This window comes from Hyperolius riggenbachi, chromosome 2, assembly GCF_040937935.1.
Source record: "Hyperolius riggenbachi isolate aHypRig1 chromosome 2, aHypRig1.pri, whole genome shotgun sequence".
NCBI lineage: Eukaryota > Metazoa > Chordata > Amphibia > Anura > Hyperoliidae > Hyperolius > Hyperolius riggenbachi.
Genome location: NC_090647.1, coordinates 228,851,030 through 228,923,118, shown reverse-complemented (window position 1 = coordinate 228,923,118; position 72,089 = coordinate 228,851,030).

The following is a 72,089-nucleotide window of genomic DNA, read 5'->3' as shown; positions in this document are numbered from 1 at the left end:
GTAGTATAGTTGCCCCAATATAAGTAGCTAGTATAGTTGTCCCCAGTACCGGTAGTATAGTTGTCCCCAGTATAGGCAGTATAATTGCCCCAGTATAGGTAGCTAGTATAGTTGCCACCAGTACAGGTAGTATAGTTGCCCCAGTATAGGTAGCTAGTATAGTTGTCCCTAGTATAGGTTAGTATCGTTGCCCCACTATAGGTTAGCCAGGAAGGAGGAGCAGTGGGCACACAGTGGTGGGGAGGGGGACCAGATCCCCCCTCTCTCACCTAGGCCCCCCTTCCATGCTCCTCCCTCCAGATATTAGAGCAGTGTGTCAGCAGTGGGGAGCAGGGAAGTAATGACTCACCTCTTCCTTCTGCGTCCCAGGCGTCGGAGCGATGCGTTCCATGGGTCTTCTCCTTCTTCAATGCTGCCCACTGAACCTGCAGATGTACAGTCGGCGGCGTTGAAGAAGGAGTAGACCTGTGGAATGCAGCGCTCTGACACCTGGAACGCAGAAGGAAGAGGCGAGTTAATTATTAGCATAATACTTTTGGAAAGAATTGACTCTTGGGTGCATGTGAATCTACAACAACTTTAATGAAAAAATGCTTATACTATACAACACTCGTTTGGCCATGTGCGATGTCTATTGGTTCTGATAACTACTGAGTGTAGTTCTGCAAAGTTGTTTTGTTACGTGAGTTAATTATTACCCTCCCCCGCCGCCACTGCTCTAATATCTGGAGGGGGAGCACGGAAGGAGGGCCCCAGGTAAGGGAGGGGGGTCTGGCTCCCCTCCCCACCGCTGTGTGCCCTCTGCTCCTCCTTCCTGCACTGCTACCGCCGCCTGCACACGCCCCCCCCCGCCCCCAGACTTCTACCGCCTGACGAAGACACCTCACTTGACATCATGGGTAGGCTGGGCCTGGTTAGTGCAAATAAAAGAAATCACTCATAGTACTCAAGATCCTAAATAAATATACAATAGAAATTTACAGGTAAGTGTAGCACTACAGACAGTTGCACAAGGTTATAAACTTCCCCATAATAAAATCACTTATCTTTACTCATTTATTTTACTGATCTCTACCATCTGTCCATCTCTATAAATGTGATGTTAGGACTTTGAAAGGGGAAACAATATATCACTTCTACCTTTGGTGGTGAGATCAAGTCAAATTCCTCCTCTGGTCCTGCGTCCTCGCTTTCGTCCAGTTCCAGGTAAAAAATCAGGTCTGGTTCCTACTGAAAAATGTAAGTACAGCTCATCAGTGGTCTCCATACAGAGCCGGCTACATGGTCCATCCCCACCAACAAAGGACCATAACAGAGAATTTAGCCCAGTGAGCAAACAGTTACATCAATTTTTATAATCAATATAGTCTTTAAACAGATAATCAACTGTTGTTATACAACTGACATAAACCTGGATCTGTATGTTCGCATCATTGTACAATGTATTATTATTGTGAATTAATGTAGTGTTGACACCTTATGCAGCACTTCACAGAGTACATAGTCATGTCACTGGCTGTCCACAGAGGAGCTCACAATCTAATCCCTACTATAGGCTAATGCGCCTATCTTTGTCCACAGCTGTTTTTTTTTCTTTTGGGTCAGGGAGAGCTGGGAGAGGGACAGTTATATCACCGGTATGTTTTGGGATGTGGGAGGAAACCAGAATGTTTGGAGGAAGCTTGAGCAGACAGAGAAAATATACATATTTTATAATGGTGTTGTTAGTAAACTTTAGTCAGAGCACCTGATCTACATCCTTGTTCTGTGCCAGTGTCTTGATGCATTAGAGCAGGGGTCCCCAACCATCGGGCCGCGGCCCACTGCCGGTCCGTTGGTAGTTTCCAGCTGGGCCGCGGCGGGTCTGTCATCTCCCCCCGCGGCCGCCGCTCCTGTCCTGTTACCTTATGAGCGGTGGCCGCTTCCAGATTCCCCCCCAGGCGCCGCTCTCCTTCCTCCAGCATCTCCGATAACATGAGCAAAGACGCTCTGCTGTAGGAGGGAAGAGGGAGGGGAAGCAGTTTCCATTGTAGCGGCGATGCATATCGCCGGTACAGGAAGCCGCTGCCCCGCCTCCTTCCTTCCTCACAGCAGCGCGTCTTTGCTCATGTTATCGGAGATGCTGGAGGAAGGAGAGCTGCGCCTGGGGGGGGTCCGGAAGCGGCCGCCGCTCATAAGACCATAAGGCCCATACGACCATAAGACTCATAAGGCCAAGGGAGCGGCTGGACAGGGAAAGGGTTTGGTAAATATGGAAGAAAAGTCTGCAAATGGAAAAAGGAGGAGGGGAGCTGCTTCCCAAGGGAGCTGTTTATAAAAGAAAGGGACTCCTGTCCATTGATGTTATGTACAGAGGAGGGAGAGATACAAGTGGAATGGGAGGGGTGCTGCTGTATATGGATAGGAAACAAAAAAATTGGCCTATGGGTGGGAAAATTATAAATCTAGCCTTCCTTGTAATTCCACTTATGTGATGCAGAAAACAGGAAGTGATGGGGGCGTGGGAGAGCTACCTCTCACTGCTCCTCCTATTCAAGACCTGGGAGGGGCCATTGATGAACCACCACTTTCGCTCTTTTTTTGGAGGTACAGTGAGGGGGTCAGCAAGTTGTGGGGTGCAGTTTTCGCTGGAGGCTCTGTGTGAGAACCGGTGATTTAAGCTAATTTAAAAGATCTTACATACTCACATTAACCACAGGCTTACACCCCCTGGTGACTAAGCCATTTTTTACAATTCAGCACTCTGCAGCTTTAACAGTTTATTGCACGGCCATACAACTTAGCAGCCAAATGAATCGGACCTCCTTTTTTGTCCACCAACAGAGCTTCCTGTTGGTGGGATCTAATTGCTGCTGCATTTTGTTTTTTTATTAATTATATTGTTGTTTGTTTTGTTGTTTGTTTTTTTTAATTAACCTACCTCCACTATGTACAGTATAAGCTGTTACTCTGTGATTTGTACTGGTTATAAACTAGCTGCAGTGTGTGCTGATCTCTGCTAGCCCCACTATGTACCGTATAAGCTGTTACTTTGCACCTGTACTGATAGTAAACTAACTGCTGTGTGTGTTGATGGTGGCTACCTCCAGCTTGTACAGTATGAGCAGTTATTCTGTGCCTGTACTGGTAGTAAAGTCGCTGCAGTGTTTGCTGATCTCTGCTTTCCCGAATATGTACAGTATAAGCTGTTACTCTTTGCCTATACTGATAGTAAAGTAGCTGCAGTGTTTGCTGATCTCTTCTACCCCAAATATGTACAGTATAACCTGTTCCTCTGCCTATACTGATAGTATACTGATAGTAAACTAGCTGCAGTGTGTTGCTGTCTGCTACCACCAGTATGTAAAGTTTAACCTATTACTTTGGCTGTACCGGTAGTAAAGTATCTGCAGTGTGTGTTGATCTCTGCTACCTCATGTATGAACATTATAAGCTGTTACTCTGTGCCTATACTGATAATAAATCAGCTGCAGTGTGTGCTTATTTCGGGTTGCCTGCACTATGTACAATATTATTATTATTATTTATTGTATTTATAAAGCGCCAACATATTACGCAGCGCTGGACAATAAATATATACAATGATACAAGGATGACAGACATAACAAGGTTATAGAACATAGAGCAAAGTTATACATGCAAATTGTACAAAATACATGATCAAGCGATATGGGCTGGTTAGGTAGGCCCAGTAATACAAGAACAGGCTGTCATAGGACAGGTGCACATGATCCTGTAGATTACACTAGGGAAAGGAGGACCCTGCCAGAGGCTTACAATCTAAAGGGTGGGGTGGAAACACTAGGTGGAGCTGTGAAATATTCAGTAGAGAGTTACTGTGTGGTAGGAGGTGGGTAGGCCATCATAAAGAGGTGGGTTTTGAGGGCTTGCTTGAATGTGTTGAAAGAGGGAGCAAGTCTGATGGGTGGTGGAAGGGCATTCCAGAGGGTGGGGGCGGATCTTGAAAAATGCTGCAGGCGGGCATGGGAGTGTGAAATGCGTGGGGTGGTGAGGCGAAGGTCGTTGGAGGATCGGAGGAGTCGACTTGGTAGGGCAGGTTTTGTGCACAGATTTATACGCCAGGCATAGAATCTTGAGTTATCCTGAAACGGATAGGGAGCCAGTGCAGGGATTCACAAAGGGGAGAAGTGGATGCGGAGCGGTGCGAAGAATGGATGAGTCTTGCAGCCACGTTCATCACTGATTGAAGGGGGGCAGTACGTTTCAAGGGGAGGCCAGAAAGGAGGGAGTTACAGTAATCAAGGCTGTTAGGCTCTAAAATCGAAACGCAAGCCTCTCCCCGCCCCTCTCAGTCTTCTTTCGCTGAGAGAGGTGGGGAGAGGCGGAGATCATTGGAGATTAACTGGAGAGGCAGAGCTACTGCACACAGCTCTGCCTCTCCGGGCAGCAAAATCTGCGACCCCAAAAGTCATGGAATTTAGCCAGGGTATTTCAGGGGCATAAATAACTCTTTCTGCCACGGTGATGCAGCGAATCAGCTTGGAATTTAATGATGAACATGCCTGCATACAAAACTAAGGTAAATAAGACACTTCAGTGTCTCTTTAAAATACTTACTGAGCCTCCAGCGATGTCAGCCTTCCTGCATCAACTAGCAGGCTCCTAGCAGCTTGTGTGACGTGACCGGCTTCTGTACATGGAGGAGCCACTTAAAGCCTGCGCGATGAAAGAAGAAGGCTGCTAGACATTGCTGGAGGCTCAGTAAGTATTTATAGCGAGGGAGGGGGGGGGGAATTGTGCTTTGAGCAACCAGCAAGCACATGTATCTGGCATCAGGTGATCCCTGTCGGTGCCAGATACTCGGGACCCTGCTGTAGTTTAGCAATTGAAATTGATAAAGATATTGACTAGAGATGGCCCGAACATCATATTTTTGGTTCGCAAACCGCGATCGCGAACATCTGCAAAAGTTCGAGTTTGCGCGAACCGCCATAGACTTTAATGGGCAGGCAAATTTTAAAACATAAAGGGACTATTTCTGGCCACAAAAGTGATGAAAAAGTTGTTTCAAAGGGTCTAACACCTGGAGGGGGGGGCATGGCGGAGTGGGATACACGCCAAAAGTCCCTCAGAAAATTACGTATTTGACGCAGAGTAGGGTAGGGTTATAATCCCTAAAGGGCATAAATAACATTACATTCCTAAATTGGAGGCATAAAGTGCTTTAAAACATCTTGCATGTGTATACATGGATCAGGTAGTGTAAGAAGTGTACTGCTTCACACTGACAGGCCAAACTCACTGTTTAACGCATCGCAAACAGCTGTTTGTGTAGGATGGCCGTGCTGGTGCGCATGTTGGTGAGAGTGCAGGCTGTGGCGGTTTTCAAGCCATATGGTCGGGCTGAGGTAGCTCAATGACAGAACAACAGTGACTGTCCAGCTGATTGAATTTGTCTGTCCACAATGTATCAACGACCTTATTATCTTGGGTGGGCCCCCAACACACTCATATAGGTCATTGCCTCATTGTGATATGCAAGCCCCTTCACCGCGGCAAGGTAACGATCATGAAGGGGAATTGACACATGTACATGCCTTTTGTTTTGTTGTTGTTGCAGCCAGAAAAATTAGGCATGTACACACACCAGAAAAATTATTATTTTTCGTTGCGGCCGGCCTTATTCAGGAATCCACCTGGAGTCCTGGACCCTGTCGGTGGTGGCGGGGAAGGCAGTCAAGCGGCCTGCAGGCAGAGATGCTGTGTGGGCACTGACTTATTCTTCAGGCAGGCAGTCGCGTGGCGTGCCAGCAGAGATGCCGTGTGGGGGACTGGCTTAGTCTTCGGGCAGGCAGTAGCCCTCCGGGATCCAAGCCTCATTAATTTTAATAAAGGTGTCATTTGAGAAGTGAAATTAAGTTTATTTGATTTACAGAAAGTGTGCAATAATTGTTTAAAAAAATTAGGCAGGTGCATAAATTTGGGCACCACAGAAAAGAAATGAAATCAATATTTAGTAGATCCTCCTTTTGCAGAAATTACAGCCTCTAAATGCTTCCTGTAGGTTCCAACTTCCAATGAGAGTCTGGATTCTGGTTGAAGGTATTTTGGACCATTCCTCTTTACAAAACATCTCTAGTTCATTCAGGTTTGATGGCTTCCAAGCATGGACAGCTCTCTTTAACTCACACCACATATTTTCAATTATATTCAGGTCTGGAGACTGAGATGGCTATTCCAGAATGTTGTACTTGTTCCTCTGCATGAATGCCTTAGTGGATTTTGAGCAGTATTTAGGATCATTGTCTTGTTGAAAGATCCAGCCCTGGCGCAGCTTCTGCTTTGTCACTGATTCCTGGACATTGGTCTCCAGAATCTGCTGATACTGAGTGGAATCCATGCTTCCCTCAACTTTGACAAGATTTCCAGTCCCTGCACTGGCAACACAGCTCCACAGCATGATGGAACCACCACCATATTTTACTGTAGGTAGTAGGTTTTTTTCTTTGAAGGCTGTGTTGTTTTTCCTCAATACATAATGCCCCTTGTTATGCCCAAATAACTCAATTTCAGTTTCAACAATCCACAGAACCGTATTCCAAAATTAATCTGGCTTGTCCAAATGTGCTTTAGCATACCTCAAGTGGCTCTGTTTGTGCTGTGCGGGTCGGAGAAAAGGCTTCCTCTGCATCACTCTCACATACAGTATTTCCTTGTGTAAAGTGCGCCAAATGGTTGAATGATGCACAGTGACTCCATCTGCAGCAAGATGATGTTGTAGTCTTTTGTGCTGGTCTGTGGGTTGACTCTGACTGTTCTCACCATTCGTCACTTCTGTTTATCTGAGATTTTTCTTGGTCTGTCACTTCGAGCCTTAACTTGAACTGAGCCTGTGGTCTTCCATTTCCTCAATATGTTTCTAAGGCTCAACACACACCATACAATCTTGGTTGTTCAATCTTACCACTTTCATGTAGTATAAGAGTTTATCCAATCAATCATTCAAGGTATTTTCACTCTGTTGGCCCTTATACTACATAGATTTGGTAAATCTGTACAAACAAGATTGTATGGTGTGTGTTGAGCTTAACTGTGAAAACAGACAGCTGAAATCTCTGAAACAGCTGTCTGTATCATTCCCCTAAACCATGATAATGAACAATCTTTGTCTTCAGAGAAAATTAAAAGAGGAGGGAAACTTACAACAGACCCCCTTAAATACTCTTTTCTCATAATTGGATTCACCTGTGTATATAGGTCAGGGGTCACTGAGTTTATCAGCTTTTAATCAGCTTGCAACAGTCGCATTGTAGCGACCAATCCCCTTCCGTCCGCCATGCGGACCTTATGGGGAACTTCTATTTTATATGCACAAAACTGCTGCTCCAATCGTAGAGCAGTAGGAGCGGCTGTCTGTACTACGCAGAGGGGCGGGCGATCACCAAGCCGCCAGTATAGATGCCGACCTATACGGAAGCAGACTCCTGATGACATGGCGTCAGGCCACGCCCATATCCTGAGCGGACCTGACGGGAGACTGCACTCCGCAAGGCGGATAATGTCCGCCTATGGACGGCATCAAATGACGCACGGCTGAGCGGAGCAAGATAGCTCCGCCCTCCAGCGTCACTAGGCAACCAGATGAACGCCCGCCACTCATGCGGACAGTGCCGCTACGTCAGATACAGCAACATGCTACAGAGACATACAGTAGATCTGAAACATAAAAATATTAAAAATATTACTGATGAATATAATGATCAATGATAAATATAATTATCAACTGGACATCATACGCAGCAATTAATACAAAAAAGGGGGGGGGGGAAAAAAAAAAAAAAAAAGGGGGAAAAAAAGGGGAAAAAAGTAAGTTAGATAAATGGCATCATATCATAATCCCTATTCATGCCCTTAGGTTCGAGTGTGTCCAACCTCCGGATCCAAATAGCCTCTCTGTACAATAGTTTCCTAACTCTGTCTCCCCCACGTCTAAGTGGTGGTATTTGTTCTAAAATTTGAAACCGTAATTGGCTGACAGAATGGTTGGCACTATGGAAATGGGAGGGGACAGCCAATTCTATGGCATCCAGTCAAAATAGTCGCGCCACCGGTCCAAGAATCTCTGATTCAGACCTAGAATTAAAATATAGACAAGCGGGTCTCCTCATAGTGAGTATTGCCTCATAACAGTACACCCACGTGTTTGATCACACACTGCGTGAGGAATATAACTACCACCAGAGGACAGGGGATCACACACCCCCCCCTCTCAATCCCTGCTCACCAGATTGTTTCTTGCTAGTTAGCACATCAAACATCAGACATATGATCCGGCTGCATCTAAAACCAATGACACATCATCGCATAAAACCATTTAATAAGGCTCCCAGGCCCCTAAATAAAATCTGCGTACATAAAGCACCCTTGTATGTAAGCATATCACAAACCCGTCCGCCGACACCGGTCACCTCTCACATGCCCAGGCCGCTTCCGGTTTCCGTGTACAGTCTGCGTGCGTACTCCAAGTGGAGTACGCACGCAGACTGTACACGGAAACCGGAAGCGGCCTGGGCATGTGAGAGGTGACCGGTGTCGGCGGACGGGTTTGTGATATGCTTACATACAAGAGTGCTTTATGTACGCAGATTTTATTTAGGGGCCTGGGAGCCTTATTAAATGGTTTTATGCGATGATGTGTCATTGGTTTTAGATGCAGCCGGATCATATGTCTGATGTTTGATGTGCTAACTAGCAAGAAACAATCTGGTGAGCAGGGATTGAGAGGGGGGGTGTGTGATCCCCTGTCCTCTGGTGGTAGTTATATTCCTCACGCAGTGTGTGATCAAACACGTGGGTGTACTGTTATGAGGCAATACTCACTATGAGGAGACCCGCTTGTCTATATTTTAATTCTAGGTCTGAATCAGAGATTCTTGGACCGGTGGCGCGACTATTTTGACTGGATTACTTCACTGGGATTTTTCTCTGTGGTTTAGTCAGCAGCCAGTATTTAAGATCTGTGGGAACTGAGCGCAACATCACGGTGACATCAATTCTATGGCATGATTTCTAATTGTACTTTTATGAGCTGATAATCTGACTTTAATGGGCTGCGTAGTCTGCCCAACATAAAGTAAGCCACAGGGACATTTTAATGCATATATGACATAACGTGAATTACAATCAAATTGTCCAGAGATCTTAAATCTTGTGCCTGAATGAGGGTGTGATACATAATCTCCTTTGATTACACTATGGCAGTGGACACAATTCATACAAGGATATGTGCCGTTGGGGCGGATCGACTGACTACTCACTACTTTCTGTGTGCCCATATCTGCCCGTACCAACTTATCCCTTAGTGTTGGGGCACGTTTATAGGACATAAGTGGAAAACTCTGAAATTCCTCAACATGAGGGAAAGCTGTGCTCAAAATCTTCCAATTGCTGCGTATGATGTCCGAAATAGCACCACTATATACGTTAAATTGACTAACAAATGCTACCCTTTTATCAGTTGATCTCCGGTGTATACGATGGGTTCCAGAACTATCTATATGAGTTCTGGCTTTGCTCAACAATCGTTGGGGGTACTGTCTCTTAGTAAATCTCTCCTGCATCTCATTCAAACGACGTTCCCTCAGCTGTTCATTTTCTACAATCCTAGCTACTCTTTGAAACTGACTTGCTGGAATGGAACGTTTTGTGGCTATCGGGTGGAAGCTATCAAAACGCAACATTGAATTGGTGTCCGTAGGTTTAATATATAGGTCTGTGCCCAACCTACCTCCAGAGACACCCACCGTTGTGTCAAGAAAGCTCACCTCCCGACTGTCACAATGTATCGTGAGACGAATAGCAGGACATTGTTTATGCAGATCATCTACAAAGTATTGTAGGCTCGAATGTGATCCCCTCCATATGCAAAAGACGTATGTCTCTGTAGACGTACTGTATGTCTCTGTAGCATGTTGCTGTATCTGACGTAGCGGCACTGTCCGCATGAGTGGCGGGCGTTCATCTGGTTGCCTAGTGACGCTGGAGGGCGGAGCTATCTTGCTCCGCTCAGCCGTGCGTCATTTGATGCCGTCCATAGGCGGACATTATCCGCCTTGCGGAGTGCAGTCTCCCGTCAGGTCCGCTCAGGATATGGGCGTGGCCTGACGCCATGTCATCAGGAGTCTGCTTCCGTATAGGTCGGCATCTATACTGGCGGCTTGGTGATCGCCCGCCCCTCTGCGTAGTACAGACAGCCGCTCCTACTGCTCTACGATTGGAGCAGCAGTTTTGTGCATATAAAATAGAAGTTCCCCATAAGGTCCGCATGGCGGACGGAAGGGGATTGGTCGCTACAATGCGACTGTTGCAAGCTGATTGGCCAATGTTTCAATCTTGTACTATATAAACTGTGAAATTTAGTGTGTATTTGTAGATGCTGACAACACTTGACAAAGGAGGTTTGTCCTCCGAAACGTTGTGGATTATGCCAGCAATCGTCTAATAAAGTAAAAGAGCAACTATTGGATGGTGCCGGACTGAATCTTTATTCACGGATACTTGGAACTGGTGGCTGTTAGTTCCTCCTGGCCAGGCACATCCTAACGACATCTTTACTGGAGTGCGAGCTGTATCTACATTTTCCATATTGACATTTTTTATCGTAACAACCAACGATTTATACAGGAAAATCCTGGCGATTAACAAGGTTGCCCAAACTTTTGCATCACACTGTATGCTATAGTAAGTTCAATCACAAATACAGTGGAAAGATATGCACTGGTAATATAGTGTTCTGGCACAGCAAGGGCCAGCTGCGACAAAGCTGTATGCAGTGTCACACACGCACACAAAAAAAACACATCAGAAGAATATTAGCCCTCAAAAGGGCTTTTTTGGGGTGCTTTCAGCAATAAATGTCAGCGAGGAGCAAGCTAACAACAGCCTAACTAACGCTTTCCTTATCTCCAACAATGTCTCTCCTTTCCTCTCACTGCAGCAGCAGCAGCAGACTGAGAGCATGGCTGGCGCTGCTGCATTTTTATAGGGGGCGGGGGGTCTGTGGGGGAGTGCAGCCTGATTGGCTGCCATGTGTCTGCTGACTGTGATGTAGAGGGTCAAAGTTTAGCCCAATGACGAGGTATAGGGGGTGGGTCAAACGTGCTATGTGTTCGCGTCCCGTCTCGGACGTGAACAGCTAAATTTCGCCAGGAACTGCCTGCCGGCAAACCATTCGGGCCATCTCTAATATTGACTTGCCCAAAACTTTACCAAACTTTTGGTGAAGCATCAAGGGACAAGAATGCATTAGGAAAACAAGTAATCGCCATACACTAGGTACTCCCCAGCAGTATTGAAAGCTGTGTGAGGTGACTGGCTTAGCTGGGCCAATAACCTCATAGGGCCAATCACCCTATTCCTACTGCCCATCCAGGCTGCATGGTTGGAAAATAGGCTATTTTTTTTCCTTCTCAATACACATTTTAACACACTGCACTTTAGTATGTATGTACCAATTTTTTTTAAAACAAAAAGTGTCGGCCAGGCATCACAATGCATGGCCAGGTCCCTGTGTGCTGGAATTCCTACATATTTGTGTGAGGCTCATTGCAGCTCTTGATGTTTTCTACACATCATGGCAGCATTGTGTGTAGGGTACACAGCAGCATGACCCCAAGTAACAATAAGATAGGAGCATGACTGAGCCCTAATACATAATTAGGTAGCCTGGTCCCCCAGATCTCAGTCACCCTCCTGTCTGCGCGCTCTTCCCATTCCCGCCGCTGTTCGTGCTGTAGCCACTCGCCCTGCTATCACGCTGACAGTGGAGCTTCCGTACATCAGGCAGGAAACAATTTCATTTGCTTCTAACCCTGTGATTTCTGTGAGGCAATCACAGCAATCACGGTTCTTAAGGGCCCATTTACACTTACCTGTTCTGACGTTTTCTTAAGCTCTGCGCAGAAAGCGGATTCCAATGTTAAAAATAGGATCCGCTTCCACTTTTTAGACAAAACGGAATAGTTTGCCGCTTTGTGTTAAAAGAAGCACAGAGTCCAAACTTAGTACATTATACTGGAACTGCGTGCAATAAGTATGCATTGAGAGCCTATAAGAATGGACAGTGTCCATTCTTACTAGTACAATAATACATTCAAGAAGAAAGGTAGATCTGCACAAAACAGCACCTCTAAAAGTATGCAAATTATATTCCATCTTTATTAGATACCAAGTAAATAAAGAACAATAAAAACCATTAAAAACCAGATAATGGGTAGCACGCTGATATAACAGGTCTAACATAATAGTACATAATAATGATAATGTTAAAACTCGCTGATAGCTCATGGGCTGTAAGACAATGTCCACACTCCATATAGCATATCAAAAAATGTACAAAAATCTCAGAACACTCCACAAGAAATAATCAATATTGCACATAGTATGTAAAAATACCCAATAACAGAGCCAACCAAGTTGTAAAGTAAGTGAAAACAGTGTGAACAATACATGTGCCCAGAGGGGCCAGAAAGGACTGAATGAATAGTGATGGGTTAGGACTGGGCTGTAAAGTTACTGCCCAGAAAAATGCACAGTGTTAGAGAGGGTGAGCAAGTGAGGAAATGTGAGGAGTAGGCGGGTGCAGCCCGTGGGTAAGAGTGATTAGGAGAAGGCAAGTAGGAGAAGGCAAGTTGGAGGCTGAGTGTGAAGGGGAGCTTACTGAGTGAAATAACACATAGTGTGCAGCGGGCTACCCGACGCCATCGCAATTTGCCACTACACAGTGGCTTCTTCTGTGCCCATTCCATTCTTACTATGCTAGTCAATGCATCCGCTTTGATTGCCGCCTTGATGTAAATACGCACGTGTCTTCCCGTTTTTTATACCGCTTACTGCTTTGCTCGGTCCCGGGACACAGATCGGTGGCTGGTAAAACAATGGGGAGCAACATAGTGTTGCAAAAGACCAATGGGAATCCTCAGCAACAGGGAGTATTGTCATTGGTTCATGGTGGACCAAAGAAAATTCTCCCTCTTGCTAAGGAGAATTGGTCTACTGTCTCCTTTGCGTAACCCCCTGCCTCTACTGGCCTCCGGGCTGTGTACCAAGTGGCTCTGGGATGTGAGTGGCGATCATGGACGAAGCAGATGTGCAGATGTAATGCAGACAGAGCAGATTACTGCAAGCATATGCAAAATGGACGCTACAGTTACCATGCCCATTTTTCATCTGCTCAAGTGTAAACTAGCCCTAAAAGTGCACGGATGGCTCTGGTCTTAACCACTTCAGCCTTCAGTGTATTTTCACCTTATGCATCTGAGTAATTTTCACATTTTTTTCCGCCACCAATTAGGCATTCTTTGGGTGGTACATTATACGAATTGTTTTATTTTAAATGCATTTTAAAAGGAATAATAAGAAAAAAATGGGGAAAAAATAATTATTTCTCAGTTTTCAACTATTATATACATGCTACCATAATGAAAACTCATGTTTTTTATTTGCCTATTTGTCCCGGTTATTACATTGTATGTCCCTATCACAATGTACAGTATGGTGCTAATGTTGTAGTTGGAAATAAAGGTGCATTTTTTCAGTTTTGCGTCCATTACTAAATCCAAGCCCATAATTTAAAAAATAACAGTAATATACCCTCTTGACATACATATTAAAAAAGTTCAGTCCCTAAGGTAAATATTTATGTATTTTTTTATTGTCTTTTTTTTAATGCACATTTTTTTGGGGGTACTATAGGAAATCGTGGGAGGGAAGGAGTTATTTTTAAATGTAATTGTGGGTCTTTTTAGTAAAACAAATGTTTGTAGATGTAGTTTTACTATTTGGCCACAAGACGTTCTCAGTCATTTTTTTTTCAAAGTGTACTGTAGGTGTACAATGTACGTTTACAGGAAGTGAAGCGTGGACGTGTAACCTTTTTTTCAGAATGATTGCAGCTTCTCAGTTCTCAATGCTATCATTGCTTTTGCTATTGTTATTATTGCTATCAGGACTTAGATCCCATTCATTGATCTCCGGGCTAATGGGTAGCGGCGAGACGGAGCATGGGTGCATGCATATGAGCGAGCGGAAGTGCGCACAGCGGTGATCGCGGTGTATATGTATCCTAAACTCCTGAGACTTATGCTGGGGATACACGGTTCGTTTCCACCCTTATCAATCGAGCCGCTGATGGCTCGATTGATAATTTACGACAGGTCCGATGACCCGCCGGATCGATTCCCCGCTCCGAGCGGGAATCGATCTGGACGGCGGCGGGGACGAGCGGGGACGCGGCGGGAGTCGATCGGGCGGCTAATCGAGCCGCCGGATTGGACCGTGTATGCCCAGCATTATGTGAAGTTGTTAGGGGCATTGATATACTGTACTGGAGGCATAAGTGGTTAAAGGGAACCCGAGATGGGGCCACAATGAAAAAATATACACACCCACTGGCCACCCATATTGGCCATCAGTGTGCCATCCATCTGATATCAGTTGGAATCAGTTTGTTGTTTGCTTATACAGTTAGGACACAATGGCAAAAACCCATTTCTGCTGTATTTATTATCATTTCCTGCCCTGTTTATTTCCCTGAGCTGCCCAAAAACTATTGGTTGAATCCAACCAACTACTCCAAAAGGAAAGGCAGCTGTTTCAGGAAAAGCTTCATCTCTTGGCATGCAGCATCACCAAGAGATTGATCGCCTAATGCAACACCAGTACAACCAAGTGTGCTATTCTGTGATGTAGCTTTTGCCATTGATGGAACAGGTACCACAACATAGGTTGATAGAGTGCCAATGTAGTTTGCTAGAGGCTGTCAAAAGTCACTTAGATTACTCAACACCACCGAGTAGGCCACCCAGCGTATGGCACCCATCACCCACTCAGCTTGCTATACCAGGGTCCATCTCCCTCAGTCATACCAGGGTTACTATCCAGGACCTTATTTCCCTTCCTCTTATGCAGAGGAAAGGCCCATTTATACCCAGCTAGGTAATGGCATGCAAACAAGCACGCCTACTATGTCTTCCCAGAACACTAGTGGAAACTTTGATTTTTTCCCTGAACATGATCCTAAAAACTAGGCTCAAGTTTCATCTTTCACTAGTTTTGCAACCTACCCTTCAAGACCAGGTGATCAACAGAGATCCATGACAGCTTGTCCCTCTTCATCTTCTGACTACAAGTGGGTTTGTGCTGATTCTTGGTCTTGAGGGACAGGTAGGTACAACTACTGATTTAGGCACCGTCTGCCATACAGTTGGTGTGCTAATGCTTACATTTTATAGTATTCTTTGTAAGGTCGCTCTATTGCATATCTCAGGCACTGCACCTCAACTACTTTGCACTTTTGAAGTTTGCTGCTCAGGTGTCAGAATACCTCATTGTTGCAGGCCCCCTGGTTCACTTGCTTTGCTACCTGCCCTTCAAGACCAGGCGATCAACACATGTCCATCACAGCTTACCATCTACAAGTGCATGGCCTGCTGCTGATCCTTGGTCTTGAAGGGCAGGTAGCTAAAGCTAGTGAGTCAGGCAATGTCTGGGATGCACTTGGTGTGCTAAATTTTATAGTTTGTTTGTAAGTTTGTTACATTTCTTAGGTACTGCACCTCAACTACTTTGCACTTTTGAAGTTTGGTGCTCAGGTGTCAGAATACCTCATTGCAGTGTTCTCTTTCCACTGCTTGTAGTGCGAGGTGATTCTAGTATTACATCAGCCTGCAGCAATTTTAGTGGGAGTGTCATTTTAATGATAGCTGAGAAATAACTTTTGCTTCCTCCCCTATGCACTTGTGATTGGCAGTGGAGGAGGGCCCTTAGGAGGAAAGAGTTTATACTGTGGTCATATTAGGATACTGTGGCCATATGCACCATAAACACCAATAAGTGATCTTTACTAAATCCAGGACAGCCTGAAACACTCATACACATATTAATTTTCCCATTCAGTTCCATGCGGATTAAATTCAACTGTGAATCGATTCCCCCAATATGTCCGATTAATGGAATTTGCTCAAGTGTATCAATCACACAGGATGGAAAATGTATTTCAAGGGAATAAGAGGCGGAGCATGAGTGGTAGTCGATCGATAGGCCGTAGTGTTACATTGTATCAAACAGTGCAACACTGCAGTTCCGTTGCTTTTCCCTGCTGGGATCTATTAATAAATGATTTGCTGTGTGTGGTAGGAATCAATTACTTTCTGAGTTGATTTCTATCTGATTTGATTCCCATCAGAGACAAACTGATATTTTTGTAACATTGGGAGGCAATCTATAAATGTATGGAAAACATTTATAAAAAAGATCTCACTACAGATATGTGTACACTCAACCGAAACTGCTCAACTTCTAGATGTGGGGATATCATTTTTGCCTTACAGCTTCACGGTGTTTTAGACTTATTGAGATTAGCTTCTATATGACTCATACAATCTAATCACATCCTATTCATTGATGTCTGTGTATTCAGTCAATTTCCAGGCCCTGATTAAAATGCAAGTTTTGCTAGCATTAAGAGCTAGCAATAGCTTTAAGAAGACAAAAGTATTTAAAATGATCAAACAAACTTGTGGTGTGAGGGTGCAGTGCGATGCACTCTAATAAATTAACAGTCAGGTGGCTGCAATGTAATATCAAAGAACAACAGAAAAAAAGATCAGGCACTGGGCTCTCCCTGTTAAAAGAACCAAACAGACCAAAAATGTATTACCACAGAGTAAGCAGATTGAATACTTACAAAAACTTCTCTACACCATCTAGTTGCAAAACCAAAGGTCCCACATCAAGTTGTGTACAAATGGACCCTCCCCCCTCCCCCCCCCCCCCCTGCCCCATGTAATTTAAAAGGCTTGGTATGTCCCCTGTCCTAACGCTTACAGCTGAAAACTGGGCATCCCCAGTATGGTTAGTCCGTAACCGAAAGGTTGTTTGCTCACTTGAAGTTCTCTATACAAGGTGCTGCTATATGTACTTGAATGTCGAACATAAATCCCCAGATGATGGTTTAGTGGGGTTGGCTTGCATCGCAGAAGCCATCCATTGATTATTGCAAGGACCATACATGGCAGATCTCCATCAGTCCAATCACAATTTGGTAAAGATAATTCATAAGCCCCCAAAAAAATACAGATAAAGGGCCCAATTGCAGACAAACACCGGTCCCATAACCTGGTGTCTTCTCCTGTGTATAGGAGGCAACAGATGTAAGTATGCAATACACAACTTTAATTTATAAATATCCAGGGGTTAAAGAAAAGTAAATGGTGAGATCTCACCCACTATAGCAGTCCGAGAGCAGTTCAACAGGAATTGCATGATGACATGTTGATGGTCATCTGCACACCCTGATGATGACACGGTAGCAGTAAGACTAGTTGGCATCAGTCCCCGCCTGCCACCAATCGACCGCAACTCCACAGGACTCACGATGCTTTGAGCAATGCAGTTGCTCATCAACATGTCATCCTGCAGGGCACCAGGTTATGGGACCGGTGTTTGTGTGCAATTGGGGCTGCGGTTGGGCCCTTTTTCTGAATTTCTTTTTTGGCTTATAAATGATTTTTACCAGATTGGATGTCTTCTGTGGTGCAAGCAATGCCTGCTAAACCATCATCTGGGGATTCATGTTCTACATTCAAGTACATATAGCAGCACCTTGTATGGAAAACTTTTTTGTAATCAATAAATAATACAGATTTAATCTTCTTAATCTGTGGTTATACATGTTTTGCTTTATTTGGTTTGTTTAACAGGAGGAACCCAGTGCCTGGTCTTTTTTTCTGTTGTTCTTACAAAAGTATTTTAAGCTGAGAAAGGTGAAAAATAAGTATCATAAAAATGTATTTTCACATTGCTGAAAAAAAATCACTTGCCAATATAATTCACAGTCTTAGAAACTGGATGTTTTTATCTTCTGATTTACTGTATTTTGTGCTGTCAGATGTGAGATCAATTGTTTAAAAGATATGCAGCTTAGGATGATACATTTTTTGGACCAAAATGCCACTAATACTGGCAGTTAAAAAGCCGTTAAACTTATGTTAGGTACACATCATACAATTTTCTGTTAGATTGTCTCTTAGATTTACCTGCCAGATAGCGTTTTACCATGTTGTAGGTAAATCTAACAGAAGAATCTAACAGAAAATTGTATGGTGTGTACCTAGCATTAGTTTCACATATACCTGAGAGAATCTTTTATCCTTGGCAATTTTATAAATCTGTCTTATGCTGGGTACACACGTTGAGATTTCCTGCTCGATTCGCCTGATTTCAAACATGCTCGATTGGATTTCGATCGTTTTTTTCATGTTAAGTATGCAAAATCGACGGCAAAAACAATCGAAATCCAATCGAGCATGTTTGAAATAATCGAATCGAACCGCAAATCGAGACGGAAATCTCAACGTGTGTACCCAGCATTATTATTTAAGTGTTAAGCTATGTACAAATGTAAGATTTTCCTTGGGCCGAAATAAGTCCTGAATATGTTGTCCAAACATCCGAAGGGAAAATAGTTCCCTGGACATCACTGGCCTCCTTGTGGCAAGCCACCATAACAGATGTCTCCCACAAAACTTTTAAAGGAAGTCCAAAAATGCAGTGTTTCCATCTCAATTTTCAACATGCAACTCTCAGCAGTTATTATGTGGTTCTCAGCATTTGGTCTTTTTGTGCTTGTGTGTTGCGATTTTCACCGTATTGGCTATGCATTTTTGTCAATCAAACGGAAACAGAAAAATTAAATGTGTTTTGTCATTGATCTCCTATACTTTCTACATACACACTAATGATCAAGAAATGCAGCAATCAGGCCAAATTGAATCAAAATTGGATTGCAGTAGTGGAACCATGTACTCACAATTTACATTATAGAGCCAATTGCCCACAAACTACAGCAAAGTGAATACAACATACATTCTTTATTGTCATTGTTTTTGGCACGGGACCTTGCTGTAGTTACTTTTACGGCAGTAACCCATCATATTCGCTCTCTGTTTTCAAAACTTACACTAACCTTCCCCCTTTTTAACGCCTAACACAAAGCTGACACTCTGATCCTAACCTTCCCCCTTGACTTCTAACACTAACTTTACCTTCTCCTAACTCTAAATTCCTCCCTGTCCACTTCCAAAACTAACCACCCCCCTCACCATTACTGCAATATGAGTTTGGCTACAATGTAGCCAAATACTGATCAAAGCACTGTTCTCCCCACTCCAACCACTTGGCTATATCATAGCTGAGCGACTGCACCAAATATCAGATCAGCTGCATGACAATCTAGCACTCGGAGAAGCCCCGCTATCATGTGCCAAAACTCAGGTCCCTGCCAACCCATAGCTGCAAACTTATATTTCGGTCTATGTGTAGCAGAGACACGACAGGCGCCCCATGCACCAAAAAAACCTGCTTCATGTATACAGCTCTAAAGATCATTTCTGGCAACGCACAATAAGCTGGCCAGCTTTTCAGGGGTCACCGCTGCTTGCCAGAGGAACTCGGATGGATGTTGTGGAAGCGGAATGACTCCAGGAGGCTGCAGGAAACCCCAGGTAAGTTAAACTGATTTTTTATTTTCACTTTAGATTTCCTTTAAAGTGACTCTGTAACAAAAATTACAGCGTTTTTTCTACCATCCTACAAGTTCCTAAACCTATTCTAATCTGTTCTGGCTCACTGCAGCACTTTGTACTATCACGGTCTCTGTAATAAATCAATGTATCTTTCCCTTGTCAGACTTGTCGGCCTGTGTCTGGAAGGCTGCCAACTCTTCTGTGCTGGTCTGTTCCTCTATGCACACTCCAGTGTTATTTTTATTTACATAAGCCAGCAGCTTCTCTGCTATCTTATCAGTGATAGAAGAGTGCTGGATAAAAATCCTCCTCTATTAGGCTGTGAAAGTAGCTGGCTGACACATACTGAGGAATTACAAACACAGGCACATGCAGAGCTGTCTGCAGGAAGCCTGTAATGTTCAGTGCATGAGAGAAGAAGGGGACAGAAGGTAAACACACAAATGATCTTTTGAGATTCAAAAGGAAAGCTGTACAGCCTGCTTGTGTATGGATGTATTTTCTATGTGTGGACATATTGTACATCAATCTACTTCCTGTTTTGGTGGCCATTTTGTTTGTTTATAAACAAACTTTTTAAAACTGTTTTTGACTACTTTTAATGCGGCGTGGAGCTGCGAAATTGTGACAGAGGGTAATAGGAGATGTCCCCTAACGCACTGGTATGTTTACTGGTATGTTTACAGATTCTCTTTAAGGAACAGCTTTAAATTCTAATTTTAACATCCTCTGCAAGAAAGTCTCTTCCGGTGAACATTTCAGTTATATGGAAGGATATGTACTTTCTCACTTCATGTAGAGGAAAATCAGATTCCCTGTTCACATCTCCTGTGCAGACACATTTAGATAACACTTCCATTCAGCTGATAACAAATTTGATGAATTCAGAAACTGAGACATCAAAGCAAAACAAAGAGGCTTGCTGCTTAAAGGATATTCAATGTACACATTTGTTTATAGGGAATTGTTTTTTTTTCCCCACAGGAATGCAGCAGATACCACAGTCACTCTGTGCAAAGCTCCAAAGACACGCTTGACCACCGTCGCCTAAAACGGTCGAGGAACAACGGGACGGGCAAGAGCGGTTCAAAGAAGTGATCCATGTCCCCCTGCTTCTCCTCCCCCCTTCCCCACAACGCTATGTAGTAAACTCTTGTCGGATACGCTCTGGCAGTCCGTATCCGACACAGAATCCAGAGGATTCCCTTTTGTAGGTAAGTATGTGTTTTTGAAATTAAAATTCCACCTCAGGTACGGTTTAAAGGATACAAGGATACTTGAGGTGGGCGGGAGTGTAGATTTAATTACCTGGAGCTCCTTCCAACACCCACACTTCCCCTCACTACTGTTCCTGTCCCCTCCGAAACATCTCTGACCAGATTCTTGTGTCAGCTATTGCACTTGTGCTGGCCCGTCCATGCACCTCCTGGATCATGCTCCCATAGCCAGAGGAGAGTTCTACACTTGCACAGTTTACATGAATTAAACTGTGCATGCGCAGAACGCTCCAGGCCACAGGATTGAGTAGGTGAGCAGTCATGCCCATGCATGGGCAGTAGCTGGATCTTTTGAAGAGTACAGCAGCACCCTAAAAGGCATTGGAACTACAGTGAGGGATACAATAGACTGCAGGGGGCTGAAAGAAGCCCCAGGTAAGTAACTCTGGGCTCCTCCCCCCTTGGGTTTCCTTTAAATATTGAAGGGAGAGACCCCTGCCTGCCTCACATCTGCTTCCGCCCCCTCCTTTTTCTCCCATCCCTCATGGCATTCAAGGAAAGGCAAAACAATATATACTTACATACAGTGCAACCGAAATCCATGAAGCACTGCTATGTATCCCCTTTACTTATTTATCTCTGCTTCAAACACAGCAGGGGAATGATAGCTGAGTGAGTTGTGCGCCCCCTCCTACACTGCGCCCTGAGGCTGGAGCCTCTCGAGCCTCTGCCTTGGCCTGGCCCTGCCTGCAGCACTGTGCCCTGGGTGATTACCCACTCTGCCTGTTCCAAGAAATGGCCCTGCCTGCACTAATCTATTGACTACAGCAAACCTTGATACTCACATTCCATATGCTTTGATTGCTGTGTTCGATTGCCAAAATCATGTGACTCCTGGTTCTGCCACTGCTGACTCCCCTGCAGAATCCTCCCTGTTGCTGAGGATTCCTATTGGTATTTTGCAATCCAATGGGCATCCCCATGCTTCTGTCTGACACAGACCAGCTTTGGGATTGAGCAGAGAAGTTAGCAGCAGCGGAACCAGGGGGCACATGAGTATCTGTGATCGAACACGGCAATCGAAGCAGACAGAATGGACATGGTGACCAACCTAGTGAAAACAGATGCTGTCTGTTCTCATAGGCTTTAACTGTGTCTGGCATCTTTGTCTGGCAATTTGCATTCCATTCCATTGAAACGCGTCAGGTTTGGACTCTGTGGATCTGTTTTTTTACAAGTTGAAGTAGATCCTATGTTTAACAATAGGATCAGTTTCCTGAGTTTGGTGGAGGTGCAGAAAAGGTACTGAATGGGTACATTTACTGCACAAGTGGGAACCGTGCCTGTGATACTGTGAGATGACCGTACTTTAATTTACACAAAGCAAGCCTACATCAGCATTCCCAAAAATCCTTTCAATAAATAGAAGTAAAAGCTATGGATTGTATTTTTCTACAAAAAACTGGAGATTCCTTTTTAGCATGAGGGGTAAGGTGGCTACAAATGTCCATTTGATACCTACTTGTGACAGGTGTATAAGAAAGATTGCACACATTGATAAATCAATATTGTAATACGAAGGCATTTTATTCCTCCATTTGCTTTTAGAAAACGAGAGGGATAAAATCTCTAAAGCATAATCTGTTGCTCTTTGTGACTTTGTAGAATAAAAGATTTGTATTCAAAAGAAGGAGCATGCAGTTAATCCATATGGAATAGCAGGCATCTATAACTATAATAAACCGGCAAGATTTTTTACAGGGATTTACAGAATTAATACAACAACCTTTGAAAAAAATGTATTCAGGGGATGAAGTATCTTGTTGCCAAGGTTGATCTTTAGTATAACTGATATTCTGCTCCAATTATTCAAAGCTAGTCTTTGAAGTTTGATATGGAGAAACAATTTAAAATGCTAATACAAAGCAGAGACTCTCAAACAAAAAGGAGATGTGCTCATTCCTGTAGAGATCTAAAACAGACAAAGGCAGGTGTCAGGGGGGTGGCTAAATCAAACACATATCAATACCAACCACTTGCAGTCACAGAATACATGAACACATCAACCTGTATGACAGACAGTAACAAAAACCATGAATGCTTCTAAAAAATATTGATAAATGTGGATTAGAGAGCATGCACTTCTGAAAGCCCTAGTTTATCCTTATGTGTTTTTCATGGATAACAACTATTACTTACACGGTTTTTATATTTGATGCAGCCATTGCAGAAAAAAAACACACATGAACAAGGGATGCTTTCAGAAAATATGGTGCTGCCAGGAGAGTAGGCAGTGCTTTCCCACTAATTGGAATCCGTTAGTTGGGCAGTTCTATGTGCTTCAAGCTTCGAGAAACATTCTCTTAAAATCATGGGACTTTGGTATCCCTACCGGCAAGCATCAACCTAAGCTCCTTACTATACAACAACAGGGCTTACTCCCAAGCATAGAGATTATCACCTAACTCCACCTACCTCCTCCCTCTGTCACTGATAGATTAACTCTTTGTGGCCTGCACTTCAACTGCAGCTCAGTAGAGCCTTCTGTACAGATCTTTATTGACCTGCATGCAATAAAAGACCGTTTCTCACAGCTGTTTTATTTCATCCCTGTAAAAAAATGGCAGTGGCTGATATGAAATTCACTTTTCCTCCTGAGTTTTCTCCTAGGAGATAATTTTTTAACCTCTGTTTAGAATAACTGTTTAGCACTTTGCAATTGAAAACGTGCCAAAATGTAGGTGAAAATGATTTACAAAAGTATTTTAAGTATGTTCTTGCTTGCTGGTGATTTGAAAAGGCATTTCATTGACAAGTTAAAATATCAGAAAACCCAGGAGAAAAAGTTAATTGCATATGGGCCATTGAGAGAGTGAAGCAAGGGTTTATATTACACACTGTGCAAGAAGAATCTAGAAACTAAGATTATAAGACTATGCTAAACTGTAGTTACACTGCTGACCACAAACACTTAGGGCATGATCCAATTCACTTTTTCTCTAAAGTTTTCTCCTAGGAGATAATTTTTCATCATCTGTTTAAAATAACTTTTCAGCACTCTACAATTGAAAAAGTACTATAGAGTAGGTGAAAAGCACTGTCAAACGTATTTTGAGTATTTTCTTGTTTGCTGGTGGCTTAAAACGCATTTTTTTGATAAGATGTGAAAATATCACCTAGGAGAAAAACTCGGGAGAAAAAGTAAATTGAATCAGGCCCTAAACTTTAAATGGAGGAAGTTTGAATTGTCAGGTGATCATTTCTGTGCTCTGAAGCGTTATTCACTTTTCCTGTATGGCGAAATACTGCAAGTTGCAACCTGCTTAGATTTTAGGTACAGAGGGCCATTTATGGGCTTATATCTATTTAGTGAAAAAAGTACACTTAAACTATATTAAAAGGAAAACAAAATACCTCTTCTGTATTATTTTTTCTTCTTTTATGTTCTTCTTTCTTCTTCTTTAAATCCTAATTAAAGAATCTCTCCCTGCTACCGCTCTCAGTAGCTACTACTGCTGCAGCTCATTGCTCTGTTGCTGGACACCCATGCCCCCATTGCTCTCCAACACCCTAGTGCACCCTCAGCACCTTAGCTACCACTCGCCACCCTGCCATGGACCGCCAGGAGCACACAACGCATGCCGCTTCTTGCTGGCTCTCCAGTGTGATAATTTTCAGGGAGCCTGGAAAAACATCCCAGAGTTCCCCATTGGTTTATTGTATTAGCTAATGAAAATCCTACAGATTTAATTTATAAGCTTTAATTTTTCATCCTATAAACTAGCCAATGAAAATCCTCTTCAGGGAGGATTTTAATTGGCTGATAAGCTAAACCAATGGAAGGGCCCAATGAGAGGCTGAAAGATGCTTTGCCGGGGCTCCCTGAATACTGTAGCGCTGGAGAGTCATTGAGAAGCAGTGCTTCATGTGCTCCCGGCAGCCAGCGGCAGGACAGTGAGTGGTAGCGAAGGTGCTGAGAGTGCTCGGCAGAAGAGTGGTGATGTGGGAACGGGGAGCGACAAGGTCAGGGATGCCCAGCAACAGAGCAATGGTAACACTTTTTCTTTTACTCTAAATAGGTAGGGCAGTGGTTCTCAAACTGGGTGCCGCGAGCACTTCCCAGGGTGCCACGTCATCTGTCCCTGTCACTTATGATGGCCTTTTTCGGGTTTCCAAACTAATGGCGGCCATTTTCCCAAAGATCAAAAGCCCATTGATGAATGAGTGCAGCGAGGACAAAGCGTGACGGGGGGCGTGAAGCTCAGCCATCCATGTGTGTTGCTAGGCAGCATTCAGTGCGCGCATTCAGAGCAGGAGGTGAAGCTGCATGATTTACTGTTGGGAGCTGCGCTGCCAGCCACGGGGAGGAATTCAGAAGTAAGACGCTAAAGCCTGGATTAATAGGGTCAGGGCTCGTAATGGGGTGGGATGTCTGGAGGAGGGTGAAGCCGACACACTGCTTGCACTCATCGCACCAAGCATTTTGTGAACATTGGAGTGGGGAATTTGTTTTTCAGTTAAATGATTGCTGAGGGTTTAATAATGATTGTGTGTGTGTGTGTGTGTGTGTGTGTGTGTGTGTGCGTGCGTGCGTGCGTGCGTGCGTGCGTGTTTCAAATGGTGACAACTGTTCATTTGTGGGGGTGATTTTGAGTGATAAATGTGTTTTTGCTTTTGTGAGGGCGAGGGGGTTTGTAATGGATGATTTTGTGTGATAGGGCTGTGTGCAATGTAACTAATGATGCTGATTGGTGTGTGTGTGTATGTATGTTTTTTGAGTCAATTGGTTTCGGCTGTAGATCACTGCCCATCGGGCGCCTCGAAAAGTTTTCAAAGTCTCCAAGGCTGCCTTTGTAACCTAATTACAAAGTACTCAGCAAGCTTGTGGTGAACCAGAACTCCTAGGAGTGTGTAAGGGGCTACAAAGGACCAAAAAAGCCATCTTACTAAAATGCTATGGAAAACAAAAGTTTGCCTTCTTAACCACCCTGGCGTTCTATTTCCCCAGGATTTCTGTGCAAAAAGTGTTTCAATTAAATTCCAATAATTTTCAACCATTTTTTTTTTTTTTGCAATTAATTTTTTTTTAAATTGAATTCAATACAGGTTATTGTATTGAATTTAATTTTAAAAAAGTGTTTTCTGCAAGATGTTGATGACGCTGTTGTCATCAACGCCGATCAACGGGGACATGTGATCCGCCAAGGGACATGGAAGAAGGCACTGGGGAAGCTATCAGAGGTACGCGACGAGGGATCAGCACGCCAATGGTGAGTATAAGACCCAGATGTATACGTAGCAAGATGTGCAGCCAGGTATAGTTAGCCAGATGTGCAGCCAGGTATAGTTAGCCAGATGTATAGCCAGATGTATAGGTAGCCAGATGTGCAGCCAGGTATAGTTAGCCAGATGTGCAGCCAGGTATAGTTAGCCAGATGTATAGCCAGATGTATAGGTAGCCAGATGTGCAGCCAGGTATAGTTAGCCAGATGTGCAGCCAGATATATAGTTAGCCAGATGTGCAGCCAGGTATATAGTAAGCCAGATGGGCAGCCAGGCATATAGTGAGCCAGATGTGCAGCCAGATATATAGCGAGCCAGGTGTTTAGCCAGATTTATAGGTTGCCATATGTCCCTACCCCCATCCTAGCACGCTGTGGGTAGTGATCTGTGCTACCCACAGCGTGCAGAACAAGCATCCAGCCACCCTAGGGAATCCCAGGGCAGCCAGCGGGGCAGGGAATGTGTGGGGTTCCCCCTTGTATGCGGAGGCTCTGTGCGGGTGGGGGGATCCCCTTCAATGGTGGCTATGTGGGTGGGGGGGATCCCCCTCTGTGCGGGTGGGGGATCTCCTTCAATGGTGGCTATGTGGGCGGGGGGGATCCCCTTTAATGGTGGCTATGTGGGCGGGGGGGATCTCGTAATGTAACTGTATGGAAAACGAGACTTTGGAGATGGAGGAGGGTGTACGCCGCAGCCGTCGCTGGAGAAAGCCCTCGGGTGAGTACACCTATTTACTCAACGGGCTGAGACGGGGGGGGGGGGGGGGTTGGGAGGGGGAGAAGGGGGATAGTCCACCCAAATAGCCACCATTGCAGGGGGATCCCCCCGCCCGCACAGAGGGGGATCCCCCCGCCCACATAGCCACCATTGAAGGGGATCCCCCCGCCCGCACAGAGGGGGATCCCTCCGCCCACATAGCCACCATTGAAGGGGGTCCCCCGCCCGCACAGAGGGGGATACCCCCGCCCACATAGCCTCCGCATACAAGGGGGAACGCCGCACATTCCCTGCCCCGCTGGCTGCCCAGGGATTCCCTAGGGTGGCTGGATGCTTGTTCTGCACTTTGTGGGTAGCACAGATCGCTACCCACAGCGTGCAGTCAGGCATCCAGCCATCCTGGGGAATCCCTCTGATGAGAAAAAAATGCAGTCGGAGGGGCAGAGAAAACAGGAAATCTCCCTGTCGGCATGGACGAGCTCAGCTCGTCATTAACGCTTTTTGCAAGTTTTTGCTGGACAAACTCAGCTCGTCCATACCGCCAGGGAGGTTAAAACAGAAGGTATTTACTATTTTTTAGGTTGGAGTAAGCTCTGAGTTGTCTCCCAGATGCATCACTTCTGAATATGCAAATCATCCTTTGTTGTCCCTGTAAGCTAAACACATTTCCAGATCCGCTGCTATTTACAAGGAAGACATCTGGGGTTTCCTTAGTAAAGAAGCCTCCCAGATGCCAAAAGAAGCAGGTGGCACATGGGTGATACTTTACACATGCCCATACTTGCGAAACTGGGAATTGCATAGGAGGTAAATCGCCTAAGTGAGTTCTTTTCCGCCTGGCCAAGGGATAAATGGACTTGAATTATGCAATGGTCCTGTCGCCTAATTTTAGAACTTGCCAACGATAAGTTAGGGATTTTCGTAGGGCCCATTGTATACTAAATTATATTGGGGTGTATGCAATTAACTGCATTTAGCAGGATTACGTGCGTAAAGTCTTACCACACCATGAGTAGAGCAGAAGGCAATACATTACATGCAATACATTCTGCTCTACTCATCATACTAAGACTTTACGCATGTAATTCTGCTTATCCCAGATTATAGCATACACCCCATTGTATACTATCTGAACAGTTAGCTGGGGAAATACACCATCTGTTTTTCTCTCTGTTCAACCTGTAGTGTCTCTCTTCCTTCTACACATGTGCATTAGCAAATCCAGGATTCCATACGTAGAATCCCTCATGTGCAACAGTTCTAATAGGCCATGGCCTATGTGTCCTTTGCCAAAGCTAATATCTGACCTCACAGTGGTGATAATGGGGAAAGATGAAGGAGTTTATTACGCATATACTGTTCCTCCGGCGTTAATATGTGGTACAGGAAGACAGTTTAGCAAACTCAGCCAGCAAGCTGATGAAAATGTTATAATGGTAGAAATGATTAAAGTGAGTTTTTAACTTGATTAGTAATTTATTTATTTATTTTGGGGGGGGGGGGGGGAACTAAAATATACTTATAATAGTTAACTGTTATTCTCATTTGTATTCTATTTGTCCTCTTTTTAATTATTTTTTAAATGAAATTTGACTAATGTGCATTGTAAGGATCTATTCCCATCTTGAAGCTTGTCAGCGATTAAGAGTTACATAACAATCTGGCATCTTCATGCTGAGATTTACATCAAAATTATAACTTTTGCCAATTGTGACAACTGTTGCTAGAAGCCAACTTATGACAACATTTGCATAGATTTTGAAATGTATTCTATAATCCAGCAATGCTAATGACATGTCTTATTAGAGTATGTTTTAATTAAAAAAAACAACAACACTTCTCCCCAAGCCTAATAGCTCAATGTCATATGTGGCCTGTAACTGCATGTTAAGTGGAGCTTGATGCTGGCCGCAATTTCTAACATTCTTCAATGTAACACAGTACAGTTAGGTCTATAAATATTTGGACAGAGACAACTTTTTTTTTCTAATTTTGGTTCTGTACATTACCACATTGAATTTTAAATGAAACAATTCAGATGCAATTGAAGTGCAGACTTTCAGCTTTCATTTTCAGTGGGGTGGACAAAACAATTGCATAAAAATGTGAGGCATAATTGCTAATTTCCCCCACCTAATGGATATGACGTTTGATGGATGTTTAGATTAAACTAAATGTCAGGGAAAAATAAGGGGCATCAGTTGCACGTAACATTGTTATGTGAATAAGAGTAGTGAGTTGCCATCCGTCAAATGTCAAATTATTCCTATACTGATTAAAAGTCATTTTATTACCGCTTATATTGATAGTTTACATGGTTGTGTTTTTATTTTTTTTACATTTTCATTTCTGATCTCATTTTGATTGAAAACAGATGCTGAAATTTTTCTGGAACTGTTGATACCATTTTCTGTGTTAAATTGACATATGAAGTGGGGTTGATCAAGCTGAAGTAGAATTGTTGGCCCTAGCATTCACAATTCATGAGTTTTCCTGTACTTTAACCCATTTCCATAAACGGTACTGTTGCTGTATAGAATGTAAATAAAAACAGTATGCAGTTGCAGGGGTGCCTCTTGCCATTTTAACACTCCAGGCAAGAAAACCTGTGGCACCCGCCTTCCCATACCCCCCAACCAGTGGCGGCCCCCCCATGAAGATAATCATAATGCGGCAGCGTTTCACCAGAAACTAATTGTAATGTGGTAGCATTTTACCAGAAAATACATGTGTAGGCTCCTCTTTTTTACCCCCCCCCCCCAATTAATGCCCCCCCCTGGTGCTAGTGAGGCACCTGTAAAGAAAAACATTTACTCACCTTACAGAAGACTCCTTTCCAGGCCTCCGGCGCGTAGCTCCCCCGATGATCTTCAGTGTAGCAAGTCTTGCTGCAAAGCTCCCGCGCTGCCAGGAGTAGAAGGGCTATGGGAAAATTGGGCCCAAAGCCCTGCACCGGAGACACAAATAGTCTCCAGTGTAGGGCTCCGGACACCATTTTCCATTAGCCCTGCTCTGCCTGCTAGAACCCACAGACACCGCAGGCTGGAAATGTGAGCTGCAGGCTGTGGATGGTGAGCTGGTGCGGTGTCTATGAGATGCCGCAAGCCAGTTCACCACCTGGGGGGGGGGGGGGCACTCCAGGTGACTTCCTGGTCAGCCTGGTGCACCAGGTGCCTCTGTGCAGTTGATTAAAAAAAACAAAAAAAAACCCATTAAATGTTGATTTTGAGAAACTATTGCTTTATGGAAAATATATGGTCATTATGCTCATTTTAAATTTGAGGCCAGCAACACATTTCGGCAAAGTTTAGATGGGCAAGAAAATACTGAAAAATGTGTGTTTTTATTGAAAAAAAAATGGAACATCTCACAGCTAACATTAATTGGTATGATTTGTATAAAAAGAGCATGCAAAAGAGGCTTAGTACCTGAAAAGTAAAAATAGTGCAACAATTTAACATTGTAATGTTGCTCAAGATAAAATTGCAAAGATTTTAGGAGTTTCATCACCTACAGTACAACCAGAAACATCTGTGAACTCAAGGGACAAGGTCCAAAGCTAATATTGATGGGCCTTGATCTTGGGGCCCTCAGCTAACGTTGTATTAAAAACACACAATTCTGTAAAAGAGATCACTGAAAGGCTTGTGAACATTTCCAAAATGCAAATTCAAAGTTACTGGATCAAAGAAACTATAAAGAACATTACTCAAAACACCATTATGTTCTCTGGACCTGAGCTCATGGACTGAGAAGCAAAGTGGAAAACTCAAAATATGAAATTCTTTTTAGAAATCCTGGGCGTTACATCCTCTTTGCTAAAGAGAAAAAAAGACCATCCAGCTTGTTGTCAGTACAAAGTTCATTCCAGAATCTGTGACTAGTGTACATGTCATCTGTAATTTATATATCATTAGTGCTGAATGATACATCTCTGGATCACATGCCTGACTATTCCAAAGGGAATTTACCTAAAATTGCTGAATCAAACATGGAAATTGTAGTAGTGATGGAAGTCACATGTAACATGATACACATGTGTAGGTGCAGTCCCAATCCTACTTGGAAATAGACTGTGTTTATTTTTTTCTTTCTTCTCATTGTAAGCGATAGGAATTAAGAGCTTTAAATGACAGTTCCTCTGCAGGCAGACTGAAGCATCACTCACTAATAACTAAATGAAGGTTGGAAAACTATGTATACTGAGAAAAGCATATATGAGAGCAATTAAACAGATACGGCATGTCTAATAGTTCTTGCTTTGTATGCATAGGAGTGGAATAACCTTAACAAACTACCCTCATGTACCTAAGCCAGTTAAAACTTTACAAATGCAGGTTTTAACTTTAAATACAAAACAAGACTTTGGGATTTCAGGAAAATTATATTTAGGATTATGACTATAAAATACAATTTGAGAGATATAAGGAATGGGTACCGTAAAAACAAAACACAGACAACGGGATGGTGTAGTATGTTCAAATAATGGGAGAGATAAAATAGAAGAAGCGGTTATGGCCTGATGGCCTTAAAATTTGGCCTTATGAAGTTAAATGTATGAACTCACGAAACGTGTTGACTAAGTGCTAATAAACTTTTCCCTGTTTCTACCATTGTATAATAGTTGAGTTAAGCCACCTCCTATTTTTGGTTTAAAGGATTTGTATTACATTTATTGTATTTATAAAGCGCCAACATATATTACGCAGCGCTGTACATTGGTTAAGGTTACAGACAATATTTAGGGGTGACATACAGCAATAAGACAATACAGGAATACATGCAAACCAGATCACGCAGCACAGTACGAGTACAAGGTAATGCTTTGTCACTGGATGGGAGCATGGAGATTAGGCCAGTCGAGTTCACTCAAGAGTTCACTCAGATCCATAGGATGGGTGTACGTCGCGGTAATGAAGGTGCATGAACAGGTAGGAGACATATAGAGGAGGACCCGGCTCAAAGGCTTACAATCTATTCTAGAGGGATAGGTGGGGTCATGAAAAGTATTTTATTATCCTCAGTGCCTCTACCCTCCATTTTCCCATTGTCTCATCAATTTATTTTCACTTTATGTTAAAATGAAAATGTCCATATAGCCACAGTAACCTTACATGATATATAGGAAATAATGATGGTAATTATTACTGAACCTTAATAATTATATTTTCTGAATGTCAGTAATGACTCATTAACTGAAGCATTTCAGATTTTCTTAATCTTTAAAATGAGAAGAACCTTTGATGATAATAAATCAATATGAACAAGATTTTTCTAGGACTGGATAATAGAAAAAAAAGAGTTATTAGTAAATGCCTTTTACAATTTACTTTCTACAATGTGTTCTCCTTCAGCAATCTGTATTGCACAGAAACATTTTGTAATATGACATGTTACTTTAACCGTTCACGGATTGTCCTTAAAGAGACTCCGTAACAAAAATTGCATCCTGTTTTTTATCATCCTACAAGTTCCAAAAGCTATTCTAATGTGTTCTGGCTTACTGCAGCACTTTCTACTATCACTGTCTCTGTAATAAATGTATCTTTCCCCTGTCAGACTTGTCGGCCTGTGTCTGGAAGGCTGCCAAGTTCTTCAGTGTTGTGGTTCTGCTATGAACTCCCCCTTCCAGGCCCCTCTCTGCACACTGCCTGTGTGTCATTTAGATTAGGGCAGCTTCTCTCTTATCTTTTACAAGCTGGATAAATCATCCTCTGAGCTGGCTGGGCTTTCACATACTGAGGAATTACAAACAAGGGCAAAGCTGTTTGCAGGAAGAAAAGAGCAGCCTGAAACTTCAGTGCATGGGGGAAAGAAACACACAAATGATCTCTTGAGATTCAAAAGGAATGCTGTATACAGTCTGCTTGTGTATGGATGTATTTTTCTATGTGTGGACATACTGTACATCAACCTACTTCCTGTTTTGGTGGCCATTTTGTTTGTTTACAAACAAACTTTTAAAAACTCTTTTTAACCACTTTTAATGCGGCGAGGAGCGGCGAAATTGTGACAGAGGGTAATAGGAGATGTCCCCTAACACACTGGTATGTTTACTTTTGAGCGATTTTAACAATACAGATTCTCTTTAATTGTCCTAAGCATGTTTGTTTCATTGAGTCTGACATGGGTTGTTGAAATGAAGTTGGACATTGTATATTACAGTTTATTGTTTATCTTTTTATAAGTGTCCTTATCTCACAAGACAAAAGGCGTAGGCTGAGATTTACATCTTGTAACTCTGAAAGAGCAGCTCAAACATGGCTGGCATTATTTATGGCTGTTGCTACAATCTTAAAGAGGCATGTATACTGAAGGACATAATCATTTTCTGAAATCTTAATTCCGTTAATATTAGAAGTTACAGTTCCTCTGTGGCATTGCCAGTGCTGTAATGCACATGTTTATGCAATTACAGTATATGCTAAGGTAGGGCATGTTTTAACTACCGTAGATTAACTTTAATGCGATACCTAAAGTACCTTCGTTTTGCAAATTGCAAAGATGCTTTTTTTAATCATGTAAATTGTAGTGCACTGTGTTTGGTGTGGGCTCCGTGCCCAGGAGCGTTCTGCGCCTGTGCAGTACCAACAGGGGTGTGCTGCCGGCAGAGTTGTGCATGTGCACTGGGGCGCAGATGCATTACCGGGTAGAATTAGAAGATAATGGAGTGGCTGGAGGGGACAACGAGGGAGCCCACGCACATCATGGGGATGGAGGGAGCCCCAGGTAAGTATAAATACACCCCTAAGCAACATCTCAGGTTTACCTTAAGTTACATTCAGTACATTTCTAACAATTTTATTTTTGCAGGATTTCCATCTAAGTACATGCTGCAAGAGCGGGTCCTCTACTGATTATCTGTGCATTTCTCGAACACTCAAGAAGAATAGCATTCATAATAAAGATTTCAGGGAACAAACACGTGAATTGAAGGAAACTATTAGGACAGTTCCAGCCATGGATAGAAGTGAGCTATTCACCGGTAATAAGTGGTGGAAGTATATGCACGAATGAGTATGTATTTCTGTATAATTTTAGTAAACAGTATAAGATTATTAAAAGGCTTTTTTATGGAACATCTTAAAGTAGGACAGAGCACAAGATGTTCTTAATGACTACTAAAAAATATACAGGTAGTCCACGGCAGGGGCAAACCCAGGATTTTCAAGGGGAGGATTCCTGATAGGCCTCAGCCACGCACAATACAGTATAATAATATGGTAGGACATCATGCAAGGTACACATAATGCAATTTCCCGTCCGAATGACAGGCTCTGACAATTATTTACAAATGTCAGGAGCAGTTTGGATACAGATAATAATGAGGACAGCTGGCAATGGTAATGAAGGGGAAAGTTAAGCATTCACACAGCAGTTGTACAGGGCTCTGCTCATATCTGACTCTGTTAAGTTCCCCAGAGCTGCTCCATCTTCTGTACACACACTGCTGCTACATCCAAAGTCAACTGTGGCTGAGAAAGAAAGGGGGCGGTGCTGTGAGCTGCAGGATTCTTGCAGATATTCTGGTGTCTCAACCTGTGCCTGTCCCCAGACACTGCACCAGCCCTGGTCTGAGGGGGGATTCTGGGCAGCTGTAATCCCCCTCTGCATTTGCCTATGCACGGTTAACGAACGAGATAGGGACTGTAGGTTAGTTCTTAACCTGAATCTGTTCTTCAGTCGGAACAATGTGCTATTTCTGCCCCCTGCACCTCCTCTGTGCCCCCCTGTGCCTCCAGTGTCCCCCTCTCTGTCACCTCTGCCCTGTACCTGCTTATACAAGTTTCATGCCTCTTCCACGGTGCAACGTTAAAGAGACTCTGTAACAATTTTTTCAGCCTTAGTTCTTCTATCCTATGAGTTCCTATGCCTGTTCTAATGTGCTGGGGCTTACTGCAGCTCTTCCTAATTACACTGTCTCTGTAATAAATCAATGTATCTTTCCTCTGTCCTGTTTGTCGGGCTAAGGCTTTGATTGTGTGGAATGTGCAGGGCTGCTTGTGATTGGTAGAAGCGATACACACCCTCTGCAGGCCCCCTGCATACTCACACACTATGCTTAGCTGAGCCTATTAGAAGCTGGTTAGTTTGTTTGTAAACATTGCCTAAAACTGTTAATTACAAGCCAGGATTGCAGCAGAGAGTGGCAGAAACAGCACAGAGGGGCACAGGAGAAAATAAGGAATAGAATGGTATGCTTTTTAGTGTAAGAATATTAGAGTACAGATTCTCTTTAAAGTCGCACGTTAAATCAACATTTAACGCAGAATAACTCACTGCAATGAAAAATCAAAGCGCCATTCACAATTCACACGTTGCGTTTGTGTGTAACGTGTAGCGTTATTAGAAAGTGCTGCATGCTGTGCTTTATACACGTTATTAGCTGCGTTGGACTGTTTGCACATGCTCAGTAATTTACTTGGAAGCATACTTTTCATTGCCTGTATGCTCTACTGTATGCGACGATAACGGGGCATTAAGTTGCGTCGCGACTTTTTGGGGGCGTTGCGTTGTAATTTGTGTTGCGACTTTAACATCCCATAAAAACGTAACGTCCCACCGTGAAAGAGGCCTAAAAGCCATTTTTTCTTAGAATTTTTTTTTATTGATTTTCTCAAAAACTACAAGTCCAATAAAAAAAAATTGGGGGGCTTGTTCCCATGGAAACATGTATCGACAGGTCGTCCTTAAGTTGGGCGTGCGTAAGTCAGGGACTACCTGTATACAGAAAAACATTAAATTTTCAGCAACTACTGGTACCTACTGTGGGCTTCTATTCCATTTGCAAAGTGTGTTGCATGTACAAATAATAGAATAGGTAAGCGGAAGGAGTCTGTATCTACATTCACAGACTTGGCATATAAGTTCATAGAGTCTGTGACACTTAAAGAGAACCCGAGGTGGGTTTTACAAATCCTAATTGCATACAGAGGCTGGGTCTGCATATAATGCCCAGCCTCTGTTGCTATATTATCTCGCCCCAGGCCCCCCCTGCACTCTGCTGAGCCCCCCAAAGTAAACCGCTGTGCTGGTGACACGAAGTGTGTCGCCAGCAGGCTGTTTACATGTACACTGTTACTCTCCGCCGCTCCCCCGCCTCCTCTATGTCGCTGTCCCCCCACCTGTATCCCTTCCCTCCAATGTTTACCGTTTTTGGTTTTTTTTTTTTGCACCATAAGATACACCTGGCCATAAGATACACCTTGGTTTAGAGGACAAAAACCAGTGGAAAAATATATACTAACCCTGGTGCATCCATGGTGCAGGGGTGTCTTGTAGAGCTTCTCTCCCTTTTTGGGAACCATATCCATCTGTCACTTTTCCTCCCTCATTTGTCCCTCTTTCAGGACTGATGTAGAGATCTATGTGAATATACAGTATGTATATCATCTACTGAAAAACATGACTCTAAATTCCCAACCTCTAAATTGATATTTTTCTTATTTTCAAATGATAATGTGAAGAACAATGAATGTTTGACTTATAAAACAACATCTTTTTCTTATCTTTATGGTATGACAAGGGATGTGCTATGGGAGTGATTAAGGGTGTGGCAGGAGCTTGGCTTAAGTGTCCCTCTTTCTTATCTCAAAAAGTTGTGAGGTGCGTATTGAGTATTTTTGAGGAGTACACAGCATTGGATGATCAATATGCTTTTTGTATTTTATTCAGGTTCAAATCTATCATCTGGTTCTAATAACGTTTATAAAGTGATTTTGCACATCTTTAAGTCCACCATAGGGGTTTGCAGTACATTGCTCTATGGGCTGAATGATACAGTAGAGTGAAAGACTCAGAGCAAGGACAAGGTCCTCCAGCATCCAAGGCTGAGACACCAAAGTGCGCCCCTCCATCCCTCCCACCCCAGCTGTCACACACTGATTTCTATTACACTAAGAGGTGCCCCAGGGCCCCCAACACCTTAAAGAGAACCTGAACTGAAAATAAAAAGTCAAAATAAACATACACACGTCATACTTAGCTCCTGTGTACTCTACTCATCAATCTCTTTCTCCTCTCCTCCGTCCTGTTTGTCCACTGTGATCAATGGAATTCTCCATCATCCATTTTGAAAATGGCCGTTACCCCATAACAGCTTCCTGGTCAGCACACTGTTGAACTGTAATATTGCAAACACAGACCAAATATTGGGTACCAGGGAAAAAAAGTTTCAAACAGTACTGTCTAGACTGACATGCCCTATAGGTACATTAAAAGTATTATTCACTTTATTATAATAATCGCTGTCGTTAAAATGTACCACCATAAATGCTGGTAAGTCTCCAGTGAGGCCCTGGAGACTCAAGGTGTCTGCAATTTGATATGTGACAAACATCTTGTGCATTCACACTCTGGTATCACCCACTGCAACCAGTGTTAGCCCAGCAACCTATACATGGGATAGCTACACCCCACTCGCTGTTATCGGGTGGAGGGGGATCATCCAGGACCTCCATAGTGAAGGTTTGCAGTTCCTATTTTAGGGCCTCACTGGAGACTTACCAGCATTTATGGTGGTCAATTTTAACGACAGTGATTATTATAATAAAGTGAATAATACTTTTAATGTACCTATAGGGCATGTCAGTCTAGACAGTAGTGTTTGGAACTGTAATATTGCCCTCTTGAGCCATAGGGAAACATGGACATTACCTTGCACATTCAGTTGTAACTGACAGCAGCTGATATATAACTGACAGCAACTGGTATATTTCAGTTCTGACAAAATCTTGTCAGAACTGGAAGGGATCGTTGTAAGACGGAAATGGTGAGCTTCTGAGAGGAACTGACGGTGAGGTAAGTATGTAATATTCATTTTCAGCTACATCATGTGTTTATTATAAATAATTTTACTCAGTTCAGGTTCCATTTAATATCTAGTTATCTGGCTTGCATTCACTGCCATAAAACCCCTTTTCTTATTTCTCTCTGCTTCAAACATAATATGGGAATGATAGCTGAGGGAGATGTGCACCCCCTCCTCCTCCTACACTGCGCCCTGAGGCTGGAGCCTCACTCGCCTCTGCCTCGGCCTGGACCTGGAAAGACTGCATGGGCTGGTGCTGCTGGGAACTGAGAAGGAGATATCTGCAAGACTTAGGCATTCAAGAAGTGATGTGCTGGAAGCCAGCCCAGCAGAGGAATCAGCAAACATATGATCTTGGGTTCTATGAAGATAGGCCCAGAACATCCAGTGAGTGTGTTTTGTGCTGGGACATAGAGGAGCTCAGGACTGGGCCTGTGCAGGAAGCACAGGCTGCCAGAGTGCACGGTGCTGGGAAGAGACAAATGGGATGACATTTGTGTAAAAGACAAATGGGATGAAATTTAAAACATTTATCTGGATAATCTGAAGATAATCCACTCACTGTACCTTCACAAAATAATGTCAAAGGGTCACCTATCTCATTTATTATATATTGCCAATGCCATATATTTACCAGTAAGGAAACATACTGTGTTGCTAGATATTTACCAGCAAGGAAACATACTGTGTTGTCAGATATTTACCAGTAAGGACACATAATGTGTTGCTAGATATTTACCAATAAGGAAACATACTGTGTTGCCAAATATTTACCTGTAAGGGAACACTGTGTTGCCAGATATTTACCAGTAAGGAAACACTGTGTTGCCAGATATTTACAACTAAGGAAAAATACTGTGTTGCCAGATATTTACCAGTAAGGAAACATACTGTGTTGCCAGATATTTACTAGTAAGGACACATAATGTTTTGCTAGATATTTACCAATAAGGAAACATGCTGTGTTGACAGATATTTACCAGTAAGGACACATACTGAGTTGCCAGATATTTACCTGTAAGGAAACACTGTATTGCCGGATATTTACCAGTAAGGAAACATGCTGTGCTGCCAGATATTTACCACTAAGGAAAAATGCTGTGCTGCCAGATATTTACCAGTAGGGAAACATACTGTGTTGCCAGATATTTACCAGTAAGGAAGCACTGTGTTGCCAGATATTTACCAGTAAGGAAACATACTGTGCTGCCATATATTTACCAGTTAAGAAAACATACTGAGTTGCCAGATATTTACCAGTAAGGAAACATACTGTGTTGCCAGATATTTACCAGTAAGGACACATACTGTGTTGCCAGATATTTACTAGTAAGGAAACATACTGTGTTGCCAGATATTTACCAGTAAGGACACACACTGAGTTGCCAGATATTTACCTGTAGGGAAACACTGTATTGCTAGATATTTACCAGTAAGGAAACATACTGTGCTGCCAGATATTTACCAGTAAGGAAGCAATGTGTTGCCAGATATTTACCAGTATGGAAACATACTATGCTAACAGATATTTACCAGTATGGAAACATACTATGCTAACAGATATTTACCAGTAAAGAAAACATACTGAGTTGCCAGATATTTACCAGTAAGGAAACACTGTGTTGCCAGATATTTACCAGTAATGAAACACTGTGTTGCCAGATATTTACCAATAAGGAAACATACTTTATTGCCGGATATTTACCAGTAAGGAAACATACTGTGTTGCCAGATATTTACCAGTAAGGAAACATGCTGTGCTGCCAGATATTTACCACTAAGGAAAAATACTGTGTTGCCAGATATTTACCAGTAAGGAAACATACTGTGTTGCCAGATATTTACCAGTAAAAAAAACATACGGAGTTGCCAGATATTTACCAGTAAGGCCACATACTGTGTTGCCAGATATTTACTAGTAAGGATGCATACTGTGTTGCCAGTTATTTACCACTAAGGAAACATACTGTGTTGACAGATATTTACCAGTAAGGAAACATACTGCGTTGCCAGATATGTACCACTAAGGAAACATACTGTGTTGCCAGATATTTACCAGTAAGGAAACATACTGTGTTGCCATATATTTACCAGTAAGGAAACATACTGTGTTGCCAGATATTTACCAGAAAGGACACATACTGTGTTGCCAAATATTTACTAGTAAGGACACATAATGTGTTGCTAGATATTTACCAATAAGGAAAAATACTGTGTTGCCAGATATTTACCAGTAAGGAAACATACTGTGCTAACAGATATTTACCAGTAAAGAAAACATACTGAGTTGCCAGATATTTACCAGTAAGGAAACACTGTGTTGCCAGATATTTACCAGTAAGGAAACACTGTGTTGCCAGACATTTACCAATAAGGAAACATACTTTGTTGCCGGATATTTACCAGTAAGGACACATACTGAGTGGACAGATATTTACCTGTAAGGAAACACTGTATTGCCAGATATTTACCAGTAAGGAAACATGCTGTGCTGCCAGATATTTACCACTAAGGAAAATACTGTGTTGCCAGATATTTACCAGTAAGGAAACATACTGTGTTGCCAGCTATTTACCAGAAAGGAAACATACTGTGTTGCCAGATATTTACCAGTAAGGAAACATACTGTGTTGCCAGATATTTACCAGTAAGGCCACATACTGTGTTGCCAGATATTTACTAGTAAGGACACATAATGTGTTGCTAGATATTTACCAATAAGGAAACACTGTGTTGCCAGATATTTACCAATAAGGAAACATACTTTGTTGCCGGATATTTACCAGTAAGGGCACATACTGAGTTGACAGATATTTACCTGTAAGGAAACACTGTATTGCCAGATATTTACCAGTAAGGAAACATGCTGTGCTGCCAGATATTTACCACTAAGGAAAAATACTGTGTTGCCAGATATTTATCAGTAAGGAAACATACTGTGTTGCCAGATATTTACCAGTAAAAAAAACATACTGAGTTGCCAGATATTTACCAGTAAGGAAACACTGTGTTGCCAGATATTTGCCAGTAAGGAAACATACTGAGTTGCCAGATATTTACCAGTAAAGAAATATACTGTGTTACTTGCCAGATATTTACCACTAAGGAAAAATACCGTGTTGCCAGATATTTACCAGTAAGGAGACATACTGTGTTGCCAGATATTTACCACTAAGGAAAAATACTGTGTTGCTAGATATTTACCAGTAAGGAAACATACTGTGTTGCCAGATATTTACCAGTAAGGAAACATACTGTGTTGCCAGATATTTACCACCAAGGAAACATACTGTGTTGCCAGATATTTACCAGTAAGGACACATACTGAGTTGCCAGATATTTACCTGTGAGGAAACACTGTATTGCCAGATATTTACCAGTAAGGAAACATGCTGTGCTGCCAGATATTTGCCAGTAAGGAAACATACTGTGTTGCCAGATATTTACCACCAAGGAAACATACTGTGTTGCCAGATATTTACCAGTAAGGAAGCATACTGTGTTGTCAGATATTTAGCAGTAAGGAAACATACTGTGCTGCCAAATATTTACCAGTAAAGACAACATACTGAGATGCCAGATATTTACCAGTAAGGAAACCGTCTGCTGACTTTGCACCTTGCCTCGGTTACTTGCTCTACAACGCAGTATCATCTGTTCTCTGAGCCACTGTTGAATCTTCCTAAGCGCAACCTGGTGGGCACTAGGCAGCTAAGTTTCACTTCCCCCTCCTGGGGTTGTGGTCCTGCTTCCCCCTCAAGGGGTCGTGGGTGAAGACCCGTGGTCACTTAGATTCTGTGCTTAGAAGGTTCTGCCCACAGTGGCAAAGTCAACAGCCTACAGTAACCGCAACCGTAACAGAACAGACAGCCAACATGGATGCTGCCGGAGCACATTCTGATATGGACACACTTTGCAAGATGGTCTCTGAACTCAGTATATCCGTCCAGACCATACAAAACAACTTTGTGCAACTACAGACTCAAGTTCAAGCCTTGCCAGTCTCAGGCCCACCTGTTCCTGCAACCAATGTCACGGTGATATCACCCATCCCAGAACCTAAGGTTCCGTTGCCAGACCGTTTCTCTGGGGACCGAAGCAAGTTCCGGACCTTCAAAGGAGCTTGCCTATTACTCTTCAGTTTGCAGCCCAGAACTTACGCCAGTGAACAAGCCAAAGTGGGTACTGTAATTTCACTCCTACGGGACGAACCACAAGCTTGGGCCCTACAACTCAGGGAGCAGGATCATCCAGCATTAATCTCAGTCACCGCCCTCTTTGAAGCCCTAGCAGAACTCTATGACGACCCAGCTCGTACAGCTTCAGCTGAATCTGCTCTTCAGTCTCTTCGCCAGGGTCGCAGACCAGTTGAGGAATACATCTCTGATTTCCGTCGGTGGAGCGGAGACACGGAATGGAATGATGCTGCTTTGAAATTTCAATTCCGTTTGGGGTTATCAGATCAGTTAAAGGATGAACTGGCCAGAGTTGGCATTCCAGCAACATTGAAAGAACTCATACAGTTGTCTACTCAGATTGACAGACGTCTACGGGAACGGAGATTTGAGAGAGCAGGAGCTCCCCGGACTGCCTGGAACTTCCCGTCAAGTAATCTTCCACCTGTTTCTTTGCCCCCTCCAAGTGTTCCTACTCCAGCAAGCTCTGAGGCACCTGAACCCATGCAAATAGGTTTAACCAGGGCTCCTTTAACTGCAGAGGAACGACAACGCCGCAGACTGGCCAATTTGTGCATGTACTGTGGTACATCTGGCCACTTCCGCAATGACTGCCCCATCAGACCCAGTGGTAAGCTTGATTCCGATGTCTTACAAGATCAACCGCCATCATCATCATCATCCGCTCATATATCTCTGTCTTTGTCTCTGCAGGGTCCAAACGGAACAACCTACACTAAAGCCATCATTGATTCTGGAGCCTGCTCCTGCTTTATGGACTTTCAGCTAGTGAAACGACTTGCATTACCCATTCGCCAAAATAACTGTCCTCTTCCTATACAACTGGCTGATGGTACACCTCTCAGTACGGGTCCTATCACCTCCGAGACTTATCCTGTCCTGGTTACCATCGCTGAAGACCATCAAGAATACTTAACTTTCGATCTGATAACCTCTCCTTTGTTTCCTGTTATTCTGGGAATTCCGTGGCTTCAGTCTCACAATCCTCTGATTAATTGGAGTCTAGGAACCGTCATCTTCACATATACCTACTGTAAACGATTCTGTTTAACCAAGGTTGGACAACTTCTGAACATTAATCCTGCTTCCGAAACACTATTACCCACGCCATATCAAGACTTCAGAGATGTGTTTGATAAGAAAGCTGCAGATACCTTGCCTCCTCATCGCATCTATGACTGCCCTATTGAATTCCACCCAGGGGCTGAAATCCCCTTTGGCAGAGTATTCCCTCTTTCTGAACCTGAATCTGAGGAACTAAAACAATATATTGAAGAAAATTTGGCAAAGGGGTTTATCCGTCATTCCACTTCCCCCGCTGGGGCTGGAATTTTCTTCGTGGAAAAGAAGGATGGTACTCTTCGACCATGTGTGGACTATCGGGAGCTCAACAAGATCACGATCAAGAATCGCTACCCCCTGCCATTGGTACCCGATCTATTTCAGAGGCTACGCTCCGCCAAGATATTTACCAAACTTGATCTTCGGGGCGCCTACAATCTGGTACGCATACGTGAGGGCGATGAGTGGAAGACCGCGTTCAGATCTCGATATGGACACTTTGAGTATTTAGTGATGCCCTTTGGCCTTTGCAATGCTCCTGCTACCTTCCAGCATTTCGGAAATGATATCTTTCGGGACTTTATAGACATATTCATGGCAGTGTACTTGGATGATATCCTGATCTTTTCTTCTTCCCTAGAGGAACACCGGGCTCATGTAAGTAAAGTATTATACCGCCTTCGAGTCCACAACCTTTATGCAAAATTGGAAAAGTGCTCTTTTGAACAGACCAACGTCCAGTTTCTTGGATTACAAATCTCTGCAGAAGGTATTAAGATGGATTCTCAGAAAGTCTCTGCTATTTTAGACTGGCCAGCTCCTAGTGACAGAAGAGGGGTACAACGCTTCATAGGTTTTGCCAACTTTTATAGACGCTTCATAAAGAACTTTTCCACAGTGGTAGCTCCCATTACCCAACTCACCAAGGCTCATCAAAGATTCAGCTGGACATCAGAGGCTCAAGCAGCGTTCGATAAACTTAAACAATTGTTCACGTCTGCACCTATCCTCAAGCATGCAGATCCCTCACAACCTTTCATTCTAGAAGTAGATGCATCAGAAGTAGCAGTGGGAGCTATCCTCTCTCAACGTTTTTGCCCTAAGAACTTATTACATCCTGTAGCCTTTTTCTCTCGCAAACTGAACACCTCGGAGAGGAATTATGATATCGCAGATCGAGAACTGTTAACCATAAAGGCTTCTTTTGAAGAGTGGAGGTACTTGCTAGAAGGAGCACAACATTCAATAATTGTATTCACGGATTACAAGAATCTAGAGTACCTGAAGAATGCTAAACGCCTACGACCTAGACAGGCCCGCTGGTCGTTATTCTTTTCCCGATTTGATTTTCATGTTACGTATAGACCTGGGAGTAAGAACAGCAAACCAGATGCGTTATCACGGATGTTTCCTGAAAGGCCTGATGAAGTTTTGACACCAGATACCATATTATCCCATAAGAATTTTCTCTTGCTCCAACCTGATCTGCTCAACCAAGTGCAACAAGCCTCTTCTTCTTTGCCAGAAGAGATTACCAAAGACCTGCAACTTCAAGACGGGTTCCTGTTTCACAATGACAAGCTATTCATACCTCCTGACCTCAGGGAATCTGTTCTACAACTTTGCCATGACAATAAACTTGCAGGTCATTTCGGCACTATCAAGACCCAAGAACTTCTTCAGCGTAATTTTTTTTGGCCTGAACTTGTCAAGGATTGCAAGAACTTTGTCACTGCTTGTAGGGTCTGTGCTCGTTCCAAATCTCCACGTCATCGTCCTTGGGGCCTGTTAACTCCACTTCCGGTTCCGTCACGTCCTTGGGATATGTTATCTATGGACTTTATCACTGATCTGCCATCTTCAAATGGATATACTACAATTCTGGTGGTCATTGACCGCTTTACCAAGATGGCTCATTTCATTCCTCTGAAGTCAATACCCTCTGCTGCTGGTACGGCTGAAGCCTTCCTTAATCAGGTAGTAAGACTCCATGGACTGCCATCTGATATAGTCTCTGATAGAGGCGTACAATTTACATCAAAATTCTGGAAAGAACTCTGTAATCAACTTAATATATCAGTATCGTTATCATCAGGGTATCATCCTCAGTCCAATGGACAAACAGAAAGAACTAACCAAACCCTGGAACAATACTTAAGGTGTTTTTCTTCCATATCACAAGAGGATTGGTCCACCTTGTTGCCTACTGCCGAATTTGCATACAACAACTCGGTTCATTCTGCCACCCATCAGACACCATGCTTTGCCAATTACGCATTCCATCCAGCTCTACTTCCCTCTCTCAGAAAAGATTCACAGGTACCTGAAGTACAACATCGTTTGACCTTTTTCATGGAGAACTTTAAAACACTTCAGAATCAATTAAGACAGACCCAAGCCAAGACCAAGGTTCAAGCAGATAATAAGAGAACGGAGGCGCCTGATTTCCAGGTAGGAGATTCTGTATGGCTTTCTACTGATAATCTGAAACTGAGATGTCCATCCAGAAAGTTGGGACCTAGATATGTTGGTCCTTTCCCGATTGAAAAGAGAATCAATCCCGTGGCCTTCAAGTTAAAATTGCCTGCCTCCCTGAAAATTCATCCAGTGTTTCATGTTTCCTGTTTCAAGAAGGTTATCCCAGATCCATTTTAGAGAAATTCGTTACCACCTCCCTCTCCTGTGATGGTTGATGATTGTGAAGAGTTTGAGGTAGAGAGAATTCTAGATTCCAGGTTGAACAAGAAATCATTGTATTACCTCATTAAATGGAAAGGTTATGGGATAGAGGAAAATTCATGGGAGCTAGCCAGTAATGTGCATGCACCTAGGTTAGTTAGGTTATTCCACCAGAAACATCCTGGCAAACCTGGTCCTGGAGGCATCCAGAGGATGCCATTGGGGGGGGGGGGGGGGCAATGTTATACTCACCAAGCTTCGCTCAGACCTGTTGCTAATCGGGCTTCTGCTCGCGTGCGCGCGCGCGTAGGAAAGGTGGCTATTTGACCTGTTTGTATCAGCGCGTCACGCCGTACGGTGTGACGCGTACGCACTCTCACGCACGCGCACCTCTGTCCGCATCTACGCGTGCGCGGGATATTGCGACCTCTATTACGCATGCGCGATATGATAGGGTTGCTGGCACGCATGTGCATACGCATGCGCGTAGTAAGACGTACCGTTGTACGCATGCGTGATGCGGATCAATTGGCGCCAAAAGCCCTATTTAAACCTCATCTGTTTGACAGTTCAGTGCTGTCTGTTTGTGCAGCTTGTGGTACCTGTTACTTTGTTCGTGTGATTACTGATTGACTTCCTGCTACTGAACCCTGGCCTTCCCTGACTACGATTGAACTCCGCCTGTCCTGACTCCATTGGCTTGTTACCCGTGTTGCTTGAACTCTGCCTGCCTCGACCTTTTGCTTGTTTCTCGCTCCTGATTGAACTCCGCCTGCCCTGATCCCGGACCGCCTGACTACTCTTCCGTCTGCTGACTTTGCACCTTGCCTCGGTTACTTGCTCTACAACGCAGTATCATCTGTTCTCTGAGCCACTGTTGAATCTTCCTAAGCGCAACCTGGTGGGCACTAGGCAGCTAAGTTTCACTTCCCCCTCCTGGGGTTGTGGTCCTGCTTCCCCCTCAAGGGGTCGTGGGTGAAGACCCGTGGTCACTTAGATTCTGTTCTTAGAAGGTTCTGCCCACAGTGGCAAAGTCAACAGCCTACAGTAACCACAACCGTAACAGAAACACTGTGTTGCCAGATATTTACCAGTAAGGAAACATACTGTGCTGACAGATATTTACCAGTAAGGAAACATACTGAGTTGCCAGATATTTACCAGTAAGGAAAAACTGTGTTGCCAGATATTTACCAGTAAGGAAACATACTGTGTTGCCAGATATTTACCACCAAGCAAACATACTGTGTTGCCAGATATTTACCAGTAAGTAAAAATACTGTGTTGCCAGATATTTACCAGTAAGGAAACATAATGTGTTGCCATTATACTATGCAAACAAGAATGTTAAGTTAGTTGGACTAAGAAAACAGCATTTTTAGGCATAGAATATTCAGCATCTACTGTTGCTTGTGAATAACAGATCCTAGACAACGAATATAAGGTCATGCTGCCACCATCTGGACAAAAATGGGATTGCTTAACTGGAGTAAAATACCTATCACAAAGACCTTAAATCATTGACATACTGTAAGTATACAAACATTTTATTAAAAAAATAATATTAGAATCTTAAGCATCTCAATTAAAACATTTGAACAGAATAAGATTAAAGCTTATCTTTAGTATAATGTAACAACCAGACAGCATACCAGTTTACTGACTGTCTTACTTGCCGATAAAATCATTTCTCTGTACCAGTGCCTAGAGTTCTGCCAGAAGCTACTACTGTGTTGCTACTAGCTAGATCCACTCTTCTTACAGAAGGTCAACATCACTGCCAGGCAAGTGGTATTGTTTAAAGGGATACTGTAGGGGGGGTCGGGGGAAAATGAGTTGAACTTACCCGGGGCTTCTAATGGTCCCCCGCAGGCATCCTGTGCCCGCGCAGCCGCTCACTGATGCTCCAGCCCCGCCTCCGGTTCACTTCTGTAATTTCTGACTTTAAAGTCAGAAAACCCCTGCGCCTGCGTTGCCGTGTCCTCGCTTCCCCTGATGTCACCAGGAGCATACTGCCCAGGCACAGACCATACTGGGCTTGTGCTATACACTCCTGGTGACATCAGCGGGAACGAGGACACGGCAACGCAGGCGCAGGGGTTTTCTGATTTTAAAGTCGGAAATTCCAGAAGTGAGCCAGAAGCGGGGCCGGAGCATTGGGGAGTGGCTACGCGGGCACAGGATGTCTGCGGGGGACCATTACAAGCCACGGGTAAGTTCAACTCATTTTCCCCCGACCCCCCTACAGTATTCCTTTAAATGGAAAACAAATATGGCAGTCTCCATTTCACTCTCATCTTGAGTTCACTTTTAAAGGGACTCTGAACGTACCTGGGGCTTCCTCCAGCCCCCATAGCCTGCGAGGTGCGTCTGCGTCCTTGGGGTCCCCTCCATTCTCCTGCTGGCAGCTCTGACTTGGCCGGGAATGACTCGAAAGAATGAACCACGCTTGTGCAGAATGCTCATGGCGTATGCGCACAACTTCCGTCCAAGCCGCGTGTTACTGGAGCCACCAGTGGATGAATGGAGGGGACCCAGAGGACGCCAAGGGACCTCGTTGGCTACGAGGGGCTGGAGGAAGCCCCAAGTAAGTTCAGATTCCATTATTAGGGTTCAGGGTAACTTTAGCGTTGCCAAGTCTTATAGATTACATTTATAGTATCATTCATTCAAATGTTAATCTTTTCAGAAATCATGGTTTGGCATACTTTCTGTTTAATTGCTTTGATGGTAAAGTTTGCTGATCACTAACATGATGCTACATGTGCCTTTGCTGCCATTGCAATGTGGTGTATCCTTCTGTGTTCAGAGTGTCTGACTTCCTCTGGTTAATTTCCCAATGGCCTGAGAAATTAATTTGATAATTTCTTCACAAAACAGTTTTATATGATTACATGAGCGCCATATACCGGTATGTAGTACGGATTCTAAATAATTACATTTCCGGAAGCATAAATGTTAAACCTGAGCGTATTTGTTAATGTAAGAGGCCTAGTTACTCTATACATACCAGCCCTTTCCTCCACTCCAGGGAAACCTGATGTCTTCCTTTACTCGATGTTGTCAAGCAAAGTTGCAATCTTTTAAAGAATGGCTAGGCCATCTTACCATTTTCTCATAAACAATCAGTTATTTCCCTGTGGGAGCAGTTTCATAACTGCACCTGGATATTGTTTCCCTGTCCAAACCTAAGCACACATACTACATAAAATTAATTGGACCTGATTCAATTCACTATGGTCCTTATTTAGTTCACAAAGGCCCGTATGCAATTGAGTTTTCTCCTAAGTGATGTTTTCACACCTTGTCAATAAAATGTCCTTTAAACCACCAGCAAGCGAGAAAATATTCAAAATGATTTTGATAGCACCTTTTCACCTACTGTTTGGTACTGTTTCAATTACAAAGTGCTGAAAAATTATTTTAAAAAGAAGTTGAAAAGTTATCTCCACTGAGAAAATAAATCAGAATAATTTTGACTGTACTTTTTCACATACTTTTTGGTACTTTTTTGATTGCTAAAAAAAAATATTTTCAATAGAGATTAAAAATTATCTCCTAGGACAGGCTTGTCCAACACCATTCCTTAAGGGCCATATCCATGCCAGAGTTTAGGGATCTGGAGAAATGTGTTCTAGTTGATGAACTACACCTTTCCTGATTCAGTCCCATCAATTAATTTTAGCTGTGCAAAAAATGTGAGTACCTTGGGCATCGAGAACTAGAGTTGAACAGCCCTGTCCTAGGAGAAAACTTAGGAGAACCTAGGAGAAAAAGTTAATTGGATCGGGCCCATTGTGTATGAACCAATGACCAGGGATGCTCGGGTAGTGCTTTTTATTACCCGCCCGGATCCGGGTACCCAGATATCCGCATCCGGGTATCCGGATCCGACCTTGCGGATATCTGGATCCGATCCGGATATTCGCCTAAATTACCCGCGGGTACCTGACCTATTCGGATATCCGGATAGAAAACCCGGAAGTGCCCTTTAAATAGCTTTAAAATGGTTTTTAGGGTAAATGATGCATGTAGCATCATGTTTTTTTAAAGGGAAATACTAATTAATTATTTGGTGGACATAAAATGAAAAAAAAAAAAAATAAGCTGTCAATTAACATCAGGACTAGGTTCCAGACAGCGGTCGTGCACCCCACATTGTGTCCAAAGTCCAATCGCACAACTGGGACATGACAGTTTTCAGCCCAGACACGTCCAAAAGAATGACACCGCAATTGTGTTTTGGGTTGAATATAGGTGGCGGCATCAGCAGCAGAGGCCTGTGGCACCATGGCGGCCAGATTGGGGAGGTGAAGATTCTCCTGCAGCCAGAATGGGATGCTGCGGCTTTTCTCCCTGTGGCGGTTGGGGGTTGAGTGGTGAGGCTGGTGGTAGCGGCCACTGTCTGCAATGCTGATCCTCCGTGCCAAACCCACCAACGCATCCTCTTCCTCAGAGTCAGAGCTGTCCTGTGGATGGTAGTCACGGACCTTCATCCCATCATCAACATCATACCCCCCCTCCTCAAAACCCAGAACATCCTCCTCAAACTCCTTGCGGCTAACAGCCCTGAGTTCAATCGCGGCGCCTGGAGCGAAAAGCTCGCTGACTGAGATTAGGCTGCCCGCTGGGGTCGACACTGACACGGCAGACCTTCTGAGGGTGGCTGTAATGTTGCTCCCTGTCCTCTTGCACTTGCTGCCCCTCCCCCAGCTGCCGGTGCCAGCAGACATAGTACAACTTATACGTGATAATGTCACCAGATGATGTGTGGTACTTTTACTTTAATAAAATCGGGGTTGGACATCAAATCAGCACGGAGTGACAGACCGCAGAGTAGAGGACAGACAGTGCACACTGTGTTATGGTGGCGGCCTGGCAGGTACACACGGTGCGTTCCTGCACTCGATTTCCCGCTCGATTCCCGTCAACTCGATTATTTCCGACATGTTCGATTTGCGTTTTGATGGATCGTTAGGTCGATTTGGCATACTTTACATGCGAAGCGACCTAACGATCCATTGAAATGCAAATTGGACATGTCGGAAATAATCGAGTCGACGGGAATCGAGTGGGAAATCGAGTGCGGGAACGCATCATGTGTACCCGCCAGGCCGCCGCCATAACAACTAACTGCAGTACTAACTACAATACAATAACACAGTAATCCTCCTATTCCCTATACTGTCCTGCTGGCCTACACAGACACAGACAGGACCTAACTGAGTGAATGAAAGCAAACAATTACAAGCTAGCTAGCTAAAAAAAACAATAGAACAATAGCGTAGTGAAGATGTTTAGCACTCAAAGCTTTAGGTTTATCACTGTATACAGCACTTGCTAAGCCAGCACTGGAGCAAGTCTGTCAGTGACCAGCCAGCCACACAAGCAAGGACGATATGTCTCATCATGCCAGCCCTACTTGCTATACAGGGGGGCCGGCCAGGGTTCCCTTCTGTGATTGGGTGCCAGGACTTAGGCTGGTAGGCCTCTGATTGGCTCAATGAGGTCAGGTGGGGCTGGCCAGGGTTCCCCTCTGTGATTGGTTGCTAGGGCTTCTGCTGGGAGCCCTCTGATTGGCTGAATGACATCATCTCCTTACTAGTTACACTATCCGGATCCGGATAACTGGACGGATACCCGCGGGTATCCGGATTATGCAGCTAGCTATCCAGATAGAATTCGGATAGTGCTATCCGGATAGTGGCCCAGGTATCCGGATCCGGATCCGACCCGGATAGCGGAAAAATGGTCGGATACCTGAGTTTACCCGGGTACCCGGATCCGGGTGAGCATCCCTGCCAATGTTGAAAAGAATAAAGATTCTGTACATACTGATCAAGAAACATAGTTGATCATTATCTTTTCAGGCTGTTTTATTTAGTGTATAATCTTTTCACATCAACAGGCTGTTTTATTTAGTGTATAATTGAAATTCCGCTCCATAGTTGTTTACATTTTTCTTGCATACCACTTGAAGAATCTTATTTTGTTTGAAGCACACCATTGTTCATATTCATTGTATCTTCTTTCCTAAGACTAAAAAGAAATAAGGCTTCCAGCATCTTTCTTCTTAGACCTCTTGTGCTCAACTGATGTAATCTTGCCGGCAGCATGTATATTTATACACGTTAGAGCTACATCAATGATGTCTCTGATGTAACCTCACTGTTGTATAAATGTTCCTGCAGCCAGCAGGAATACTTTAGTTGAATAGCAGAATTAAGACTCAGAAGATACTGGACACAAAGGCCCTCATTCAATTAACTTTTTCTCCTGAGTTCTCTCCTAGGAGATAATTTTTCATCTTCTCTTTAAAGAATACCTAATTTCAATTTCAAAATTATGCCCTCTGTGTGTGTGGGGAGGTGCGCATAGATGAATTGCACCTCCTGTGACCTGGTGTCTTCCTCCATTTGTCTGCTATGCATCTTGTTGTTTATTTCCTGGTCGGCGTCCTTTGACCCGCCATGCTGTGCATGCGCAGTATGTCCTATTGTGCTGCCTGAGGTCGCACTCAGCAAGGACCAGTATACTGTACACGTGCATGCCAGCCTGAGGATGGCATGTGCGCGCTCCACTGGCTAACACCGTCACAGACAGCCCAATAGGACATACTGTGCATTCCACATGCGCAGTATGTCCCATTGGGCTGTCTGTGACGGTGCTAGCCAGTGGAGCACGCACACACCGTCCTCAGCGTTGGAGCAAAGGGTGCCGACCGCGCTGACCAGGAAATAGACAACGGGAGGCAAAGTGGAGAAACAGAGGAAGATGCCGGGCCACAGGAAGTGCAGCAAGCCTATGCACACCTCCACACACACAGGGTGCCATTTTGAAATTTAAATAAGGTACTAAGGTATCCTTTAAAATTCCTTTTCAGCACTCTGCATTAAAAAAGTGCCAAAAGTAGGTGAAAAGTACTATCAAAATTATTTTGAGTATTTTCTGGCTCACTGGAGGTTTAAAAGGTATTTTACTGACAAAATATCACCTAAGAGAAAACTCAGGAGAAAAACTTTCTTGCATAAGGGCCAACACATCTTCAATAAAGTGAAAAAAATACAATACATAAGACAGCATGCTGAAAGCAAAATGAGAAAAGTCTTCAAGCAAGATGCAAGAAGGCTTTAATACAATAAACTGCAGAGGGAAGATTCTGCAATCAAGATAAAAGGGTACTTCAATCAAACCACTGGAGCGAGATGAGATGCCAGAAGAACCCAAAAGGCTTCAATCAACATGAAGTAGCAATAACATATTACTACAACAGTGTTAATGTGTTCACTACTTTTCATACTACAGGCCAATGGGTAACTGGAAAGGCAGAAAGTGCATCTCTGTAATCACTGGCCAGAGGTGTGGGTCCTTATTTGATTCTGATCACTTCATTACTGGAGCAATTGGATACTACCATAAAAACATATCCCTTCATTATCTGATCTTCCCACTGAGGACATTGGTACAGATCTTGTTCCCTCCAGAACTAGACCCAGTACTTTGCGGAGGGAATGATTTTACATGGTGTCATAACCATGCACCCAGGCAGTCAGACATACTGCCAAAATATTTTGGTAAACCTCAGGAGGGAAAGCCTCTGGATCCTAATGAAGCTTCCCCGTCCTCTTCAGCCTTGGGGATCCAGGGTTGGCAGTTCCCAAAAATCCAATGACAAGTTGTCGGTGCGGGTTTGCAGGTACAGTAGGGGGCTTCAGCGCGTGGAAGTATTTACCTATCCATGCTCCTGTGCACCTGCAGTACAAGCTTCTCCTCAAGCTCTGGCAGAAATAGCCGAGCCCGATCGGGTCCACTCTACTGCGCAGGCGAATTGGGCCTACACAGAAGAGCAGACCGATCAGGCTTGTCTATTTCTGCCGGAGCCCAAGGGGAAGCTTGTAATGCGCTTGTGCAGGAACGGAAATTGGTACATATTGCTGTGTGCTGTTCGGGGGCTGCCAGTGCTGGATCCCCAAGGCTGAAGAGAACGGGGGAAGCCTCATTAGGATCCAGAGGCTTCCCCAACCCGAGTTAAGTATCCCATCCGGGCACTTTTTTTTTTGCAGGTGCTCTTTAAGCTTGTACTGCTCTCAGATTAACAATTATGAGGGATAGCTCAAAATGATCTCTTATGTACCTAAGAATAGGTAGTGAAATTTTACTTGGGGAGTTTAATCCCACTTTAACCACTTCATGCAATGGGCTGAAGGGAACAAATGTCCTATTTGACCTAAAGGTGCACAAACAGTATGTTTATAAATGTCCATATTGCAGAAAGTGACTAAAGTGAACTGGAGAAAAAATGTAAACTGCTAAACTATGTACACATCTAGTGCATTTCCTTATGGGGGGTTCTTCCAATTTCCTTTATTTTAAAAAGCAGTCCCAGAATGGCAGTAGCACAGTAGAGGTGCTAGAATAGTGGCAGGCCAGCCAGCTTTCTGTATATGTCATAGCCAGGAAGTCATTTTTAAAAGCATACCTTAAAAATCGACTAGGAGATGGACTAGTCTAATACCTGTCAGAAAGAGATTCAGAGCTGTCAGATTGAAAATAACCACCGTAAGTAATTTACAGTGAAATCAATTCACTCAAGGAAAAGTGTATGCTTTACATGCAGTTTACATTTTTATGTTTTTCTTCACAGTGGTCTGTTAAAGAGCAAGAAAAGAAAAAAACAAAAAAGTTAATGAATTTTGAAAGATCTACAGTATAAGAAGTGAAGTAGATTTAAATAGCAAATAAAAGAAGATGTGGGCTTGGGTAATTCCCCTTGGGATGCACGCCTTCATGAGGAGACAAACGGTGCTTTCACACTATGTACATTGTGTTATAACACCACCCTTTACCGCCCGTGAACACATTGCCCATACAACTTTATGGGCATGTTCACATCCCTGCAATGAAATGGAGTTCTTGCCAGTGTTAAAAAAAACCTACAATTTTCCCCAATACATGTGTGGTCTTTTTAAGGTGAGCCAACTTTTTATTGTTTTTAACTTGTTTCATCACAATTTGGGGCGTCCTTCCCATTTCCCCCGCAATATAACGGATCACGTTATCCTAACTCCCTTTCTACGGTGCGTTTCTGAATAACGTGTGCGAAAACACAATGTACATATTACATAGTAACTTTCCATGCTATGAAAATAACATGTGCGTTTTAAAGTGACACTGAAGCGAAAAAAATGTATGATATAATAATTGTACATGTAGTACGGATACTTGATAGAACATTATTGGTAAAGAAGAGTCTCATATTTTTATTTTCAATTATATGGCTTTTTTTATAGCATTGCATCATTCCCTAATATTTGCAGTTTACAAATTACATTCTGCATTTTAAACTATGAAACAGAGCAGAGCTAATGACCGTTTGAACTTCTTTGCAGTAAAATATTATCTGAAGTTATCTGAGACTCATATCTGTTCTACTAATGTTCTATTTCTTAACTGTACTACACATACAATTCATTATATCATAAGTTTATTTTCACTTCAGATTCCCTTTAACATGATGAGTGTGCATTGTGTTATGCCTGCAAGACTTGGAAGCATACTAATTGTTCTAAACTTATTTTAGTTAAAATAACTGTATTTAAAAAACAAACAAAAAAAAAAGTCTCAGCTTTAGCATACAGTGCATGTGAATGTATCTTGGACTTTACACTTAGAATGGGAGTTACGGCAACTGTGTGACATGTACAATGACAGCTGAGAGACAAGACTGAGTGTGTGTGCCTGGAAAATAACCAGAATGGCTACATATGCATGATTGTAATCTGCTTTGTGCAGGGGTTACCTCCCTCCTCCTGTGTCAAGTTCTCCTTTGCTTGTTCATCTCCCATTTGTAATATACACCTTTTATTCGATGTATAGCACTGCGTAATATGTTGCCACTTTACAAATAAAGTACAATATCTAAAGATGTATCGAGTTTCAGTAATGACAATGTGACAGATGATCCCCCTTTATTCATATGTGTTCACTCAACAGGCCTTTTTGTAACTCACTCCAGAGTCTTTATGCAATATACGGTAGGTTTTGGCCTTGTTGCAGAGAAGATCATATGGTTTTATCTTTCCTGGGCAATTTATCTATACCTGGAACACAAATGACTTGAACCACAAGTGAACTTTATCACAGAATCTTCACAGACCTTGGAATATACTGTATTTATATAGATGTCGATAACAAATGGCATGCATAAAAATAGTTTGTTTTAAATGGCATTACACAAATAAGCTTGGGCAGAGAAACAGTTTGAATGTTTCAATAGGTATTGATGTTTGTGATAAACTATTGCCTCACAAAAATGATAAAAATGAAATGGAAACCTTTGTACAGAGCTTTTCTCCTGCTGGACTCCAAGTGCTTGAGAGACGCAGCCACATACAGTACAGCTCGGAAGGTTACCCTGGAGCATTAGGGAGTCCGGCCTGGTAAAGTACTGGCTCCAGGTAGGTAGCGCTTGAGGCTCTGTTACTAGCTAATCTAATTGCTACCCACTATAGGCCTCAATTCACTAAGCTTTATCAAACACTTTATCAAACGTTTAATAATTTACCTCAAGGGTAAAATCTAATTTTGAATTCATTAAGGTGTTATTTATTTATCGAATGTTTTATCAATAAAACGGTCAATAAATCTATAACACCTTAGTGAATTCAAAATTTCAAAATAGATTTTTACCCATAAATTATCAAACGTTCGATAAAGTGTTTGATAAAGCTTAGTGAATTGAGGCCAATGTCTTCTGATTACATCTACTCTCCCAATCCCGTTAATGACCTTTGCCTATGTTTTGTCTGCCTATGTCTTGTCTGCCACCTGTGCAAACCTTTTGCCAGGTTAATGATTCTGCCTTGTCTGCTACCTTCCCTAACTTTAACCTGTTCATCAAATTGTTCTGGTAGCTGCCAGCCCTGAACTCAGATCATCAAATGACCTTGACTCCTCCATTAGCTCTTCGAGTTGCAAGCCAGCCTGTTTTCAAGTCGTGTGACCACATGCAGCAAAGCAGTCTGTTGCCTTATAGCAGGGCTGTGGAGTTGGTACAAAAATCATCCGACTCTGACGCTGACTCCTCAGTCTATGAAACCACCAACTCCAGGTACCCAAAATTGCTCTGATTCCTTGACTCCTATTCCACAGGCCTAGCAGAGCTATGTTGTGTGTACAAAAATCATCCAACTTTGACTCCTCAGTTTATGAAATCACTGACTCCGACTCCAGGTACCAAAACATTTCTCCGTGTCACAGACAGTTACCTGTCCAGACGCAGCAGCTGACACAAGCAGATGTTGGCAGGCGTTCATTGTCAGTCACCTATGTGTTAGGGTCTGGTGACCCACATTCACGTGCGTTCTGTGTTGAGGCTTAGATCCTGGCACTGCAAAGTGCCAAGGTAGGTGCTGTGCACGCATGAATGGGCATCTGTGTGCATACTTTGAAATTTGTGGGTGTGCGTGCACCTGTGTGCATGTGTATGTGCGATGTGTGGCACGTTACGTCATTCACGGCAAATGGCCTATATAAGTCTGGAGAGAACCACTCTCTAGTGCTGTAGTATTGCAGCTTGGTTTGATAGTCCATTCTCCCTTAACCTGATCTTGTATCTGCCTATCCGATGCTGACCTGTACGACTACCCGATTCGTGGCCGACCTCTGTTTTGTACTACTACCTACTTGCTGACGATTTGTGCCTGTTTGAGAGCCCGTTCTGTTGCTGAACATTAACAGATCGACCATTAGATAGATCCTTCTCTGATCAAATCTGATCAGGGACGGATCTACACACTGCAGACCGATATACAGTAGATTTCAATATGAAATCTATCGGAAATCGTGCTGCTGCTGCCCCCCAAGTGTATATGTTTCCCTTCAAGTTAATTGTCCCTTTCATAAATAATGGGTAGGCCCAAAATTATTTAAATCTTAATCATCTAGCTGGGTACCATTTTTAATGGCAACTACAACATTTTTAAATTGGTCAGTTTCCCTCCCTGGGTCTTCTCCATTCCTGATAAATAATCAGTTCTGGAGCAAGTCGGCAACTTGGGGGGCAGCAGCAGGACGGTTTCCAATACACTTCATATTGAAATCTATTGAATATCGGTGTGCAGTGTGTAGATCCTTCTCTGATCAGATTTGATCAGAGAAGGATCTCTCTAATGGTCGATCTGTTAATAGATCGACAGGTGTATAGTCATTCCTGACAACTAACTCTAACCTCTCTACAATGTTAACGCCACTTTGATGCCAAAAAACATCCCCTGGAATGGTAATTTAGATGCAAATAATTCTTTACAAACTGTACATGCTTTATTATTGCTGCTTACAAAAATTTACCTAATGGATTTACATATCTTAAAAATCTATCTTGACTTGGGATAGTCAATAACATGCAAATAATTCCAATGTGATACAGGATTATGCAAATTATATATTCAAATGTATGCAGCTTAAAAATGGATCAGTTGAATTCCACCTTAACGGGATTTGATTGGTGCATTTTAAGAAGAATACAGAATTTGTATTACACTGCATCAAATCAGGAAGTTTTGCATCTCAATGAGCTTCCCTGTATCTCACCCTGGTTTCAGTTGGATGAACTTCCTTAATGCACACCTGAACCGAGAGGGAAATGGATCCTGGCATATTTATTTCCTTTTAAATGATGCAAATTATTTGGCTGTCCTGCTGATCCTCTGCCTGTAATACTTTTCGCCATACAACATGAACAAGCATGAAGATCAGGTGTTTCCGACTGAAGCAGGGTTGTGCAGATGATCCTCAAGGGGGTGGTCCTTAAATTCTAAAAAGCACCCCCCAAGCGACAGCAGCAATGATAGGTGCCCCCTATTAGAGTGGCCAACTGCATTCTGCCTCCTATATATTGCTTTACAGTGTTGTGTCTCCAAGTAGCCAATATTCTGCTCTGCTCTGTAAGGCCTGGTGCACACCAGAGGAGTTTTTCTGAGCGTTTTGAGTTTTTAAATCTGCTGCTTATGTTATCCTATGTGTCTGTGCACACTGGAGCAATGAGGTTTTGTAAAAAAAACAACATAGCATTACAGTGGGAAGAGCTTTTAGAGGTTTCAAAAGCTCTTCCCAATGTAATGCTATGGTTTTTTTTACAAAACCTCATTGCTCCAGTGTACACAGACACATAGGAGCTCTTCCCAATGTAATGCTATGGGGTTTTTTACAAAACCTCATTGCTCCAGTGTACACAGACACATAGGATAACATTAGCAGCAGATTTAAAAACTCAAAACGCTCAGAAAAACTTCTCTGGTGTGCACCAGGCCTAAGTGTGGAATACTTGAGTATTTTGCGCACCGTGGATGCAGAACACATCTGCCTCGCGGGTGCGCGTTCCGTTTCCATTCTGTACCAATGTGAACTGAGCCTAAGGGAGAAAATTAGGCTACTGACAGATGTGGGCATGCTTGCAGAGCCTTGCAGCAGTTCCTGGTTACTCTTGAGGGGTCCATTCTTCTGTAATAGGCTCCATTATCGCCCACAACTTTATAAGTCACCAACCCTTGACCCATAAGAATTTGTTCTGTGCATGTGCAATAATTCATTTCTATGCTGAATGGACCTATGTGATGGGAACGCGTGCACTTGCCGGGGTTGCAGGCACAACACGACCGCGCTCACAGAGCATTGAAATGAATTACTGAGCATACTTACAGCTAATTCTTCCGGGTCAAGGGTTGGTGACTTATAAAGTCGCAGTGGCTTACAAAGCCTATTACAGATGACCAGTGCCTCTCGGGAGTAATCATAAACTGTGGTAAGGCACTGCTAACATGGCCGCATATGGTAGTAGCCTCATTTTCTCCCTTAAAGTTTGCCTTGGGTATCCTTTCAATTGGTAGAGAAGCTGTCAGTGCTAAAAAATGTGTAACTGGGCAACCTACAGTGAACAAGAGAGATGTACAGTACATTCATTGCAAGTTGCCACTGCAGTTCTCAGAGCCAAATTAAAATCCCTGAAACCCCAACCAGGGGTCCTGGCAATTGAACATCCGAATGCAGCCTCCATTTGACGATTTGGGGAGCAGTGATGAGAGAGAGACATGAGAGGCAGTGCTGGACACAGCTGAGAGTGTTCATGCTGTGCACCGGTAACGCTGGCTCAGCTAACACTAGGAGGGAGGCGGAGCCACACACACAGGCACACATAAGTAATGAGCTGATAGCAGCTCTCTCTGCTGCTGCAGAACCCGATCTGCACACCTTGGGCTTGATTCACTAAACCGTGATAACTCATATAATGGCCGTTTTTACGCACGTTTTTGCGTTTGCGCATGATCGCAAAAAATCGTGACTGTGTATGCAAATTCGCGATTGTGCGCAAATGCGAAAACGAGCACGAAAACGGACATGATATGAGTTATCATGGTTTAGTGAATCAAGCCCTTTATCAGAAGTCTCTACTATCAGGAGAGGAAGGGGGTAGGGAGATGTAAGGAAACGCGGAAAGGCCGCCGTCTCTCGAAGTGAGGCGGCTGTTTCCGCGTCCAGCATGGCGTCACAACGCGGAAAAAACGCCGCATGCCGCATAGGCAGTGCGGCGGAATCCGCATTGGTAACGGCGGAATCCGCATTGGTAACGGCGGAATCCGCATCAGAGGCCGCCCCCGCACTAGATACAGTGCATGACAGTACTGGTGTGGCTGGGACTGATAGTCCACCAAGATTCAGACTTACACGCGTGCGAGCACAGAGGCAAAGTTTAAATAGCAGGTAGAAGGGAGTCGGCTGACCAGCTGGGTCAGCTGACAAATTCCACTGCTCTCATTGGACCAGCAATTAGGGAGGTCCTGGAAAGGTCCTAGAGTATATATACTGCTGGTTGTTCACTTGCTCTTTGTCTGGCGTGCGATCACATATGTGGGAGCACCCAGATCCGTAGTCAGATCCGCAAGTGTGCCGGGACCAGCTGGAGCTGTAATCCTACACTTAGCTAGATTCTGTTGATAGCTAAAGTACTAGTTTGATTGTGATTATCTGTTATGACTTTTGCCTGCCTTGACTATCCTCCTGAACTCTGATCTTGTACCTCAATATTTCTGATACTCTGTTGCCGAACCCCGGCTCGTTCCTTGACTCTACTTCTGCCTCCTGATTTTGTACCCCGATATATCTGATACCCCGTTGCTGAACCCTGCCTGTACTTTGACTCCGCCTTTGCCTCCTGATCTTGTACTTTATCTGTCCGTGTGTGTACGACCTGGCTTGTCCGACCTCGAGAACCGACCTTACTGTTAGAGGCGGTTCCTCGCTCTGTTAGTGATCCTTCCCCCTGAAGGTTACTTTCAGTCTGTCCTTCCTACTGTCAGTCTGACTCCTCCCGTCTTGGAGAGCTCAGGTCTGCGGAAGGAATCTGTGCAGTACTCCTTGCTGCACTGAGGCCTAGTCCTCTAAGTGTTATTGTTGCACCTAACACTACACTCTACTCAGGTGAACAGAGGTTAGCTAGTATATCGGATTATCAGTGATACTGCAGATCACGTATAATCTGGTATACATCTGTATTCCCAGTGATTCTGCAGATCACTGGTAATCAGATCCTCTCTGTGCTTCACCGATCGTTACAGAACGCCAGACCAAAAAATGCAAATGGACGCACACACTGACCGTCTGGGCGCACTTGCCACTTCGGTGGAAAACATCAACCAAGTGCTGGGTAGCCACAAGACTATGATTGATGTCCTATCAGGCTCTGTGCGAACCCTCCAGACGTCAGTTGATTCAGTGCGATCTCCTCCTAGTGCTGACATAAGTATGCCCGTACCAGATAAATTTTCCGGCCACAAGTCTGACTTCCGGAATTTTAAGAGTAGAGTGTTATCGTACTTCGAGTTGAGACCCCGATCCTCGGGGACTGAGACCCAACGGGTCACCTTTATTAAAACTTTGCTGACTGGTGACTCCCAGTCATGGGCATACAACCTGCCTCCTACCGATACTGCTCTGACCTCGGTAGAGGAATTCTTTAAGGCCATGGCCGTAATTTACGACGACCCTGACCTTGCGGCAACCTCTGAGCGGAAGCTCAAACTTTTGCGGCAAGACAGGGGTTCAGTCGAGGATTACGCGGCAGAATTTCGCAGATGGTCAGTCACGGCCAGATTTGATAATTTTGCCCTCATGGATTACTTCTTGTCTGGGTTGTCGGAGGAGGTCTCCGATTTTATGCTAACCTTGCCCGAGCCCAGGACAGTCGATGAGGCCATCACATCGGCCATTCGAGTTGACCGTTGATTACGCCATCAGAGGCAGATTCGGGGCAGTCACAGTGCCAGGGTAACATCATATGTGGCACCCTCCGCTGCACCCTTAGTAACGCCATCTCCGTCTGTCTCATCTCCTCCGGCCTTGCCTCCACCCGAACCAATGCAGATTGGTTGTTCGAAATTGACCCAGGTGGAGCGAAGGCGGAGAATGACAGATCAACTGCCTGAACAAGTCGGGAAACGAATTTGCCTAGGAGTAGTGGGGGGTGACACCCTAGGCACGCCACTTGCACCCCTTAAAGAAAAGAAATTGCTTCTCCCTTGTACAGTTACATGGGAGAAGAAATCTGTGGCCACTGAGGCTTTCATTGACTCAGGCTCAGCGGCCAATTTTATGAACTTTAAGTTTGCTCAGGAGTTGGGTATTCCGCTCACTCCTGTGACACCCCCCATTCAGGTCACGGCAGTGGACGATTCCCCTCTGCAACGGAATCGTGCTCTGTCGCAGACTCCGGTGGTGAAGCTCACCATAGGGGTATTACATGGGGAACAGTTGCAATTTTTTGTGTTACACATGTCAACTTCCACCATTATCTTAGGCATGCCGTGGTTGCAGATCCATTCACCACAAATAGACTGGGCCACGGGTCAGTTAACCTCCTGGTCTCCTCAATGTTTTCAACAGTGTTTGGGGAAATTAACATTGGGGCAAACCAGAGTTCAGGTGGGAGGTGTACCAGACCAGTATGCTGAATATTCGGATGTATTCTGTCCCAAAGCAGCCGATAAATTACCTCCACATCGCCCTTTCGATTGTCCCATTGATCTCCGTTCTGGTTGTGTACCTCCTCGGGGCCATTTGTACAATTTGTCGGGGCCCGAGAAATTGGCTATGCAAGAGTACATCAGGGAGAATCTGGCCAAAGGTTTCATTCGCCCGTCCCGGTCGCCTGCTGGGGCAGGCTTCTTTTTTGTAAAAAAGAAAGACGGAGGCCTGCGACCTTGCATCGATTACCGCGGTCTCAACAAGATTACAGTAAAGAATCGCTATCCGTTACCCCTGATAGACGATTTGTTCACTCAGATCACGAGCGCCCAGATTTTTTCTAAGCTGGATTTACGGGGTGCGTACAACCTGGTACGCATAAGAGAGGGCGATGAGTGGAAAACGGCCTTCAATACACCGGACGGGCATTACGAGTACCTGGTGATGCCCTTTGGGTTGTGTAATGCCCCGGCCGTTTTCCAGGAACTCATCAACGAGGTCTTCAGAGAGGTGTTGGGGAAATTTGTTCTAGTCTACCTAGACGATATTCTGATCTTCTCCAACAATCTCTCTGAACATAGGACCCATGTGAGGTTCGTTTTGAACAAGCTAAGGCAGAACCTATTGTACGCAAAAATAGAAAAGTGTATCTTTGAAGTAACATCTGTCGCCTTCCTGGGGTACATAATTTCCACCACAGGCTTGTCTATGGATCCTGCCAAGGTTTCCGCTGTTCTGAAATGGCCTCAGCCAGTAGGCTTGAAATCCCTTCAGCGGTTTCTTGGCTTCGCCAATTATTATAGGAGATTCATAAAGGGGTACTCTACGGTCATTTCTCCACTTACCAGTCTCACCAAGAAAGGGGCAGATACCACTCACTGGTCTCCTGAGGCGTTACAGGCTTTTGCCACCCTGAAGGGCCTATTTTGTTCTGCACCCATCCTCAGACATGTGGATACGTCTTTTCCATTTATTGTTGAGGTGGATGCCTCGGAGGTCGGGGTGGGGGCTGTGCTGTCTCAGCGATCTGGCTTGCAGGGTAGAATGCACTCGTGTGCTTACTTCTCCCGTAGGTTCTCCCCTGCGGAAAGGAACTACGATATTGGCAACAGAGAGCTTTTAGCCATTAATTTAGCTTTCGAGGAATGGCGACATTGGTTAGAAGGAGCGGAGCATACGGTCACGGTCTACACTGACCACAAGAACCTAGAATACATTGAGGGGGCTAAGAGGTTGAGCCCCCGTCAGGCCCGTTGGTCATTATTTTTCTCCAGGTTCTCTTTCATTATTACGTACACCCCGGGTAGCAAAAATGTCAAGGCGGATGCTTTATCCCGGTGCTTCGAGTCAGAGACAGCACAGCCCTCTATTCCAGAGACTATTATTCCCCAGAGGTTGGTACTAGCCGCAACTGAGACTTGGGGGGATTTGAAGGGGACTTTAATTCCCTTTCAACAAGACATCCCGGAAGGGAAGCCCGCAGGGGTACTGTTCATTCCGCTACCGTTCCGTCTCCAGGTTCTAGAGATGTTCCATGCGCATAAAAATGCTGGGCATCCTGGGGCATCTAGAACTCAGGATCTGGTAGCCAGATGCGCCTGGTGGCCGTCCTTGGCAGCAGATTGCAAGGAATTCGTGAGGGAATGTGCAATTTGTGCCAAGAGTAAACCCTCCCGGCTGGCACCTGTGGGTACCTTGCAGCCTTTACCCACCCCGAGTGAACCATGGACTCATTTGTCCATGGATTTTGTGGGTGAACTTCCTAAGTCAGAAGGTATGTCGGTCATTTGGGTGGTAGTTGACCGCTTCAGCAAAATGGCCCATTTCGTGCCCTTGAAAGGACTCCCCTCGGCCCAGGAGTTGGCTGACCTGTTTATTACACATGTGTTCCGGCTGCACGGCATTCCGGAAAATATAGTGTCGGATCGGGGAGTCCAGTTCGTTTCTAGATTCTGGAGGGCATTCTGCCAACAAATGGGCATGAAGCTGTCATTTTCATCGGGCTACCACCCACAGACCAATTGGCAGACGGAGAGGATCAACCAGTCATTGGAGCAATTTTTGAGGTGCTATGTTGCGGAGACACAGAGCGATTGGGTCAATTTTCTGCCCTTCGCGGAATTCGCACAAAACAATTTGAAAAGCTCCTCCACCGGATTCTCTCCGGTTCAGGTTGTGTCTGGAAGATTGCCCAAGTTCTCACCGTTGCCAGTGGCCTCCACCCCGTTTCCAGCTCTGGAGGCCTGGCAGGGGTCTTTTAAAGACATTTGGCGCACGGTGAGAGATAGTTTACAAAAGGCGTTTTTTACTCAGAAGGGTCAAGCTGACAAAAAACGTTCAGTAGAGTGGAGCTTCCAGCCAGGAGACTTGGTTTGGGTGTCCACACGTCATTTGGCCCTGAAACAGCTCTCAGATAAATTAGGCCCCAGGTTTGTCGGTCCATTTCCGGTAGCAAAAAAGATTAATAACGTCACTTATACCGTTGACCTTCCCACCAGCATGCGGGGGGTAAGGTCCTTCCACGTGTCCCTTCTTAAACCAGCAGTCCAGGTGGGTCCCACTCCTCCTCCTCCCGTGTTGGTAGATGCCCAACCCGAGTATAAAGTGGAAAAATTTTTAGATTCACACACGGTACAAAACTTGGTACAGTACCTCGTACATTGGAAAGGGTACGGCATTGAAGAGAGGCAATGGGTACCGGGCTCACGCATGCATGCAGACGAGTTAAGGAGGGAGTTTCATGCCTTACACCCCGAGAAACCTGGTAGGAGTTGTCCGGAGTCCACTCCTCGGGGGGGGGGGGGGGGGGGGGGGTACTGTAAGGAAACGCGGAAAGGCCGCCGTCTCTCGAAGTGAGGCGGCTGTTTCCGCGTCCAGCATGGCGTCACAACGCGGAAAAAACGCTGCATGCCGCATAGGCAGTGCGGCGGAATCCGCATTGGTAACGGCGGAGTCCGCATTGGTAACGGCGGAATCCGCATCAGAGGCGGCCCCCGCACTAGATACATTGCATGACAGTACTGGTGTGGCTGGGACTGATAGTCCACCAAGATTCAGACTTACACGCGTGCGAGCACAGAGGCAAAGTTTAAATAGCAGGTAGAAGGGAGTCGGCTGACCAGCTGGGTCAGCTGACAAATTCTACTGCTCTCATTGGACCAGCAATTAGGGAGGTCCTGGAAAGGTCCTAGAGTATATATACTGCTGGTTGTTCACTTGCTCTTTGTCTGGCGTGCGATCACATATGTGGGAGCACCCAGATCCGTAGTCAGATCCGCAAGTGTGCCAGGACCAGCTGGAGCTGTAATCCTACACTTAGCTAGATTCTGTTGATAGCTAAAGTACTAGTTTGATTGTGATTATCTGTTATGACTTTTGCCTGCCTTGACTATCCTCCTGAACTCTGATCTTGTACCTCGATATTTCTGATACTCTGTTGCCGAACCCCGGCTTGTTCCTTGACTCTGCTTCTGCCTCCTGATTTTGTACCCCGATATATCTGATACCCCGTTGCTGAACCCTGCCTGTACTTTGACTCCGCCTTTGCCTCCTGATCTTGTACTTTATCTGTCCGTGTGTGTACGACCTGGCTTGTCCGACCTCGAGAACCGACCTTACTGTTAGAGGCGGTTCCTCGCTCTGTTAGTGATCCTTCCCCCTGAAGGTTACTTTCAGTCTGTCCTTCCTACTGTCAGTCTGACTCCTCCCGTCTTGGAGAGCTCAGGTCTGCGGAAGGAATCTGTGCAGTACTCCTTGCTGCACTGAGGCCTAGTCCTCTAAGTGTTATTGTTGCACCTAACACTACACTCTACTCAGGTGAACAGAGGTTAGCTAGTATATCGGATTATCAGTGATACTGCAGATCACGTATAATCTGGTATACATCTGTATTCCCAGTGATTCTGCAGATCACTGGTAATCAGATCCTCTCTGTGCTTCACCGATCGTTACAGGAGACTGCTGAACTGCTGTCTTGCCTTCTTCTTCCTGCTCTGAATAACTAGCAGGAGGGAGGGAGGAGGCGATGGGGCTGCTCTCACTGCACACAGTAGCAGCTATCAGCTCTCTGGGGAGGAGTTTCCTGGGTTTGATGGGTGGGGCTTCCTGTGGTTGGTGGGCAGGACTCTGAAGAGGCCAAAAGAGGCCTCTTTATTGATAATTAAAAAGAAGGGGGTGTCTGGGCACCCAGAGCCCCCTTCTCTGCACATGCTTGGACTGAAGTCTGACTAGATTAGCCACATTCTTGTTTCAGGCGTGTGGTTCAGACACTACTGCAGCGAAAGAGATCAGGACTGCCAGGCAGCTGGTATTCCTTAAAATGTAATAAATATGACAGCTTTCATAGTCCTCTCAGTTTAGGTGTACTTTAAAGGAAACCTGAGACGGGGGCGATATCAATTGCCCTAGAAAGTCCTCCGGTCCAGGGCATACTGCGCAGGCACGGGCTGGGTGTGTGCGCTCCCCCATGGCCAGAAGCGTTCTGCACTGGCATAGTAGTACTGCGCAGGCACAGAATACTCCCAGCCATGGGAGAGAGACGCACAGCCCTGCGCCTGCAAAGACTGACCCTGACAAGATGACTTACTGGGGCCAGTTGCGAAGGCTTCAGGCAGTGGAGGATGGTGGCGTGGTAGCGATCTGGCCTGAGGGGGCTGGAGGAAGCCCCAAGTATGTATACATTTTTGATATCCCCCTGACTCAGGTACACTTTAAGGGAGTTGCAGCAGTACAACAGCAAAAGCGCTGTACAACCTGGACAAGTGGTATTGGTGAGTCAATTAATCTAGTGTTTGGATGTGGTAAACCCTTTGATGTCTATGGAAATAGTGGACAGGACTCAAGGGTTGTCTGCAGCAGTATGGCTCCCACCTCACCAGTCTTGGCTGGTGCTTCCAGACTGCGCTGAATGAAATCTATGCCCTGTTTGGAACCTGTTATTCCTGCCAGGGCATAGATTTCAATCATCCCCTCCGCACACTCCCGCCGCTACCACCGATTGTTCCGCTCTCTTACCACTGCAGCCCCCTCGCTCTGCCATCGGTATGACAGCAGAGCTCCAAGCCGGTCAGGAGCCAAGGGGATTTAAGAAACCCGGGTAATAGCAGAATCCGGGGCCCCCATCTGTCATTTGCACCAGTGTTTGTGTTTTTAAATGTCTTTTTTGCAGCTTCCAGTATGCAGATGCAGGTAAGTGGTTAGGGAGGGTGACATTGAGAGGGTATACCTGCACGTGGTGCCCCCTGCTGGTGACATAGTCTACGATTATGTCCGACTGAACCTTCTCACCTCAATTTTGCTGAACTTATACAATTCCTGCTAGATTTAGTACTGCAGACACGGGTGTATAAACATTACACTTGATTGGCTGACAGGCTGTTTGTAGACCATATAAAATGGCAGATTGCTGGCTGGGAGTGAGCATTTGCTTCTCGTGTGTTTTGTAGTAGTGAAGTAGCAGATCAGTATTCATCTCCCTCTCTGCTCTCCTGTTATCAGAGTCCTGTTGCTTAGCTATCAAAAGGCAACAATTATTTTACTGATTGATTATTTTACTGATTTTTTTTTTCGACTGATGGCTATTAACACAGTACAAATACTTTACTTCAGTACTGCTACCTTTAACATGAACCAGAAAAGTGGTTAAGATTTATCTTAGAAGGGGCTGCCATAAATTTCTTTAGGGGAAAAAACCTTATCACTTTCTGTTTAAGATTTACAGTCCAGGGGGTAGAGAGGAGAAGGAATGGCTCAAGTCACTAACAGAGTATGATCAGCTATACACTGTTCAGCTCAGCTTGAGTTGTAAAGTGAAGCTAATAATCTCATGAATGTAAACCTTACCAATGTAAATCTTACCGCATCAGAAATTCTTCTCTACAATCAGGGTTAGAGATTTCCCAGCAAGCTCATAGTGAACCAGGATTCTGTACAACTCTGGTACTAAAATGAAGCTTTTATTTTCCTGGAGATAGCACTGTTTTATCACACACCAGGAAGTAAGGAGGATTTGCACGGAGCTCTGGAATATGATACTTCGATACTTCACTAAATAATTAACATAATTGTCATAGTATAGTCTGTTAAGTATCGCGGTAGCGATACTTCACATGACCGCCCGCATTGAAAGTTACGCGCGTTGCTAAGGAAGCAAAGCGCGTAACTAAGGGAAGGCATGCTCCTACATAGCAGCGAGTGCTGCTATGTGAAGCATTGATTAGCGAGCACTACTGCACATTAAAGTGATCCTTAATTCAAGTAAAAAAAATGAGCACCGATCGGCTGCAGGGGGCTGAGGGAAGCCCCAGGTGAGTAAATCTCATTTTTTTCACTTGACTTAAAGAGAACCCGAGGTGTGTTTAAAGAATGTTATCTGCATACAGAGGCTGGATCTGCCTATACAGCCCAGCCTCTGTTGCTATCCCAAACCCCACTAAGGTCCCCCTGCACTCTGCAATCCCTCATAAATCACAGCCATGCTGTGAGGCTGTGTTTACATCTGTAGTGTCAGTCTTAGCTGCTCCCCCGCCTCCTGCATAGCTCCGGTCCCTGCCCCCGTCCCTTCCCTCCAAACAGCAGGGAGGGAAGGGATGCAGGCGGGGACTGGAGTTCTGCAGGAGGCGGGGAGAGCAGCAGACTGACACTATAGAGATAAACACAGCCAGCTCTGACAAGCTGTTTGTCAGCAGCGTGGCTTTGATTTATGAGGGATTGCAGAGTGCAGGGGGACCTTAGGGGGGTTTGGGATAGCAACAGAGGCTGGGCTATATAGGCAGATCCAGCCTCTGTATGCAGATAACATTCTTCAAACCCACCTCGGGTTCTCTTTAAGGATCACTTTAAGCTGTGCTGCTTTAGCAGCTTGATGAATCAGGCCCAATGACTTCAATTCACTAAGCATTACTGCATTAGGTAATGCAGAAAACAGCTTATTTTCCGAACATCTTGCTAAGCTATTATCCCACTGCATAGTAAAATTACCAACAAGTGAGATAAATTACCGGCTAAATTACCCAAAGTTTAGACACGTGCTTTAAGAAACAAAAATGGACTCAACATAGTGAAATACTGCTATGTTTATATAAAATTACTATAAAAACAAGCTTTGTTCATCTTAAAAAAAACTAGTTTGGGTTCACAGGCAAAAAAACAGCATCTGAAACTCTTATGCACCTGCTCCACTGACTCCGTGGAGCTACTGGAGCACTTGCATGAGAGTCTCAGACCAAAGCAGATAATTTGGGAGCCAGAGGGTTGGTAATCCTAATGCTACTTACACACATGCGACAACGATCGTTCGTTGAGAACGACGAACAAACTTTTAATTGATGAAAGAACAACATAAGTAAAGTTAGTTTTAAAATGTGTGTAACGATCTGATCGTTAGAACGAACGTTACATCACGTTAAGCAACTATTGCGCTTGCGCATAAAAATGAGAAGTTTCATGGAGAAATAGCGAAATGCACATGTCAAGCCTAGTACGAACGACCGTTTCCAACGATGTACTACTTTTGCAAACGATCATCGTTGGTAAAAATCCGCCAAGCTAGATCGTTCGTTTTTAACGATCTAGCTCATCCGTCATTAGACTTAACCCCCTTGGCGGTATGAAAAATACCGCCAGGGGGCAGCGCAGCAATTTTTTTTAATTTTTTTTTTTTAAAATCATGTAGCGAGCCCAGGGCTCGCTACATGATAGCCGCTGCTCAGCGGCATCCCCCCACCCTCTTCGATAGCCTTCGGCGATCTCCGATCAGGAAATCCCGTTCAAAGAACGGGATTTCCTGGAGGGCTTCCCCCGTCGCCATGGCGACGGGGCGGGATGACGACACCGACGTCATTGGGAGACCCGATCCACCCCTCGGCGCTGCCTGGCACTGATTGGCCAGGCAGCGCACGGGGTCTGGGGGGCGCGCGCCGCACCGGATAGCGGCGATCGGGCGCGCGGCGGCGGCGATCGGGGTGCTGGCGTAGCTAGCAAAGTGCTAGCTGCGTCCAGCAAAAAAACAATTATTTAAATCGGCCCAGCAGGGCCTGAGCGGCACCCTCCGGCGGCTTACCCCGTGTCACACACGGGGTTACCGCTAAGGAGGTTAATGATCGTTGGTTGCTTTTTTTTACACAATCGTCGTTTGAAACGATCGGGGAACGATCGTTTCAAACTATCGCATGTGTGTACGCACCTTTAGGGTTAGGCATCGGTGGGGGAATGTGTTGGTTAGGGTTAGGTATAGAGAGGGAGGGATGTGTGAGAGTAAAGTTAGGTTAGGCCATAGTAAAACATTGGTAAAGGTTACCTATATTTTATCGGAATTACTCACTGATTCACAGTATAATATCAGTAATTTAACAATATTCTACTAGTAGATATTTACAGTGGCTAAATTCCTACAGTGCCCAATTTTAAATGCATGCATCTCAGACATTTTTTTTGTTGTCTGTGAACCCGCACTAGTTTTTTTTTTAACATAACTTGTTTTTTATTTTTTTGGAATATTTTATGGAATATTTTAGGTAAACCTAGCAGTATTTCACTGAGTGGAGTTTGTTTTTGTTTCTTACAACATGTGTCTGAACCCTGGGATTGCTGGAGCCAGAGGACTGATGCTGGTATCTGCCGATCATGAGATTGGTATCTACTGCTTTGTGACCCCCAGTCCTATGCACTATGTTGCCTGTGAGGGCTGGAACCCACTTGAGCGTTTTGTTGAGCGTTTAGGGAGCACTTTAAATCGCTAGCTATTTCCCTAAACGCTCTGCCAATGTAAATAAATGTAACAAATTCCACAGTAGCGATTGCGATTAGCAAAATTGCAATCGCAGAACATGCAGCATTTTGAGAGCGTTTGTGCTGCAATGTAAAGTATTGAAAGCGTTGGCAAATCGCTCATGAATTGCTAAACATAGTGATTTGTGTGCAATTTTAAATTACTGCAAACTGTAAAAAAAAAAATATAATGAATTGAAAGGACCAATAAGAATTAAAATTGTTAATCGCAAATCGCTATCACAATCGCTGGCAAAAAGCTTACACTTTTTAAAATCGCTACCAAAATCACTGGAAAACGCTCATGAAATCGCTTACAAAACGCTAATTAAAAACGCTAGTGTTTGTGCTAGCGATTTGTAGTGGGTTCCAGGCCTCAAACACTTTGTGATTTTAAAAGCTCGTGCTAATGTTATGCTATGTGTGTGTTCACACTGGAGCAATGTGATTTTGCAAAAACCCCCCATGGCATTGCATTAGCAAGAGCTTTTAAAATCTCTAGCGTTTAAAAAGCTCTTGTAGGGCTGGTGCACACCGAGCGGCTTTTTCAGCGTTTCTGCAGCCGCTTGCGGCTGCGGATACGCTTGGTCAATGTATCTCAATGGGGTGGTTCACACCAGAGCGGGAGGCGTTTTGCAGAAACGCATACCCCCGGGGTGAGGCATTTTTTGGATTGTGGATGCGTTTCTGCCTCAATGTTAAGTATAGGAGAAGCGCAAACCGCTCTGAAAAACGGCAGTTCAGAGCGGTTTTGCAGGCGTTTTTGTTACAGAAGCTGTTCAGTAACAGCTTTACTGTA